At 41.6% G+C, this 72,089-nt stretch overlaps 1 protein-coding gene and 1 pseudogene across 4 annotated transcripts; both read left to right on the forward strand.

Annotated features, from left to right (window-relative positions):
* Nucleotides 1-739: 739 nt before the first annotated feature.
* On the forward strand, nt 740-24,753 carry Rlim (ring finger protein, LIM domain interacting). 4 transcript variants are annotated; one of them, XM_075958814.1, is made up of 7 exons: nt 850-1,068; nt 2,863-2,925; nt 3,282-3,391; nt 6,007-6,118; nt 15,792-15,981; nt 16,666-16,752; nt 17,957-24,753. In XM_075958814.1, the coding sequence occupies exons 5-7, from the start codon at nt 15,816-15,818 to the stop codon at nt 19,516-19,518; spliced, it is 1,815 nt and encodes a 604-aa protein (XP_075814929.1). In that variant the 5' UTR covers nt 850-1,068; nt 2,863-2,925; nt 3,282-3,391; nt 6,007-6,118; nt 15,792-15,815; the 3' UTR covers nt 19,519-24,753. The 4 variants fall into 4 exon arrangements, with proteins under 4 accessions (XP_075814927.1, XP_075814929.1, XP_075814928.1 ...); XM_075958813.1 differs by lacking the exons at nt 3,282-3,391; nt 6,007-6,118 and adding an exon at nt 2,006-2,061; XM_075958815.1 differs by lacking the exon at nt 6,007-6,118.
* A 20,992-nt stretch (nt 24,754-45,745) lies between these two features.
* LOC142840385 (actin-related protein 2/3 complex subunit 1A pseudogene) lies at nt 45,746-48,819 on the forward strand (annotated as a pseudogene).
* Nucleotides 48,820-72,089: the final 23,270 nt, after the last annotated feature.

Below are 72,089 nucleotides of genomic sequence, written 5' to 3' on the forward strand. Positions count from 1 at the left end.
ACTCAAGTTAGAGACCCTTAGCGTCCTTCCTCGTCCTTCCTCGCCACTTTCTAACATTGCAAATTTACTTTTGTCCCTACGGTGCGCCCCCTCCCCCACTTTTAAGCTCCAGTATTGGGCAACACGTAATATATTTAAAATTTTTGTTCACTCTAGATTACCAAATCGCTTAGGAACTGAGAATTTTTATTTCTAGCCTATATCAACTTTATTTTTGGTTCAACTTTCTTTTTTTTTTTTCCCCGAGACAGGGTTTCTCCGTAGCTTTGAGCCTTTCCTGGCACTAGCTCTTGTAGACCAGGCTGCTGGCCTTGAACTCCCAGAGATCTGCCTGCCTCTACCTCCCGAGTGCTGGGATTAAAGGCGTGCGCCACCACCGCCCGGCTTGGTTCAACTTTCTCAACATCGACAATTATGCTTGATCTACAGTTGGCACTCATTAAATATATGTTAAATAAAATGTTGGCTGCCGTTTACAGGAGTCTGGGCTGTGTGGATCAATGGCAGTTACACTGATACCACATTCTTGTTCTGTGAAAAACAGGCTTCAGCCGGCCCAAACGTGACGTTCTTCAGCTTTCAAAATGGGAACGCAAAGGTTCCCACAATTCTCAGAACGCGAATTTCTCGCCACAATTCAAAATGGCGAAGGAGGGTGGGGCCTGTCACATGGTGGGCGTCACAGCAGCATTCCCCCACACCCCACCCGCCTTGTCGTAGTCTCCCGGTCCCCGCCTCTGCCCACTAAGGCTTTTCGAGGAATCAACTGGGATTGGCTGGCTAGCAGTCTGGGACTGGGCCTGTGAAGCCGGGACGCGACATCATCACTTCCTGTTGTGGGCTGTCGTTTCCTGTCACAGCTAGGTAACAATGGGGAAGATAATGGCTGCTTGAGCTACGTCTCCGATCGGTCGCTGCGAGGCTAGAGGCGGGTCTCCCTCAGGCATTCGGAGGCGGGCTTGAGAGCGGGCGGCGACAACGCAGCGACGCTCCTGAGACTGTGGCAGTGGCAGCGGCGGCGGCGACGGCGACGGAGCTCAGCGAGTCAGCTCCTGGCCGGACCTCCGCGTAAGTGAAGGCATGGGGTACCCCGAGAAACGGGCTGTCGGGCTGGAGCGAGACAGCAGCGCCGCGGCTCTTCAAAATGGCCCGAGTGATCGGCTGCGGCCAAGACACCCCGCGCGGCCCCCGGACCCGGGCTCCTGGCTCCGGGGGGCTCCGTGGCGCTCCGTGGCGTAGTTGCCGCTGCCATTTTAGCTGGGTGGCGGGTGGCGGCCGGCTCGTGGAAGGAGGGGAAGGAGGTGGGGAGGACTTCCTCCCGGGGCCCTGGACTCGCGGCCCAGCCCGCTCTCCCAAGCTGGGAACGCCGGCCCAAGAAGCCATCCTGGACTTTGGGCCTCGGGCGTGAGAAGCTAAGCGTCTCCAGTCCTTCTCTTTCCTCGAGTTCCCCCCCCATCCCCACTTCGTCGCCCCGCGTTGCGGATCGGGCTAGGCTTTGGGGAAGTGGGGTGGAGGGGCTCGAAGTCAGATGTTAGGAACTCTTGGGCCTTCAGATTTTCCTGGGATTCGCAAAGCCCCATTTTGAACCTTTCTGTAGGGCATTAGCAATTAGTTGTCCTCTGGGGCTACGATGACAGTCTTCCCTGAAGATCGGGGACGAATGTGATTTGCTTCCTTGCTCCTTTAGCCCTGCTGTATCCTTGGCTAGATTATTACTAGGATTTCCCCCCTCATCTAGAAAGAAAAAAAAAAACGGAGGGAAAAGACGTTGCGGGTTGTTTTCCCTGGGTAAGTGTGGGAACTGAGCCAAATTATTTTCAAGTTAATATCCGTGTGATCTGCCAGCAGTCATGCCCCTCCCCCACTCAGAAAAACCCCTAAGGGTCTCGGCTTCTGCGGGCGGTACCTGCCACGTACGCCATAGCTTAGTAACTAGTATTAACCGGTTGGGCTTCTGCTTCCTGAATACTCAGTCCCTTTTCCCCTTATGCTGATTAATTTCAAGATGGAGGAGACAGCCACGTTCTTTCCCTGGACAGTTTCACCATACTTATTCCACAGGTTAGTCGAGCAGTCTGAGGCCTAGCAGCCTAGTTATTAAGGTCATTTTTTTTTCTTTTGGGGGCAAAAGGATTTATATCAGATTTTCACGCAACACTGGCGGGCTTCACGGTATTTTTTTTTTTTGCTAGAAATCAGTTGCTTACATTTCTTGAATCATAATTAACCACAGTGCTTTTAGATGCTTGAAGACGAAAAATAACAAATGTAGTGCTAATCATTTCTTTGATTCTTCATAATTACAAAGTTACTCATCTTCCCATTAGATCAGAGTCGTCTGCAGAGGCAGGCACAATTACAGGTCGGCCTTTTTCTCAAATCAGTTTCTGAAATACAGGTTAACTATGTAGAAAGACGAACCCCAGCAACCCTTTAGAGGGCTATTTTTCGGCAGTTCCTCTTACTGAAAAAGGTCGCTAACATTCTTTAGCCTAAGATGTCCGGATGGTTTTATTCCTTATAGTTTCTGCCTTAGGCTGGTGTAGTGTACCAAAGAAGTCCTTGAAAGTAACTTTTAGAATCTGAAAATAATGACTAGTCTGATAAGGAAAGGCCTGTTTTAAAGAAGCTAATAGTAAAAGGTAGGTTGGCTCTTGGCCTTTAAAGGAAATGTTTTATCTAATTCTTGCTTCCCTCTGACCTCCTTGGTTCCCCAAATATCCTAATACTAACATTGAATTAATTTGGATTATGATGCATGTAACCAAAATACGTATGATATGTGTTTTTTGAGAATTTGTTTTATTAAAAAGAAAATGTGGATCTTCTAACAGGAAGACTAATGAATTCTTTTTCTTCTAGAGCGCAGTGAAGAAAACTGAAAATCCAGCTTATTGGGTTTCAGTACTATGCCATAACAGACAGGTAATTTTTTGTTTCGTCTCCTGATGATGTATACATAGAATGTATTTGCAAATATATGTTGTGTTCTATAGTCCCTGTGGTTGAATGGGTTCTTCACGATGAGGGTGGGTGCTTTTTTACTGTGAATTCAAAGGGTACCTGAAAATCACCTATGCTTTAGGTATGGGTTTTATTGAGTAATCTAAAATTAGCCAAACTTTTATAGCACTAAAAGAAAAAAATTAAGCTGCTTTAAGATATTGTTGGAAATACCTGGGTATAAGAACATGCTTTTAAATGTTTGGTGAGTAGCTAAATGAAATCTCAATAGAATGTGAGATATTTTATCTGCCATTTTATTTTTCTCCCCCTTCAAGATTCAAGAAGCCATATTGGTATACATACTCTAGTTGGAATTAATTCTGTCACTATTATCAACATTGTAAGATAACCTCATAATTGCTTACACTAACCAGGACACTTCAAAGTAAGTAGAACATTATTAATAAGTATTCCTAGGAAATAGGTGCAAACTCTGCTGGATAGTAACTGGGCTACATTTATAACAAACTTCTCTTGAAGGAGTGTGTGCTAGGATCTGGCTTTGGCATGTCTTATTTCATAATCCTCAGTCAGGCCTTCGTGAGGATATTCTAGTTTAAAAAGGAAACAAACTACTCTGAGAAAGTTGAGTGATTTGTTAAAAATTAGTGTGTGTGGAGCCTTCATTTTATCTCAGGTCTGTCCAACATCAAGTCACCAAACTTTTAATATCTATTTGCTATCCAGTTACATCAGAAAGCTAGTGGAAGTTAAAAGTGGTAATCTGTAACTTATTCTGCATCCAAAACTGTCATTAGCTCTTAAAAATAGTTTGCCTCAGTGGAGCAGGCGAGAGTTGTCCAGAATCTACACATTATTTGGGTGGTTTGTTATAGTTTCTGTTTCAACTTTTCTGGTCTTGGTGTAAGTTGATAGAGATCCTTTATAAAATCAGTGTGTGTCACAGTGACCCACATCTGGAATGCTAGCATTGGCAGGGGCAGACATAGGGTCACTACAATTTGAGACCCGCATGGTCTAAACAGTGAGTTCTAGACCTACCAATTCTACATAGGAAGAGACCTTGTCTCAAAAAAAATTATAATCTAGAGTTCTCAATAGTCCTCATTGTCCGCTATGTTCAGCTAGTCCGGTTTTATCCCCTGCTTTTTCAGACCCAGGCCAGCTGGCCTTGGTGAGTTCCCGATAGAACATCCCCATTGTCTCAGTGTGTGGGTGTACCCCTCGCGGTGCTCGTACTGGCTTTGTGGGAGCCTAGGCAGTTTGGATGCTCACCTTACTAGACCTGGATAGAGGTGGGCGGTCCTTGGGCTTCCCACAGGTCAGGGAACCGTGATTGCTCTTTGGGCTGATGAGGGAGGGGGACTTGATCGGGGGAGGGGGAGGGAAATGGGAGGCGGTGGCGGGGAGGAGGCAGAAATCCTTAATTAAATAAATAAATTTAAAAAAAAATAAAATATAAAAAAAATAAATCACAAGGCACTCAAAGGAAAAAAATTATAATCTATACTCTTTTTAAAGAAATAGCTCAATGAAGTCTTTAGAAATGTTGGCCACTATCTTCCAGTAAACATTGTAGTAAGGCTTCCAGTAAGAGCAAGTCAAGTGGACCATTTGCATTTATAGAATTGTGTTACATGTACTTTTTCCAGAATCCTGTAGGACTGGGAAATAGAATACCTCAGTGACTAGCATCCTGTTCGTTAGATTTACCATTGAGTGGGTAGCAAATAATAATCAAAACCAGACCAATGAGGTGCAGCATTTTTGGATTAGTGCCAGGATGAGGACATTTTCTTTTGTGAGTGTAGTTCTTTAACATTTTTGGATAACAGAGATTTCTAAATCCTCAGGTCCCACTTTATATAGTACTCTGAAGTTTTGATAAGTAAGGTTAAGATAGTAATAGTTCCCTGTCTGTTTTTTCCTTCATTATTTTTTTCTCAGCTTTGAATAGGGATGTAAAACCACTTATCCTACCCCTGTAATTAACTGAGGTTTTTTTCAAAGATGGATTCCTCAATTATGGATATGTTTTTGAACACAGGGTTTCCCACCAGAATTTTTGCTCTAGATTTTCTCATATTACAATGCTTTAAGATTTTAATTTCATTAATCATAACAGCACCAATATGTATTGGACAAATATCTGTAGTAGACAGCAACACATTGTGTTTGTGTTTAGGTTAAAGGTAATAACTGCACATCTGCAGATTATACTGTCCTTGCAACCTGTGACAGTCTAAAGGAATTTGATGAGAATGATTCTTTCTGGGTGGAGAGAGATACTTGTGTTTAATGATAGCCTAAGTACAGGTATAAAAGGTTCTTAGTGTATGGGTCAGACCAGGGTTAAAGGGCTGCCCTCAATGATTTCTGGGTAGGAACACTGGTTCAGGGAGGATTTAGTTGTCATCATGTTTCATCTTAAAGTTGTTTTCCTCAACTAAAATTAAGTGATTGAAATAGGTGATATGCCAGTCTTTTTTGGTTATGTTTTATTTTTGATTTTTTTTTGAGGCAAGATCTAGTGGAGCTAATTATTAATTATATAACAACATCATGAAACTCCTCCTGTCTAATCCTCTAGGTATTTTAGGGAAAATGTTTTTTTATTTTATTTATTTTTTTATATATTTGGTTTTTTGAGACAGGGTTTCTCTGTAGCTTTGGAGCCTGTCCTGGAGCTAGTTCTTGTAGACCAGGCTGGTCTCGAACTCACAGAGATCCACCTGCCTCTGCCTCCCGAGTGCTGGGATCAAAGGTGTGTGCCACCACTGCCCGGCTATATTTTTTATTTTAAAAGAAGCAATTCAAAGTTGAGTTTATAGAGAACAAATTCTGATATGAGGTAGAGTAATAATAAAAGAACATGGAATGGTGGTTGAAGATTAAATTCATTCTCTGAATTACTTCAGTGGGATGAAATGTCATCATATTGGCTTCCCACTAACTTGATCCTATAAATTGATAGCATAGCAGAGTTTTCTGTCATTTACTTTATAGTTCTTAATATTTTTTCGATTGAATTGTTTTTAGAGACTTGTAGTCGGAATTGTGAACTGCAAGTCAGTACTCTTCCTGCGAAGAGGTTAGACATAAGGGACATTCCTGAATCTGTTCTGGATTTTTCATCTGCCCTCTACAAGAGGTAAAGATAGGAAATTATAAGCAAAGCTAAGTGTTGGTTACTATCTGGGTCATCTGTAAGCTCATTGCTATGCTGTCTCAATAGTTCTGAATACACTGTATATTCTACTAGTCTACTTCTGGAAACATTTCAACGAGTCATATAGTTGGTAAGCATTATCTTCCCATAAATAAATGCAATAAAACAACCCTGTCCTGTTTCTTTTTAAATTAGATTATTTTATTTGTATGAGTACTTTATCTGTATATGTATGTATATGCATCGTGTGTGTGCCTGTTGCCCATTTAGGCCAGGAGAGGATGTTCAATTCCCTGGAACCAAAGTTACTGATGGTAGTGAGCTTCCACATAGTGCTGGGAATCAAATCAGGTCTTCTGTAAGAGTAACAAGTACTCTACATCATATAGCCATCTCTCGAGTCCCTCTGTCCTTGTCTTTTTGTTGTTGTTTTTGAGACAGGGTCTCACTTTGTAGCCCTGTCTAGCCTGGAACTTGAGAGTTCTGCCTGCTACCTCTTGAGTGCTGGAATTAAAGGTGTGTTTCGCCATGCCCAGTGCCCTGGTTTTTTTTTTGTTTGTTTGTTTGTTGTTTTTTGTTTTTGTAAATGCTTTATATTTTTGAAAGTGAGAGATGACAGAACAACACAGCTAAACTTCCATCCATTTATCTATTATAAATTTAATTAACTTTAAACTGTTTAAATTCTACAAAGAAAAACTCTTAACACTTTTGGTATCTACATACATGATGGTCCTTTTTATCCTGACTTCAAATCTAGTAGATCATTTGATTTCATTTTCTATATTATTTTTGGTGGAACTGGAATTTGAACCTGGAGTCTTATGCATTCCAGGCAAGTGCTTTTTATTTTGTGATTTGAGATCACATCTCATAAAATTGCCTAGGCTACCCTGGAACTAACTGTAGCACAGATAGGCCTTGAACTTGTGATCCTCCTACCTTAGTCTTTCTATTGGCTAGGATTACAGCCTATCTCATGTTTTAGCCTTTTGATTTGGTTTTTTGAGACAGGGGTTGTCTGTATTATAGAGCCCTGGCTGTCCTGGCACTTCATTTATAGACCAGGCTGTCTTTAACTGACAGAGATATTCCTGCCTTTGTCTCCAATTGCTGAGATTATAGGTTTGCACCACCATTGTCCAGCTGGTTTAAACTATTTTGAGACAGTTTCACTATTAACTCTGGCTGACCACAAACTCAAAGATCTGCCTGCCCTGAGTGCTGGGATTAAGGTATCCATCACCATATTTGACTATGGTTGAACAAACAGGTATTTTTTTCCTTTTGGTGTTAGTATTATTGAACTAACACTTTGTTGACAAAAATAAAGCTGACAAAATGACTAGGATCCAAACTGAGCTATATGGCTCAGTGGTAGAGTGTTTGCCTAATATGCACAGTTCATTCCTAGCACTGTTGAAGAAAATTACAGAACCAGCATGGTGACATGGGACTAGGCTACATAGGGAGCCCATGCCCCTCCAAAAGCAGTTCAGAAAATAGAAAATTTGGCTATTTGTGCCAGTGCAAGGAGTTTTGCAGGCCAAGAGTATAACTCAGTGGAAGAGTTATTACCATTTGAAAACTGTTTTGTTAATGGGCTTTATGACGTGGGCCTGCAATCCCAGCTACTGTGGAGGCTAAAGGTGGGAAGTTAATAGCGAAAATGTCTCCAAGAGTGATGAGGATATAGTTCAGTGTGGTAGTGTGCTTGTCTTGCATGTGTTCAAGCCTCAGCATGGCAAAAATTTTTTCATGTTCAAAAGTGTTTATACAAGCACTGGTATAAAAAGCCCATGGGACTCAGTGGCCAAGCCTATTGGAATTTAAAGGATGTATTTTAAAGCACACAATCCAGGATATACTGGGGTTAGTCATTTAGTGAAAAATTGATTGACTTTGGAATTAGTAGACCTGCATTTAATTGCTGACCATTTATTGTCCACAGGGCTTTGACAATTTACTCCTTCCATTACCAGGATTCATACTTGTGAAACTGAGGTTTCCTACTTTATGAGATTGTTGTCAGGATCAAGTGTAGAACTGTTAAAAAGATCTTTAGATATATATAGATATAGTTTTATAACCATGGTAGAGAGCTAAGTGTTTTAAGAACTGGATTTTTCTCTACAGTAGGCTTGTATTGGTAATCTTTTGGGGTGGAGGGTGTTGAAACAGAGTTTCTCTGTGTAGTCCTCGCTGTCCTGAACTTGCTATGTAGACCAGGCTGGCCTCAAACTCAGAGATCTGCCTGTCTCTGCCTCCTGAGTACTGAGATTAAAGGTGTGTACTACCACTGCTCGGTTTATTGGTAATCAATCGTTTGGGGAAATTATTGTTTAAAAATGTCTGAAGCTAATCATAAGTACAAGTATACTATCTGTATCATAAATATTAAACCTTGAGAATGAGGTGGTAAATTAAAGATCTTCTCTGATGATGTGGAAGGAGTGCAGGGTGGCCTTTTTGTCCCCTCTACTCATCTTAGGAAATTGGGGCTTCATATACATACTAGGCAAGCACTCTGTCCTTGAGCAATACGCCCCAGCCCTTTTTCTCCGTTACTAGTTCAACTGGACATGATCACAATTCCTTTTATCATATATGTCTGCAAACATTTTTTTAAACATTTCTTCCTGATATTTTCATACTAAGGTAGAGAAAAGTTTGTATTTGGATCAGAGTTCCCTAACATTTTTGATACACCTTCACCTTTAAAATATTCTTCTTTCACTCATCAAACAGTAGAACTTGTGAGTTATGCTTATTACCATTCTTCATCTTGGACCACAGCTAGTGCGAGACTCCTGCCTTAAAATGAGGCCAGGTTCATTGAGTATTTGAGAGTAAGATTGCTTTACCAGCCATTGAAATCACTGCTTGCATTCAGAATTTCCTTTTCTTTCAAATTGTAAGCAGTCACCTCAGGCTCTGGGACCTTCTTGCAGTCATAAACCCCCATGTGACTGCCCCTGCAGGATGGATTTGCCTTCCCAGTGCCTAAATCTCTTCACTTATTCTACTCTTAACCATTGCACACTTTAAAGCCAAAAGGATTGAGAGTTGGGGCAGTAGTAGGGACTGAATCAAATCAGATATTTTTCTCCCTGTCCCCAAAAGAACAGACTTTCTTTGATGGAAGTCTCTACTTCAGCAACACTGTGTTCTTTTTAACAAGGCATTCCTAGTTTGCTTGCAGTTTTGGAGTAAAAGTATGTTGCAGAAATATGTGGAGAGATTACCCAAATATGTTTTGATGAGTGTAGGGAACTGTAGAACAGCATGTCATTATGGAAGTAAAAGGAGTTTGGAGCTGCTCTTTTTGGTCTGTTTTGAGGCAGGGTCTCATTACTCCCATAGGCCTTGCCAAGAAAGTGGTGGAATTTTGTATCATTGGAATATATAGCTCAATATGACACTAGCCCTAGAACAGGGGGAGACATAACCTGCCCTTAATGTCATTTTATTTCAGAGGGTTTTTTGAATTCAGTCTGTTCTAACTTCTGTTTAACTTCCACATGATACGACTATACATTCAGGCGGTTTACTTGCTTTAGCTGCTAATTACATCTCCATTTTGGGGCAGTTTCGTTAAACTGTTATTTTTGTCACTCTTGGCTCTAGTTTGACACCATGGTTGTATTCCCTTCAGTGTTACACCTTCCTATTGGAAGGCATCTTTCTATTCCCTCTTTCTCCTTTTCTTTTTTCTTTAAAAGTAGAGTCTCAGTGCTACCCTGAAACTCACTATCCATAGACCAGACTGGCCTTGAATTCACAAAGATCCATTTGCTTCTGTCACTGCTTCCTTGGTGCTGGGATTCCATTTTTGTTGTACTTTATTTTGACTTACTGCCTTTGATATTTGACATTTATCATTTTTATTTTAGCCCATCATCCTTATTGTTCACTAAGAGCTTATCGCACACACCTGTGCCACCCTGGCTGGTCTATGTAAACCAGGCTGGCCTCAAACTCAGAGATCCATGTGCCTCTGCCTCTTAGGTACTGGATTCCAGGTGTGTGCCAACACGCTGAGCTCAGATATTGGTTTTTATATCTTCCCCATTTTTTCCAAAGGTTTCTGCTTCTTTCAGGTTTAATCTTCTTGGTGCTATTCTTTTTTTTTAATTTCTTTTTTTTAAATTTATTTATTTATTAAGGATTTCTGCCTCCTCCCTGCCACTGCCTCCCATTTCCCTCCCCCATCAAGTCCCCCTCCCTTATCTGCTCGAAGAGCAATCAGGGTTCCCTGCCCTGTGGGAAGCCCAAGGACCGCCCACCTCTATCCAGGTCTAGTAAGGTGAGCATCCAAACTGCCTAGGCTCCCCCAAAGCCAGTACGTGCAGTAGGATCAAAAACCCACTGCGATTGTTCTTGAGTTCTCAGTAGTCCTCATTGTCAGCTATGTTCAGCGAGTCCGGATTTATCCCATGCTTTTTCAGACCCAGGCCAGCTGGCCTTGGTGAGTTCCCCATAGAACATCCCCATTGTCTCAGTGTGTGGGTGCACCCCTCGCGGTCCTGAGTTCCTTGCTCGTGCTCTGTCTCCTTCTGCTCCTGATTTGGACCTTGAGATTTCTGTCCGGTGCTCCAATGTGGGTCTCTGTCTTTGTCTCTATTCTTAACACGGTGGCACACTGTTCTTTCATTTGGCATGTGAGTTTTACCTTAGGTTTATGTCCTTCAAATGTCAGAACTTACCAGATGTTTTTGCCTTCTTTGGAAGATTTATACTTTCAAAAACTATTCAACTGGCAGTTATTTTGGGGATTGTTTACTGATTTTTCACAAGTAGATTTTGTCCTAACTTGTTATAGTGTCCAGAACATTGACTACTTTAAGAATGTCAATTAAACATTGGTGGTGCTTTCTTTTGGAAATTATTTATGGCTTGAGGGTTTTGTTTTCTTTCCCTTTGTGCTTTTCTGTGTTTTAAAAAAGTAGTCACTGGCTGGGCGGTGGTGGCGCACACCTTTAATCCCAGCACTTGGGAGGCAGGGGCAGGTGGATCTCTGTGAGTTCGAGGCCAGCCTGGTCTACAAGAGCTAGTTCCAGGACAGGAACCAAAGCTACAGAGAAACCCTGTCTCGAAAAACTGAAGAAAAAAAAGTAGTCACTGCTACCATTACCAATACCAACTTGTAGGTAACTTGTAGGGAAAATGGTAGCTTGTGTTGTTTTTTTACATTTGTTCATACTTGGCCCATGTGACTTTCATAACTGTTCACTCTTTGACTTCTAGTCTTCCCGTAGGTATCAAAGTTATCAAAACACTTGCCAGAAATTTCTATAGGAAAAAAAAAGAACCTTAGTAATGAGAGTAGGAAACTGAAACTATTATGGCCTTACCCTCTTTTTCCTTGCCATGCTCATCTTATTGACTTTAGCAAAAATAAGTATTTTTAAGAACAGTAGTCTAATCTGGGTATAATGGCGCCTCCACTTGGGGAGGCAGAGGCAGGCGGAGGAGGCTGAGTTCAAGGCCAGCCTAGTCTAGCTAATTCCAGGACAGCCAGGGTTATTACATAGAGAAACCCTGTCTCAAAACCAGAATGGAGATGTGGGTGTGGCTATGTTTAAGCTATAGGTAAGTAAGTGGGCAAAAGTTGACAGGAGCAGGTCTCTTCGTGCTTTTTTCAAAATCTGGAATAAGATTTGGCTTTTGGATTTTGTTCCTTTGGACTGATTTATGAAGATTCTGGTACACTGTTGCATTTGTTGGGAGGGATAAATTATAAATTTCAATTTTCTTTTTTTTTAAAAAAAATATTTATTTATTATGTATACAATATTCTGTCTGTATGCCTGAAGGCCAGAAGAGGGCACCAGACCTCTTTACAGATGGTTGTGAGCCACCATGTGGTTGCCGGGAATTGAACTCAGAACCTTTGGAAGAGCAGGCAATGCTCTTAACCACTGAGCCATCTCTCCAGCCCCTTCAATTTTCATATTGTCTTTGTTGGTTGGCTACTATAACAGAATGCCCTAAGCTGCATATTCTATAGACAACAGAAGTCTTAAGAGAGTTCAGGAGGCAGAAGAATTAAGTTAGACTCAAGGCCTGGGCAGCTTGGTATCTGGTAAGGGTTGACTTCATGACTCTCACTGTATTCTTATTGATATTGATGAAAAAGTCAAGGTATTCTTTAAGGGTTTCTTAGAAGGGTGTGCTAATCATTACTTCCTAATGCTATAACCTTGAGGGTTAGGATTTCAGCACGTGAACCTTAGGTGAAAGAGAGAAGCCCAAATTCCATTTGTTTTGTTGTTGTTTGGTTTTGGTTTTTGTTCTTATTTTTTAAATGAGATCTTACTATATTTCCTAAGCTAGCTAGAAATTCAAAACCCTTTGTTCTCAGAGTCAGGCATGGTAGCACACACAGTTGTTTCCACGGTGCTTGGATCATGGAGTCAGAAAGATCGAGTTTGAAGCCAGCCTATGCTACATGTAACCCTGTGTAAAAAATTCCAAAACATTCTTTGGCCTCAGTCTCCTGAGTATCTGGATTGAAAGCTTGTACCACCATGACTGGCCTAGTAAAGGTTTTGCTAATAAATTTCACCATGTAATAATAATACTTGAGCACATTATCACCTAATACAAGTTCACCTAGAGAAAAATGGTATTCCTAATTTTAAGAAGCAATTATTTTTTTTTTCAGAAGTTTAAAAGTTAGTATGCCTTACTGACCATTCACAAATGTTTGTTCACTGTGGGTAGCTTGAAATGAGATTTTTACACATCTTCATTTGTGTGTCATTTGTGGATTTGGGGGCAGGGGTTGTGCATGTTTCATCTTTGAAAATGCCATTTCACTTGCATTTACCAGTCTTTTTACCAGTCCACAGGCTTGGTTTTAATTTGCATATTCTGCTCTTAGTGATTCAGTTCCCAAGTGTACCTTTTAGTATATTATTACATAGGATGGCTATTCCCCTTGAAGGGTAGATAAAAGGTCCTCAGCTATACACTGTATGAATTTTTATTTTTTATGTGTATAGGTGGTTTTGCCTGCATGCATGTATTATGTGTACCAAGTGATTAGTACCTGCAGGGCCAAGAAAAGAGTGTCAGATACCCATAGAGATGGAGCTCCAGACGGTTGTGAACTGTCATGTTGGTGCTCAGAATCAAATCTGAGTCCTCTGCTAAAGCAGCAAATGCTCTTAACAACTGAGCTGTTGCTCCAGCCCTAGTGCGAAGTTTAAGCTGAGGAAGTTCATTTTGCACTTTTGGAACTGTAGTTGGAACTCAGAGATTATAATGGAACTCTCATATCTTTGATAGCCTGTGATGCCAGTGTCCCCTACTATTGCAGTGATTTTAAGTTCAGCATTGATTGTCTTGTTATTCACTAAGGCACATTCTCTACTAGTTACCAGGCAAACTTAATTCCTCAAGCCATTTATTGTTTGAAGGTAGTATAGTATTTGAGGTTCTCATTAAGAAAAAAAATTGATCTTTTACCCAAGTCCTACAAATCACAATAAAATCTAACCATTGTTAAGCCATTAAAATGCTTCATGGAAAGACTATTAGGCCTGTGGCTCATATGAAACAGGCTTGCCATGAGTTTAAGTCTTAGGCTGCAAGATCCTATCTTTAAAACAAAGTGGGAAATTTATGATAGCACTCAGGCAGACGCAGACAGATCTCTTGAGTTTGAGGCCACATTGGTCTACAAAGTGAGTTCTAGGCCTGCCAAGGCTACATAGTGAGACCCTGTCTCAACAGCAACAAAAAAAGATTTTTGACAAAAAAAATTTCATACAACTAAAAATGATTAAATCCACAAGAATGAGGTTTACATTGACATTATTGGGTCAGTAGTATGATGGGTTCTAATACTTTCTTCAAAGTACTTTTTGAAGAAAATAAAATGGGTACCCCAAAACTTTATAAACATCTTGCATTTTTATCTAACTTTGAAAATACTTCTACCAAGTTTCTTCCTACTCCACATATATTTTATTATTTCATTTATAAATCATCTTGGCAGGGCTGCTTTAAGTTATGCTAAATTACTGGGCTATGTTCTCATTTGTTGTTTCATGTAGACTGTTCATGGGACTAGTTGTCCAGCTACTTTATACTTGAATAATCAACACTTGCTTAGGGAAAGGAACACTTGAATGCTGTCAGTTGTATTTGTTAACCCATCACTAGCCACTCCATTCCTTGTATGGTCAGTGACAGCATATCCAGTACCTTCAACGTTATATAGGACTATAATTAACCAAAAGGCTAATACTAACGAGTTTATTTCCTTTGTATACATTTCTGCCCTTAAACAAGATTACCATTGATAAAAGCTGTTTTTGCTCAGGAGAAAATAAGCCATTTGGAAACTTGGTTTAAATCCTCATTTTCAAGTTTTTTTATTGAAACTTTTTCATACAATATATTACCCATGGTTTCCCCTCCCCCAACTCCTCCTAGATCTCCACTCACCCAACTCTACCCGCCTTAGAAAACAAACAGCAAGCAAAACCCTCCTCCAAAGTCCCTTACTTGACACCTAGCCTCTGGTTATATGGATTGTAACATGTCTGTGGATGGCTTAAAAGATAATAATATGTGACTATGAGAGAAAACACTTGGAGTCTGGGTTACCTCAGGATGAATTTTTCTAGATCCATCCATTGACCTGTAAATTCCATAATTTCATTTTTAACAGCTGATTAATATTCCAGTGTGTAAATTTTTATGAAGAAATGTTTTAGATTAAATCCTTCAACCTGAGTTTTCTAATTTGTAGATCATAGGTTTCTTGTACTGGGAGTATTTTGACACGTATTTTAGTCTAATTTTGTACTACTAAACCCAGGACCTTGCCTGCATTCATACTATCTGCCTAAGTGTGGCTTTGGTCATCTAATCTGGTGAATATTAGGTATCTTTTGCTGTGCCTTTATGTGCAGTGTTCAAAGTACACTTTTCAGTTGCCACAGTGAGTGTGCTTGTGCATTTCTTAAAAGTCGCAGGATGATCCACATGCCATATTTGAACTACTTACTATCCAGTTAACAGTTGCGTTGAGGTAACTCAAAGTGCTCAGAGCAGCAGTGCACAGCAGTGGGGAAAACACTTAGAGTGTGTCACAGTTGTCCAGTTCTGCCATTACAACACAAGCGTGGATGAGTGGCTGTGCTCCAGGAAGACTAGGAATCCCCAAGTGTGTATTCCATAGTTTTCACACATCACAAACATTCTTGTGCAAGTGGCCATGCTTTGTAACACACCTCTGTCAGCAAGTCCAGCACTCAAGAGGCCCAAGCAGGAGAGCCATGTTTGAGTTAACTGGACCACACACAACTTTCCCTGACTCAAATAACTAAAACCCAGGGATTGGAATTATATGCTCATGATGGAGTGCATGCAGGCAAGGTCCTGGGTTTAGTTCCTAGCACTTCAATGTAAAAACCAGTTTTAGATTACAGAGAAGATAAAAGTAGGCCACATTGCTGAATTTGGCCCAAGCATGTAGTTTGCTGACTTCCCGACCTAGTCTTCCTAGTGCTTTTCCAAGATTTTCTATTACATTTCATATGTTTTTCTTAAAACTCATTTCTATGTATGCATTTTAGATTTCCATGTAAGTAAGACTGTCGAATGCATCATGGCATTCACATTAGAGTTTCTCTTTCAGATAATTCTCCACTTGTTCATCAAGATGGAAAACTCAGATTCTAACGATAAAGGAAATGACCAATCTGCAGCACAGCGCAGAAGTCAGATGGATCGATTGGATCGGGAAGAAGCTTTCTATCAATTTGTAAATAACCTGAGCGAAGAAGACTATAGACTTATGAGAGACAACAATTTGCTGGGCACCCCAGGTAAGCTACATCTAAGGAAAGTTATATATGTAGGTTGCTCGGTTTTTAAGAAATAGCTTGTTGTATAATATGTTTCTTTAACAAAAAATACAAGAGATACTGAATGGCATTTACTGCCTGCCCTATTTATTGTCCGATTCCATTCTTTAATAATTGGAACAATCATAATATAAATTTTGTCATCCTTTATTCTCTGTGTCCCAACTGTAACCCTAGAGTTAGTCATGGGGAAAATGACATCTACAACTTTGTCCTTAGTCACTCTCTTTCACGCAGATAAGGTCTCATTTGATCCTAGTCAGAACTCAGTCTACGTCTTCCTTCCCATTTCTATTTCCACCAACCTGTGGATGGGTTCATTAGCAAGACTAGGTGGAGCATTTTGAGCAAACAATACCAGACTTTAGAATTAATCTTAACTGCAGTTCTGAACGGTTTTGCTGTTACCTGGTGTGGTTACTGGCAAGTCAGTCACTCAATTGAAAGTGCACTTAACAAAGCCAGAGGTGACCTGGTGGCTGTGCCTGTGATCCCAGCTGCACAGGAGGCTGAGGCATGAGGTTGTTGAGTTTGAAGACAGCCTGGGTAAACCCTTCAAAACGAGTCCTGAGGGTGGAAAAAAGACAGAAACTGAGTTTTAGATCGATCTCCATTTGTAATTTGACCAACATTGTTAACTTTCAGGCGAAAGCACTGAGGAGGAGTTGCTCAGAAGACTACAGCAAATAAAAGAGGGTCCACCCCCGCAACAAAGCTCAGATGAAAATAGAGGTATATTGTGCTTTGGGAGGTGGGCTGTTGATGGAATGATAGGAAATTCATAATAGTAAATGTTAGTCAAAGATTGTCCAGAAATGCCACAAGTTAACTTGGTGATAAGTAACTGTTCATAAAAAGAGAGGTGGCATTTTCTTAATGCATGAATGAGAAAGTCAGCATGCTGTTTTCTGCCTCACCTTTTGGGTTGTTTATGTTAATTGGGCCACAGTGAGAAGTAGTCTATTTAAATGAGATTCCCTACCATGGCTTTCATTATCCATTGATATTCCCTACTACGTAGTTACTTGTTTATAAGTATGAATTCATCAGCAAAAAGGAAACTGCTTTGCCTGCCCTAGTGCCTTCAAACTGGGTGTAATTTTGTTCCACATGGGGGATTAGCAACGACTGCAGACAGGGGTTGACACAACTGATGAGCGTTTGTTCTTAGTATCTAGCAGGCAGAAGGCAGCTATACTGCCAGCCATTCTGATCATCTACCAAACACACCACAGTTCCCAGCATTAAATGGCTCAGAGGGTCAGTGCTGCTGCTAAGTAAGCAAGCTGGCTCTAAGCTCAGGACTAGTGCCTCCCTCTCTGCAGGAAACAGAGATTGACCATAACCTAGGAGCTGGTGCTGGTACATTAGTTCATAAACACTCTGCTAGGTATGCTGTTACTCCAGGTTCAGGCTATACATTTCGTATGATCTTCATTTTCGTGGTATTTTAAAATCTTGATATTGACAAATATTCAAGTAGTTGTAAACCATTAGCCTTGTTTATATGTTTACTGTGACTACAAAATTCTTGTATTTTAAAGCAACTTCATATTTTCAAAGGCACTTAAGCTAGGCCCCTAGATGAAGTAATAGAGACTGAATTTGGTAGAAACATAATTGGAACAAAAATACAAACACTAGCCCCCACAACTAGCAATTGTGTTGTTTGATTTTGTTTAGACAGTAGACTAGAAAAAACATGTAGCCTTCTCACAGTCTCATAGCTTCTTCTAGACCAGCACTTCTCAACCTTCCTAATACTGTGACTCATGGTGTGGTGACCTTTTTTTGGCTTTTCACTTAGTGTTGTATACAATATAAGATCTATAAATGTAAAATTCATTCAGAATTGCAAACTTCTTTAATGTTATTTATATAATCGTCCTAATTATTGTAGTTCCTTTCTCTCCTCCCCTTTCTTTGTTTTAAACAGGTGGAGACTCTTCAGATGACATGTCCAATGGTGACTCTATAATAGATTGGCTTAACTCTGTCAGACAGACTGGCAATACAACAAGAAGTGGTCAGAGAGGAAATCAGTCCTGGAGGGCAGTGAGCCGGACTAATCCAAACAGTGGTGATTTCAGATTCAGTTTAGAGATAAATGTTAACCGTAATGGAAGCCAAACCTCAGAGAATGAAAATGAACCATCTGCTAGACGTCTTAGTGTAGAAAACATGGACAGCAGCAGCCAAAGACAAATGGAAAATTCAGCATCTGAGACATCATCTGCCAGATCATCTAGGTCAGAACGCAGTTCTGCTGAAGCATTAACAGAAGTGCCATCCACCAGAGGTCAGAGAAGGGCAAGAAGCCGAAGCCCAGAACACCGGAGAACCAGAGCCAGAGCTGAAAGAAGTAGGTCTCCTCTGCACCCAGCAAATGAAATTCCACGAAGATCTCATCATAGCATCTCATCTCAGACTTTTGATCACCCTTTAGTAAACGAGCTTGAAGGAAGTTCTAGAACCCGTCACCATGTGACTTTGAGACAGCAGATAAGTGGGCCCGAGTTGCTAGGTAGAGGTCTTTTTGCAGCTTCTGGGTCGAGAAATTCTGCCGCTCAAGGGGCAAGTTCTTCAGACACGGGTACCAATGGTGAAGGTGCAGGATCTGGTCAAAGACCTCCAACCATCGTCCTTGATCTTCAAGTCAGAAGAGTTCGTCCAGGAGAATACCGGCAGAGAGATAGCATAGCTAGCAGAACTCGGTCAAGGTCTCAGACCCCAAACAACACGGTCACTTATGAAAGTGAACGTGGGGGTTTTAGGCGCACCTTCTCACGTTCTGAACGTGCAGGCGTGAGAACCTATGTGAGTACTATCAGGATTCCCATTCGTAGAATCTTAAATACTGGATTGAGTGAAACTACATCTGTTGCAATTCAAACCATGTTAAGGCAGATAATGACAGGTTTTGGTGAGCTGAGTTACTTTATGTACAGTGACAGTGACGCAGAGCCTGGTATCTCAGTCCCCACTCGAAATACGGAGAGAATAGAGACACGGAGTGGAAGAGGGAGCTCTGGTGGTAGCAGCTCTGGTTCCGGCTCCAGCTCCAGTTCCAATGGTGAAAGTTCAGAAAGTAGCTCAGAGATGTTTGAAGGCAGTAATGAAGGAACCCGAATTCTCGCACCAGGTGCCAGGAGAGAGGGCCGACATAGGGCTCCAGTTATATTTGATGAGAGTGGCACTTTGCCATTCCTTAGTCTGGCTCAGTTTTTCCTCTTAAATGAGGATGATGATGACCAACCTAGAGGACTGACCAAAGAACAGATTGATAACCTGGCAATGAGAAGTTTTGGTGAAAATGATGCATTGAAGACATGTAGTGTTTGCATTACAGAATATACGGAAGGCAACAAACTTCGTAAGCTACCTTGCTCCCATGAGTACCACGTCCACTGCATCGACCGCTGGTTATCGGAGAATTCCACCTGTCCCATTTGTCGCAGGGCCGTCTTATCTTCTGGGAACAGAGAAAGTGTTGTGTAGTGAGAACAGAACTCTCGAAGCTGTGTAGCTGGAATAGTGATGGGCAAACGGAAAATCACCTGCTTTATGTCCACTTTTTAAGTGGTGCTTAAAGTCACAACCTGAATCGAGTCATTGCTTTCTGAGGGAGTCATGTCTTTTCTCTAGTTTCTCTTTCAGGATAGAAAGAATATTTCAGAAGCGACGTTTTAGGACTTCAGTGTTTGATTTCAGTACCAGATAATTGCTAACCTGTTACTGATAATTTACCCATTTACACTTGTCATTTTCCCTTTGTTACCTACCGTAAGGTCTGCCTTAGCAGTGGCTCCTTTATCATCTTGACCTCTTTTTAGGTTTTCCAGACCATAAGAGGGGCATGAAGAAACTTCCCACTCAAGACTAAGTTCCATTATATGTTTTGTAAGTGATTAATTAAAACTATACCATTCCCAGTAGTTGACACAAATTCAGTCACATTCTGAATATTGTTTGTTCACCTTCCAGATGAGGTGATGATGGACATATCAGTGTAAATAACACTAAACAGTTAGGATCTTCTACGTGTATTAACTGTCCTAAGCCCATCACTGTGGCACACAATAGAGTAAACTTAAAGTTTAATTGAGATATATATCTTGTGGAAATATTAAAAAGCCTATGCTTGTGTAAGTGAAAAAAAAATCACATTCATTTGTTTAAAAATGTAAAGCTATTTTGTAGAGGCTCAGTACTTTTCCAATGCACTGTTGTATTAATGCATTCAAAATTGTAAAGTACCATGCTTAGAAATGAGAACTGCTTTTTGTGAGCCAGCATAGTAAAACAAACACACCAAACAAAGTACGAAGCTGCTTTTGTAAGTGTGTAGATGTCAAGAGCAGAACATATCTATGTTTAATGTATTTGAGAACAGCTACTGTGACATGGAAAGGAAAGGACCATGTAGAATCAAACTGCACTAAAACCTAATGGAAATCATGGATTTTAACTTGGATTTAGGCAGGAAGTGATAGAGGGTAGGAACACTGCTCTGGAGAATGGAACGTTTTCATGATGACAGTGACATGGACTTGAACTGGTTTCCTACAGTGACAGCCACAGCAGCTTGACCCAGTATTCGACTTAAATAGATGAAGATCAACAAATGTGGCAGAGCTGTCTTTGGTTTTTTTTTTTTTTTTAAAAAAAAACCAAACCACTACCACCTAGCATAAGTTAAATTGATGTTTTTACAATCTGCTCCTAAGAAACAAAAGGTGGAGGAAAGAGACTTCTAAACCAATTTTAAGGTAGGGATTTCAGTTGGTACAGATGGGTGTGCTTTTGGAAAAGTCTCGGATTTGCTTGTTTTCGAGATTTTATGTAAGGTACTAGTGCACACTTGTCGATATTTCATTACTGTATCTAGCAGATCTAACATGCCACATTTAAAAGACATTCATAAATTAAGAGATTATATTTTATTGAAAGTGAGGCATGTTGGGTTATTTGAAATTCAAATTCTAGTTGTGTTGCCCATATGTGAAGATAAGATGTCCAGCTCACATCTGTGGACATGCACTTTATTGTTCTTTTTTAGTGGTAAGACTAGATTGTGATAACCCCAGTACTCTTGCCTGGTTTTTCTTTTGAGGCTGATTGGGGTTAAGATGATCCTGGCTGGTTCCCTAGAGAAAGCTGCCAGGCTGGAAGAGAAGAAGGACTGAGCAGGCACATCCCTGGCCTTTCACCAAATGAGCTAACTACACAGATTTGTCAGAGATTCTAGAAACTATTTTACCCAAATCTGCTTACCCTCACTGATACCACCTTAGCAGTACAGATTATTTCAAAGTTCATTCTTTCATGTTTTCCTCTGGCTCTCAGTCCTACCTAAGTGTCAAGGAAATGAAATTGTAAATATGGTAGTTGTTTACAAAGGATATGTACTGCTCTTGCAAGGAAATAATGTCCAAACAAAGCTTCACTTATTTTTTTTAATATAAGCAGATTTCACTGTTTATGGCGCTTATGTAATACATTTTTATCTTTTTAAAAGAATTGTCCATGTAAAAGTCAGGATTCCTTTGTATTTGTGAGCCTCCTTGTCACCTTTCTATGGTTTTCAGATCTGCAGGATAGTCCTGATTAACTAAAAACTAATCCATTTCCCTCTTGATAAAAATGTTCCATTTTCTATAGCTCAAAAACAGCTGCAGCACATTCTAAACATGAAGTTACTGACAACAGGCACCTCCCTGAACTCCCCAATCATATTACTCGTTTGCAAAGTACTGAAGTCAGAGGTAACTTAAGCAGGATGCTAGTTATGAATGCAGATGTTGAAGCTCTTTAGAGACACTGGAAATCAATCTTCCCATTTCTAGCCTTCAGTAGAATGCACATGTTTGACGTGCATGTGGACCCTTTCGAATAGGATTCCTATCTCCTGGGTTTTGTAGAATGAATATAAGTATTTTTAGTGGGAGTTGCTTTTTCATTTTACCAAGTCCATGACTATTATATATTACTAGTGTTGCAGACGTTAAAGATAAGGTTCGTATAGGTAGTCAGGTGTAAAGAGTGAAAGTCTTTTTACTCACCAGTGTCCAAACACCTATTACAAAAGACTTTACATTTCATTTTGTATTTTTGCACCTTTTCTTTATTACAGAAAGGTTCTGTCTTTAAGGCCTATTTTGAACTTCATGCAGTAATGTTGGAGATTCCATTGTTCAAAGCATAGGGGAAAGTACTAAAACCTGATTTTCCTTAAAGATTTCAAATGTTTTTTTTTAATCCGCTTACTAGTGTGACGGTTTTCAGTGTTTTGTTTTTATTCCATGCAGCTTACAATGTTGAGATTTATTAGTGCTGAAAACCAAGTTGAACAAGTTAAAAAAAAAAGGCAGGCTATTTGCAGTAACACTGAAGAGAGCTGTGTTGGGAAATTGGAACATTTTCCCTGAAAAGAAGATGATAGTTGCACCACTATGTTAATGGAGGTGGCATTGGGGAGAGGGAGGAGGCTCACACGCTAGTGTTAAAACAGGTGATTGTCCATTTAATAAGGAAATGTGCCAGGAGATACTCAGTCTTTAGGGACATGATTATCAGAATCCATGCAAGATATGATAAGGCTTAGCTCTGTTACCTTAAGCAATTTTTTTTTCTCCTGGAAAAACTTTATTTCTGTGCCCAGTATTCTCTGCTTTTGTCAATGTCTTATATTTATGAAGGGTTAACATTTAGCATATTTTGTATTTAACCACCTGCTTCTATGACTTTAAGTCGGTTCTCCAAATACTCGTGATAAAGAGTTCAATGTTGCAAATGACTATTAAAGGCCATTTCTAACTTTTTGCTAGAATGCAGTAGCACCTTGTAGTTGACCTTGTTTTTTAAACAGATGGAGGAGACTTTTTTAATTCTTTTGTGAAAGGAAATCATTTGTAATCTGCCTTAGTTGACTTTTTTAAAAATGTTTTTCCTGACTGGCTTCCCTGTCACACTCTTACCAACAGTGTGCAGAACCTGGGAGCCACGCTTGCAGAGCACTTAGGGTCTTAAGACAGTTCTGATTGTTGTTCTCCAAAGTATTCTCTCTGTACCTTTGTAACAGGCAGAGAGCGCACACGTGAGGGTGTCTGCTTTTCCCCTTCAGTACAGTTCAGTATGTTTATGCTCGGTAACAGTGTTGTAATTGAGTTACCTACTAAATGGTTCTTTTCAGAAAACTTTTTCAATGTACATTGCTGTATCATGCTTCACGTGGCAAGGTCTGAGGAAAGAGTATTTCTAAGTCACAGTGTAAGCAAATAAAAGCAGCTGTGACCTCAATATCTGCCCTTCTTTTTTTTTTGCATTTTGAATTACCGTGTTTTGATGTAGGGTATTTGTGCTGTGCACTCTTAGCTGGTCTGGAACTCTCTGGACCAGACTGGCCTCAAATTTGTGGCAGTCTTTGTGCCTCTGCCTCTTGGATGTTGGGAATACAGGTACTTGTCACCAAACCTAGCTCAGCACTTTGAAATAAGGATTCCTTTCCCTTCGCTGGAACGTTTTTAAATACTCTCCAACACTCCAGGAAGTGAGTGGCCTCTGTAAGTCACCATACCTTAGATCTGAAAGCCTACAGCATAGAATAGAATTGCTACCGGGAATTTTTTTTTCTAAGTATCAGTTTTATGATTGTTTTTATGTCCATGTAGATGTCTGGATTCAAATCTCAGAGCTGTGGTGAGATACTTGGGACTTTTTTGTTTTGGTATTTTGAGAGGGTCTCGTTTTGTAGCCCAGGTTGGCCTGGAATTGGTGATCCTCCTGATTGCTGGGATTACAGGTGTGTCACCCCACCCAGAAGGGATTTGTGTGGTAAAGTCCCACAGCTGCTCTGTGTCATTTGGATGAGCGGCTGTCTAGAGACGCGCAGTGAAAGTGAGCCTGCCATGCCACTGTGCCTTGTTTCTCATCTTGATTGTTTCCATTCCAATCTGTAGTCAGGCCAGCTGCCCAGCCTTAACTCTGTTCAGTGCCCTGTTACTAACGTTTTTTAACAGATTGGTTTTTATATGTGGAAACTGTCCAGCGTTTGCATTTTACCTCTTGATGGCTCCATTTGTTTCTGGTGCTGCTTTTAAAGGTATAGGGCCCTGTGAGTGTCCCGGTGGGAGTAGGTATGCAGTTGGCCTGGTTTTGGACCTATGTCTGTCTTCTGCCAGGAAAAGCTGCTTTGGTACAGATGTTTACTTGAGTGCCTGTAAGGAACTGGGCAGCAATCCTGGAAAGCTCTGAAGCCCATAAGAACCTGAAAGGTTTTGAAAAGGGCAGACCTTAAATCTTTGAACATGAAGCACATGTGTGCATGCTGTGTAAAGACTAAAGTGATGGCCATAGCAGGGCTTCCTGACCCGTGATCCATTTTCAGAAAGCAACAGAGGAGCACAAAGGGAAGTGAATTTACTTGGCTTGCTTTGTCTGGTTTCTCATTTTCTTACCATTTAAATCTGAATGAAACACCCTTCTCCGGTATCTGATCCAACAAACTCCTGGTTGGGAAGCCCTGTATTAAATTTTGAGAATGTAACCTTTTTTGTACAGTGCTTTACACCTGCTAAAATTTAACTTGTTTAATGCAGAACAAGACCTTGAAAGGTCATTAATTAAATCTGGTTTGATTATTAATAGCTATCTTTTAGGAAGAAGCTTTTTCCCTATGTACAATGTCATACTGCAGACTTAAAATATAGACTATCAATAAAATGCATGAAGTGATCATTTGTGCTTTTTCATCTTTGGGGTTTTAAAAGGTGGATGCTAATCAATGTTCTAGTACCTTACTTAGTCCAGTCATATAGGCAATTTTTAGAGTCGAGGATTCCACTGCAACTGGTTCATTATTTGGCCAAGGTTTTTTTATCTTGTTGAACGGCTTAATCTTCGATGGAAAGAGGTGATTAACATTTGAAGTAGATGTGTCTGCTGCCTTGGCTGACTTCCCTTGACCTCAGAGTGGGGATGCATGTGGGCTTGTGGAGGGTCTGTCCTCCATCCTGTCTAACGTCTCTGAAACGTTAAGTCCTTCATTCAGATGGCTCTTTCTGAGCACATCACTGATGGGTGAGTGGACTTTCCCTGTTATACACCTTGAGCTGGCAGTGGCACCTGCAGAGCGCTCCACTGATAATCAAACTCACTTCCTCAGTGTAGTTTTGATTCAATAGGCCTTTTGCCTCACTACTTATCTAGGGCTTTTAGTGTGGTAATTCTGTTTATTAGAAATTGTGTGTTGGAGCCCAGGACCTCAGTGCATGCTAGGCAAGCGCCCTAGTGCTAAATTTGACTCCCCAGACCTTTTTGTATTTTTGTTTTAATGTTGAAACTGTTCCCCAGGCTGGCCATGAATTGGTGATTCTCTTGCCTCAGCCTGTAAGTCGCTTTGATTATAGACCTGCATTACCAGGTGTTCAGAACTCATCGTGAGCTACACAAACACACACACACTCACGCGCGCACGCGCTTTTCAACAAGACATTTAGTTGTGATGTAATATGGGTCAGCAGACAAGGTATGCCTGCATAGCCATAGGTCAACTTTTAAAACTTGGTGCCATTTGCATCCTACCCACTTTAATTACTTCTCATTCTAGAACTCTGCTGGGCAATACAGTAGTCACTACCTACTATAGCTGTAGCAGTCAGGCCATCTGATGAGACTTCAGCAGGATTTCAGAGACTTCAGGACCCACTCTTCAAAAACTGCTTAAGATAGAGATGGTTACTTCCTGAGGAAACTGGAAATTTAGATGAGTCCTTGATCACCCCATATCCTTCTCTACTCCACTCAAATATGTGAGCTCTCAGCTATGTGTTTGAATGGAGATAATTATGGCACATCTGTTTAAGGTTTGTTAGTATCTACTTAGGCAGCTCCTACTGAAAAGCCTGATTGCTTACAATGGGAGCTCTTTATCTTGGTGCTTCACATTGAATGAGACATGATGATCTTCAAGTCCTCTCCTCAATAGCCATTTACTTAGTCCAAACACTGCTTGACCTATTATTTGGAAATGATTTGTTTGCACTTGCCTTTAGACTGTTTTGCTTAAGTGTTAAAAATCTATTGAGATAAAAGTAATTCTTGGAAACAGCCAAGATTGACCAGAAAGGTAGCATGTGAACCAGCTGAATAGGGTTACTTTATTGGTGCTCATAAGCTTTATTGGTGTTCCCAAAAGCAATTTAAACAAGTATCTTCTAAGCAATGACAACACTCTTCAACGGCCTATGGCAGTTCTAGACAACCGACTTAAAAGGGCATCTGCTTGGATGCTGGTAAACTGACTGGCATACTAAAAAGTTGACTGAAATCCTTTGTAGTTATTTCATATTAGAGTTAAGAGGGTCCTTAAAGATTGCTCAATTTGGGCTGCTAGTGGTGTTCAAAGGTATACTGCTTACATATCCTGCACAAGGCTCTGGATTCAATTCTTGGAACCATCAAAATTTGCCCAAATTTCATAGACTCAAATACAGAAAAAAGCCGGGTGTTGGTGGTATACACCTTTAACCTCAGTAGAGAGACTGGAAACAATGCTGTTCTTATATAGTCAGTTGATCTTAACTAGGACTCTACCATACACTCAAAATTGTGTTAAGGTGTCTGGAGACCATGTTAAATATTCTTTTTTAAAAAAGATTTATTTATTTATTATGTATACAGTGTTCTGCCTGTATGCATACCTGCACCCCAGAAGAGGGCACCAGATCTCATTACAGATGGTTGTGAGCCACCATGTGGTTGCTGGGAATTGAACTCAGGACCTCTGGAAGAACAGTCAGTGTTCTTAACCACTGAGCCATCTCTCCAGCCCCATGTTAAATATTCTTACTAAGTTTAAAAACAAATAGACAGATAAGGCCTAGCAGTGATGATGCATGCCTTTGATTCCAGCTGTTGGCGGCAGAGGCGGGCAGATCTCAGAGTTCAAGAGCAGCCTGGTCTACAGAACAAGTTCCAGAACAGCCAAACCTACACTGAGAAACCTTGTCTCAAAATCAAAACATGAATGGGCAGTGGTGGTGCATACCTTTAATTCCAGCACTTGTAAGGCAGACGCAGGCAAAACCTCTGTGAGTTCGAGGCCAACCTGTTATACATACATACATATGCACACATATATAATCCATATATATAAATAGATGTACACATATATACATATGCATATATGTAGACATATACAGAGGCACATGTATATATATGTATATATACTTTTCCCAAGACTTTTGGAAAATACTTGCCCTAAAACTGATTCCAAAACATATTAACATGCTAAAATGAATGTTCATTTGATTTAATTTCTAACTCCTAAGGTGTATTTGGAAATGTCCAGAGTGATTTAACAAATTTATGGTATTTATATCCCTTAATTCATATAAATGGACATAGATTTGTCCTTTTAAAATTTTCCTTGGCAAACTAGTCAAAAACAATTTTTTTGTCTTATGGAAATTATACCTCACAATTAAGCTAGCCTAGAAGTTGGAAGAAATACTGAAAAATAAATGAGGTCATAAAGAAACAGGATTAAGAGTCCAAGGAAGAACTTCAGAAACAAAGATGTGAGTTGAAATACTCTAGAATGTCCTGTGGCCCGTGGCAAATTAGTCAGTGTTTATAACTCACCTAGATTGCAGGATGGCAATATGCCCACCTCACTGGATATGAATTTATAGAGTACTTAATATAAAGCACTTGAAAACGCTTATCCATTTGTAATATGGCTATTAGTAATCTATCTGCAAGTTCTAAGATTAACTGTATTCAAGGGCCTGAATGAAACCAAAACCTGGCCTTCATAGTTTTAACCTTTTAAATAAGAGTTAGGAAAGTTGCTTAGCATGCCCAAGGCTCCTAATTCGATTCCCAAAATGTATACACAAAATAGACCATTAAGAGTGAAGTTTTTGTATTTTTTTAGAAGCCTGTCTGTTTTTAATGAGACACAGAAAGGGAGTGGACCCAGATAGGAGGGAAGTGGGAAGGAATATATTTTTAAAAAGGATAAGAAATGGAGTCAATAATCATTCTGGATTTATCAAATCCTGCTCTGGAATTATCTGGATTTTTTTTAAAAACCAACTTTCAAACTTCACAGAGGCGATGCTAAGGGTTGTTGAAAATATTTATTTTACATATATATATATATGTGTGTGTGTGCCAGAGTTTATGGGCACCATGTATATGCAGGAACCCTCAGAGGTCAGAAAAGAGTTGTCAGGTCCCCTGGAACTGAAGTCACAGATGATTGTGAGCTACCATCTGGTAACGAAGCCCAGGTCCTCTGAAAGAGCACTGAGCCATCTTTCCAGCCCCAGTAAGCCTCATTTTTAACTTGTACACCAAAGCTGTTGGCTTAGAATGTCCAGCCAAACCTCTAAAAGTACCATTTGCCCCACCCGCATCTTGTGTTTTAGTATTTATTAATTGTATGTCATCAGTTGGCTGAAACCTTTAGACACATTATCTAATGTACATATCACATTATCTAATCCTAGACCAAATTTTCAATGTATCTCACATTCCAAAGAGAGGCAGCAAGTGCTGGAGAGGGTTTTGTATCTGTAGAACCTGTTCCCGAAGAGGCAGGCCCACTAAAATTTTGAAGACTATGACTTGAAGGCAAGTTTTGCCCAGCAGAAAGCTCAGATGGAGTTAACTGCTTGGGGCCAGACTTCTAAAACTATTCCCTGCCTTCTATTTTTTTTCTCTGTGTAGACATACACAGTGGCTCATTTACCCTTCCATCTTCTCTTTGTCTCAGTGTGTCTTCCATATATATCTTCCTATCAATCTCCTCTACAAAATTTCTGATCCTTATCTTCTCATGTTTCACAAAATTTAACTTTTAGTATGGTCTCTCTCTAAGAAATGTGTCTGTTCAGGAAAGCAAATAATAAACATAGGCTTAGTCATTAATGCCTAGGGTATGCAAGGCCAAGTAAATCCAATTCTTCACCAGGATTTCCCAGAGGCCACATCAGCACAAAGGAGGTCCCAGCCAAGGGAAAGAAAACCAACACCAAATAGTTTAAGGGGATCCATTCACTAATTCTGTTTGGGTCCTGGAACCCTGTCTGAGGATGAAAAAAGAACAGAAACATAGAGTGAGGCTGGGATCAGGTGGGGTTCTCTAACTTGTACAACTGCAACGTGGAACCTCAGTTTGTTTATTATATACTGCACAGGAGGTCGGATTAGCTAGTTTCTGTAGCAGGGTTTCCATAAGTGAGCAGTCTCAGGCTGTAAACATCCAAGAGAATGAAATTGCAGTTGTTAGTCTTAGCACACATTGACCAGTTTGTTCATAAACACTACATAGGAAAGCTTTGACATCACTCATGAACCTGGCCCATATGGGTAATGGCTTTGCCAATTCATCATATGCCAATATGTCTTGGAGTCCCTGGCAGTCCATGCCCATGTCAAAATACACATTTACTCAAGACTTCACTCGAGCCAGATGACCTCAGTTTGATCTGGGGACCAACATTGTGTAGGGAAATTTGACCTCCACATATACATGTATGTACCCACACAGTAATAACAATAAAAATAATTAGTAATAATAATACAGAAAATTTAAAAGATTAGAAAAAGAGCTTAGCCAGTTAAGGAAGCCCAGTCCAACTGTAGTGCAATGTGACAGCTAATCAATAGCGCTGTCACACTTCCCTCAGAAATAGACACTTGAAATTTCTTCAGAGCCTCTTGATTTACTTCCCTAATTGATGGGAAAACTATACTAATAATAATAATAATAATAATAATAAAATAGCTACAGATGAACATTCTTGCCATTGTTAGAAATAGCAAGTGTGTATTTACAATGTCCTTCAACTTTAGTTAGTAAGTGGTGATCTATCCATTTGCGTGTTCTGGGGCGTGACAGGGTAAGGAGACAGCAGGAGAGTAAAGGCTACCTACCAGACCAGACTTCAGCCCTGATGAGAGTGTTTCCCAACACCAAACCTCTTTGATGCCATTGCTGAAAGTTTGTTTTGTTTGGCAACATGGAGTGAAATATTAACAGCCATGTGAAGAAAGCCTTTGGAAACTGAGGTTTGGAAAAGGCTGATTTGTTGGTGGAGGCTGCTTGTATGTATCCTAACTGCCTAGACCTGAAATAATCACTCAGAAACTATATTAATTAAATCACTGCTTAGCTGATCACTTAAGAGTATTGATAACTAGCTCTTATATCTTAAATTAACCCATTTCTATTAATCTGTGTATTGCCACGAGGTTGTGGCTTACCAGGCAATGTTCTGGCTTCTGTTTCCTCACACAGAAACTCTATTATTTGCAATACTGTTTGGCTAATAGCTTAAGTGTATTGCTAGCTAGCTCTTATATCATAAACTAACCCATCTCCATTAATCTGTGCATCACTGCAAGGTCATGGCCTACCTGCAAAGTTTCAGCGGGCTCCAGTGGAGGCATCTGTCTCCTGTGGAGGCTACATGGTATCTTTCTGACTCTGCCTTCTGTCTCCCAGCATTCAGTTTAGTTTTCCTGACTAACTCTATTCTGCCCTGTCATAGGCCCAAACAGCTTCTTTACTAACCAATGGCATTCACAGAATACAGAGGGGAATCCCACATCACTGATGCATTTGCTTTTACTCATATTTTGTATGTGAATATGTCATAACATTTGTTGTAGACTTTTTTGCGGTGTCTAGAAACAGTTTCTGTGGTGGAGGATTGATGAGTTCTAGTACAGGTGACTCCAACCTCTCCCCATAGGAATCTGACTGCTTAGCAAGAAGCCAGAGGGACACACCACTGGCTCCACACTTCGCTTTTTAAAGAAAAGCTTTATTCTTGTTCACCCAGATTTCCTTTCTTTTTTTCCTTTCTCCCTCCCTCCCTCCTTTCCTTCCTTCCCCTCTTCAAAATCTTTGGTATAGCTTTTCTATACTAAAGGCCCAAATTGAGGGAAATTATTTTGTTCTGTTTTGCCCTGGCCCTGTCCTCTCTTTTGTCTTCTGTGGGGAGGTGTGTTCAGAAGAATAGTTTTAACTTTCTAATTCATTATTTTGAGAATTTTGTACATGAGCACATGAGCATTGTATTAACATCAGTTTCTCCCCTGCCTCTTTTCTTCCAAATCCCGTGTCTCTCCTACTCCCTTTCATAACTTTATCTTATTGTTTTACATCCCTGGAGAATGCTGAATTTTCCTCTCTCAGAAGCCATTCATTTTCTGGAGCTCCTCATCTATATGGATGAGGCCTTGTGAGATTTCCTTGTCCATGTTGCCACGTCAGTGGGTGTTATCACTGTGTAGATCTTGTTTAGGTGACATTTTCATGAATGCAGTTTTTCTATTATAGATAGAAGACACATCTCACAACTTATGTCCTAATCCTCGGGCTCTTACAATCTTTCTGGAACCTGTCCCTGAGAATTAAGTGTCATCTGCAAACACCTCTGGGGGGTCCCTAGAGAGCCACTGGTCCATAGTCCATGATAGGAGCCTGGACATGCTGGTTCTTATAGCCGTGAAAGACACAGCAGCAGCAGCAACAGAGTAGATCAAGCCATTGGCAAGAGGGAAGGTCAGGAGAGCAAAGTGAGAGTCACCTTCCTTCTGCTGTATACTTTTTATCTGGACTGCTACAACAAGGTGTTACTCTTAACTGGGGTGGGTCATCCAGCCTCTATTAAGACTTCCCACTGGGGTGACTATAATTTGTAGGAAGTTGACATTAAAACCAACCATGATAGCACCACTGGGGATAGCGTGCCATGCTGGTCATTGCTGTGGTTTTCAGGTTTTACCACTGGGTAGGGGTAATGATTGCTTTCATCCCTTGGCAGGTTGCACAGTACCTTCAGACACATGAGAGGTCTCTACCTTGGGAGGAGGTTTCCAGGTCAGTTCTGTTATAGCTGGGCTGTTCTCACCCAAGGAAAGGAGACCAGGACAAGAACTTTATGAATCTGAAGTTTTTATTGAGCAAGGCACATCCACCTGCGGGCAAGCACAAGTCTTAGCTGAGAGAGCAGGAGGTTTGTAAAGGTAAAAAGCACAAATTTGGTACCTCCCATTGACGGAGTTGTAATGGCTCTTAACAAGCATGACAGGATATGAGCTTTTAATAAGAAGAGGACACAGCTGTGTCACTATTGTGTTTCTGTTTGATTGGGGAGTAGAAAGGCTTGCAGTTCCAGAAGCAGAAAAATGCAGATTAGCAAAAGTTCCTGTGAGTGCCTTAAGTGCCGAGGGGGTGGGGGATCAGGCTGACCTCAGTTTTTACCCAAGGCTGGGGCGGGATTTAGCTAGTAGATTTTTCTCATTTCAATTACAGTTCAATTTCTCCAAATCTTGTATCTGAATTATTTGCTATCTTCAGCAATAGGGTCTTTTTGTTTGTCTGCTTTGTTGGTTTTTGTTTTTTCGAGACAGGTTTTCTTTGTGTAGCTCCTGGCTGTCCTGGAACTCACATTGTAGACCAGGCTGGCCTCGAACTCACAGACACCTGCCTGCCTCTGCCTCCCGAGTGCTGGGAGTAAAGGTGTGCACCACCACCACCTCACAATTAGAGGATCTTACATCCAAGTCTTGGGAGATAATTTAGGGCAATGAAAACAGTTAACATTGTTTAGGAAGTTTCCTGAACTCCTCTGATGAGCAACTCAAAGGGAAGTTTCTCATGCTTGGAGGAGTAACTTTATTTGTGAGTGCCTGTGTGTGTATACATAAACACTAATGTATGTATTATATGTTTGTAAGTAAGCATAACATGTTTCAGAAATAGGAATCACAAAAGATAACATGAAACATCTGTCTTTCTGACTTGTATTAATTACCTTTATATTGTTGTGGAAACACCATTAACAAGACTACTTAGAGAAGAAAGTTTATTTGGGGCTTATAGTTGCCAAGTGTTAATGTGCGTAATGATGGGATAGCAGGTGGCAGACGTGGTGGCTGGAGCTTCACGCTTCAAGCGGAGCATCCACATCTGGAGATAGCACACTCTAAATGATGTTTCAAAGCTCACCCCTAGTGACATTCTCCCTCCAGCAGCACCAAAACTCCTAAGCCTCCCCAATTAGCTATTAACTAAGGACCAAGTAATCAAACACCCAAGAATATTGGGGACACCTCAAGTATATAATTGCTTACAGTTTCATAAAAGCACATATCCTGTCATGCTTGCCAAGAGCCATCACAACTCCATCAATGGGAGGTACCAAACTTGTGCTTTTTGCCTTTGTAAGAAACTTGCTTCTAGCCAGACCTGTTACATAGAGCAACTCTGTCTTGGAAAACCAAAAGGAAAGAAGGAAGGAAGGAAGGAAGGAAGGAAGGAAGGAAGGAAGGAAGGAAGGAAAAGAAACTTGCTTACAGTTTCATGGCCATCATCATCATGGCAGGCATAATAGTAGAGTAGTACCTGTGAGTTTACATCCTGATCTGCAAGCACGAGGAAGAGAGAGAGAGAGAGACAGAGACAGAGACAGAGAGAGACAGAGACAGAGAGAGAGACAGAGAGAGAGAGACAGAGAGAGACAGAGAGAGAGACAGAGACAGAGAGATACTGGGGTTCGTGTGGGCTTTTGAAACTTCAAAGCCCACTCCTAGTAGCTCACCTCCTCCAACAAAACCTCAGCTCCTAATTGTTGGGCTGGAACAGATTGACCCCTGCTAAAGCCCCATTCCCGCCTCTCCAAACCCCGCCCTTTCAGAAAAACTGCTAAAGTCCAGTTCTGCATTCCTGCCAGTTGTGGCAGCTCCTCCCCTGAAGCTGCCAGCTGCCCAATCCCTGCCTAAAGTGCTGTAATTAGGCACAAACCCACCTTATAGAGGACATATCATCATCCCATGCGTACAGAGTCCTTAAGGTCACTCCTTCAGTTAGGCCATATGATTTTTTCCTGCCCCTTCTCTTGAGTCAATTTCTGGAGGCTGGAGGGTTACCAGGGAGTTGCTTTGCCCAGAATAAACCTGGTCTTTTACTTTTTATTATTATTTTATTTTATTTATTTATTTTAGTTTTTAGAGATAGGGTTTCTCAGTAGCTATGGAGCCTGTCCTGGAACTAGCTTTTGTAGACCAGGTGGTCCTCAGACTCACAGAGATTCACCTGCCTCTGCCTCGTGGGTGCTGGGATTAAACGTGTGCACCACCACCTCCTGGCTAAGTTTTTTAAATTTGGCTTGCTGTGTCAGCAGAGAAACCTATTATAGGGTACAGAACACCTATTACTAATCATTCATAAACAGTCCATCAACTGGAAACCAAGCATCCAAATAGCCTATGGGGGCCATTCTCATTTAAACCGCCACATCTCACTCTCTGGCCCCTATAGGCTTATAGCCATATCACAGTGCAAAATTCATTTAGCCCAACTTCAAAAGTCTACATAGTCATTCACAGTCTCAATACTGTTTAAAAGTTCAAAGTCTCTTCTGAGACTCAAGACAGTATCTTTAACTCTAATCCCTTGAAAAATCAAAAATTAGATCACATACTTCCAATATATAATGGCGCAGAATATACAGCACCATTCCAAAAGGGAGAAAGGGAACATAGTGAGTAAACACTGGATCAAAGCAGGACCAAACCCAGCAGGGCAAACTCCAAATTTTGTAGCTGTCTGCCCAATGTCAAAGGGCTTAGATGGCTCTTCAGATCTTCCATTTCTTTCAGTTTTGTTGACTGCAACGCACTTCTCTCTCTTGGGCTGATTATTTCGGTTCTGGGCAGCCAGGATGAACAAGCGGCCTGCAAACAACATTTTCATATTTTTTTAGTTTAGGCAATTAGAGCCATAAATTTCTCTCTTAGGACTGCTTTTAATGTGTCCCAGAGTTTTTGCTGCTATGCTTTCAGTTTTATTTAATTCCAGGAATATTCTTATTGTTTTCTTTATTTCTTCTTTGATCCATTCACCATTTAGTAATGTGTTCTTTAATTTCCATAAATTTGTCTAATTTCTAGAGATTCATTTGCTGTTAATTTTAAGCTTTACTACATTGTAGTCAGATAGGATACATGGATTTTCATTTAATTTCTCTGAATTCATTAAGTTTGTTTAATTATTTATTTGGTTGAGTTTGTTTTGGCTGTTTGTGTGTGTGTGTGTGCATGCCTATGGGTGTGTGTGTACCAGACATAGTGATCCACACATTTAATCCCAGCACTCGGGATGCAGAGGCAGGTAGATTTCTGAGTTTGAGGCCAGCCTGGTCTACAGAGAAAGTTCCAGGACAGCCAGGGCTACATAGAGAAACCTTGACTCAAAACAAACAAACAAACACACAAACAAACAAAAATCCAATAACGCAACTGAAAAACTCAGAGGAAAACCTTACAAATAGAATGACTCAAGCAGAAGAGAGAATATCAAACTCAAAGATAGAGTATCTAGGTAAGATAAGCAAAGAATATGAAAAAAATCTTAAAACACAGATAGGGTACATTCAGAAAATACGAGAAATCATGAAAAGACAAAAGCACAAAGTTATCAAAACAGGCGAGAGAGAATCCCAGGTCAATGACATTGAGCAGCTCTTCCAACAAAATCATAGATGAAAACCAACTTCCCCAAACTAAGAAAAGACATAAGTATACAAATACAAGAACACACAAAACACCAAATTGACAAGACTAGAAAAGAAATGTCTCACAGCAAATAAAAGTTAAATCACTAAGTATACAAAATGGAGAAATGGTATTGGAAGCTGCAAAAGAAAAAAGAATGTGGAAGGGGAAAAACTCACAGGCCTCATTCCTATACATAGAATACAGGCAACTAAAGAATGTTCAGAGTGGGAAAAATAGTCTTCCTCAGGGAAGAGCACACCAATTGGTTATCCAATGCCAAATAGTCAGTAACATTTTACAGACTGAGCAGGTGTGTGTGTGTGTGTGTGTGTGTGTGTGTGTGTGTGTGTGAGACAATTAAAGAAAAAGAGGCCATAAATTAAAACAAGCAAGGAGGTACACAGGAAGGTCTGGAGGAAAGAGAAAGGAAGAAATGATGTAATTATTTTATAATCTCAAAAAATTATAAAAACATAGTATACATTATTGAATCTTCCAACTTTCCTCAAAGACAGCATAACAAATCAAGATTCTGAATGTGCTGTTTTGTGAACTTTTTGTATGTACAAATTAATAAATGCCATGATTTTCACTTTAAAATTTAATAAATCCCCCCAGTTTTAAAGTTACTATTGAGAGGTATGTTTTGGTCATAGATAATATATTAGTATTGTTTTCCTGTTTGTGTTCTTAGCCACAGTTTGTGTTTCAGTAATTATTAATGTATTTACCTTAATTGTTCTAGTATTAATAAAACTCATGAGCCAGAAATTGAGATAAAAGCTTGATAAATCCAAGGAACAGCTGAGAAATAAACAGCTGACCCTACTCTCCGCATTTCCCTCCAATGCTCTCCTTGTCTCTTCTTGTCCCTCCATTGTATCTGTGGCTAACTCCGGTCAGCCAATCACTGACTCCACCTTCTGAATCAAGGTTAACATTATTAGAAGTCCTAGAATGTCAGTGTGAACAAATATCCCACAACAAATTACAGCTTCATTTGTCTTTCTGTTATGCAAGCCCACCAATGATGACCACTCCGACACAGTGGAGTTATAACCAACTGAGTCTTTATTCCAAGTCAGAGGGAACTCCAACCAGATGATGTGGAAAGTCCTTCTGTATATGTATTGCTTTTGTTGGTTAATGAATAAAGAAACTGTGTTGGCCAGTGGCTTAGCAGAATAAAGCTAGGCGAAGAAAACTAAACTGAATGCTGGTAGAAAGAAAGTGGAGTCAAGAGACGCCATGGAGCCGTTAGAGGAGAAAGATGCCAGCCACAAGCTGGAACCTTGCTGGTAGGCCACGAACCTCGTGGTAAAGTATAAAATAATAGAAATGGGTTAACCAATAAGAAGCTAGAGTTAATAGGCCAAGCAGTGATTTAAATAATATAGTTTCTGTGTGATTATTTCTGGAGTCTGGGTGGCTGGGAAATGAACAAACAGCCTCCTACAACACCCAGATATTTAACTGCTTTAGATCATAGAAAGTTTTTCTTTTTTCTTCACTTATAGCAGGTAGTTTCTCTGAGTACAATAGTCTAGTTTGACAGTCATGATCATTTAGAATTTGGAGTGCATTTCTCCAGGATATATTTCAGAGTTTCCACTGAGGAACCAGTTGTTATTCTGATTGGTTTTCCTGTATATGTGACTTGTCTGTGTCTGTGGTCCTACTGCAGCTGGAGTCTGTGTTCACATCCATGACCCATGTTGCCACCAAATACCACATATTTGCCTGGGGTATGGACTGCCACTTGAGGCCATGTTGGTGTCTGAGAGCCACACTGCCACCAGGGCCATAGTGATCTGTATGACCTGATCTGCCACTGGGGCTGTGGTGGCATCCAGTCTTGAGCTGCTGCCGAGTACCATGTCTGGGTCCATGGTCCTACTGCAAGTGGGGTCTATGTTGATGTCCATGGCCTGTGTTATTACAGGAGGCCATGGGAACCATGTGTATTGAAATCCAAGGGTTGTGCTGAGCCAGTTCTGGCCTTTGGTGACCCTGGGGTAGCTGGCCCTGCCCCTCACTGGACACTGCAGCAGGAGAACTAACTCTACTCCTCATGGGAGAGCTGAGCCCTGCACTTGGGAGAGAGACCTCATCCCGTGCCACAGGCTTGGGAAAGTTGATTCCTATGGCATAGGCCTAGGAGAGTTGGCTCTGCCCCTTGCGTGAGGTGGTTGGTCCTAGTGGCCCAGACTGATCAGCTCACCTACCACCCAGACCCACATCCTGGGCTTTGCATTGGCCCAATACCATTAGGAGAAATGAAGAGATGTTGGAAAGATGGAAGAGTGAGTTGGTCTTTTTTGTTTTGTTTTTAATTATTTGGGGGAGGTTTTCTTTTGGGGGAGATGCTGCATGGCATGAGAAGAAGATATGGAGGGACTGGGAGGTGAGTGGGATTTAGGTGCATGATGTGAAATTCACAAAGAATAAAGAAATACACACACATACACACACACACACACACACACACACACACACACACACACACTGGCATATATTATCTCGGTCTGGCTTAAACACTACTGCCTGCTTAAATAATGCCAGTTTTAAAACCAGACCATGGGATTGTGTTATTTGGCACCATGTAACTGTAATTTTAGCACTTGACAGTTGAGGTAGGAAGATTTCAAATTCAGGGTAGTCTGGGCTACATAGCAAAGACCATGTCTCCACAACAACAACAGCAACAACAAACATAGAAGTTTTGAGTCAATCAATCCTGACTTCTTTGTGGATGACTCAAACATCTACCCACAATGTTCCATAGAAATCCCATAGGGCCTAGGGAGAATGTTCTATGTTGTGCAATGACCACTCTTCCCACTTACCACCCTGACATAAGGTTCAAAGGAGAACGTCCAAGGTGGCCTGGAGCCAGTGAGGGAGCCAGAGACATTATTACTGAAAAATAAACCTTATCCCGAAATGTATTGGATACTTGTTTGTCGGCCATTGAATCTTTCCTCAGCTGTCTTCTTGACACTTATGATAATATGGAGGCGATTGAAAATTTGTACTTTAGAAGTAAAATATAATTGACATGTTCCAGGTCTCCCTGCGGTTATTGATCATTGAAAAAAATTGACACCCAAGCATGGTGGTATGCACCCGTAATCCCATCACCTGGAACATTCGAGGCAAGAAGGCCAAGAGGTCAGGGTCGTTTTTTGGTTATATAACCAGATACATGAGACTTTGTTTCAAAACAAATGTAAAAACAAACAAATGTTTTTAGTCTATGTCCCATCCAGGGTCAAGGGTAGAGAGAGCTCTGTGGTCAAAAAGACAGAGGCCTTTGCCTTCAACAGATGATACCTCTAATGGAGTGAGTGGGAGAATATATTTGTTTTATTGGGTTCGAATGTCTTCCTTGGGGAATGGGGGGAGGAGTGAAGGCACGACATCAATGAACACAGACACCACGAGTCAGGTAGAAGGCTTACAACAGACTCATTTATTTAACAACAGGGAAAAACTTATCTACCCTCCCAGCACTGAGACTTTTTGATCTGTTGACAGTTGACATCTCATGCTGTCTCTCATTGGCTAGACACAATCAGAACCTCTGACAGTGCCTGTTGCTAGGCGCTCAGGAAACACTGAGTTGGTTGCTCCTTATTGGCTAGGCACAGACAGGACCTTTGACAGTGCCAGGCCTTAACTTCCTACATATCCATTCTTTTTTATTTACTACAGAGGGCACTCAGTGAGAGCCAGACTTATTTGTTCAGGCCTTGTTGACCCCACCTCAGGAAGGCTCAGCAACTGAACTGTGCCTGTCTTAAGTTGGCCTGCCAAGCAAGCTCGTGGCCGTTATTGACTACTAGCCCTTGAAGAACATTAATTCCTTGAGAGCTGCCAGAGTTGGGGGGCTAGGCAGTGGCCTTTTGAATTACAAATAATCAGGCATGCATAACCTCCTGTGGAGGGCGGCCTAAGAACCATTACCAACTGAAAAGTCACCTTAGTTGCCATCCACTGATGTTGGATCTTCTGTATGAGATATTTAAGGAGAACAAAGGTTAACAAAACCACCCCACCAGTTAATACATATGTGAGCATCCATGAGGGATCCAATAGCCTTTTATGTTATGCCAATTTTTTTTAAAAAAATGAGGAGTCAAAGGCCATAACCTCTGCCCTTAATAAATTGATTTGTTAGGGGGGCAATGAGAGCAAGAAAGGGGAGTATGTACATTACCCATCCTGAATTAATCCCTCCTTGGTAGAAGCAGGCTGATCAATGGCCAGGTATACCCGCCTCTCTTACAGGGACCCATATTGGTGTTGTGGCAGTCTAAGGAAAAACACAAGTACACCCTCTCCCACAGGTCAGCAGGGGGGCTGGTGGCTGCTATTGGAGGGAGAGGGGATCTCTCCATATCACCAGGGGCAGGGGTGTGTTCCTTGGCAGAGATGCCCAGTATTTGTAAGCTGGGCTGAGCTCCTTGTCATCAAAGCTGAGAAAGTCATATGGAAAAGAACCTCTGTTAAGGTCAGATGAGGATCTCTCCTAGCCTCTGGCAAGACAGTCCTGGCCAACAGTTCCTTAAAAGTTCTACTGGTCCTCTCCACAATGGCTTGCCCCTGTGGATTATAGGGTATGCCAGTGTATTGGGATATCTTCCAGGACCCCAGAAAGTCATTGAATTGTTGAGAGGAATAGGCAGGACAATATATGCAGACACACAGATAAACTTATACTTACGATAATTAAAATTAAGATAAAGATATTAAAATGTAACAATATTCTACTGAATATATGTCACATCTATTATTATCTATATGTTATCTATTTATCTATCACCTACCTATATATCTATTATCTAGCTAGCTAGCTATCATCCATCTACTAGTTTTACCTATCCGTTTGTCAAAATATACTTAAGTTACTCAGCCAAAAAAAAGTTACTAAAGAGTCAGAAATAAGTAAGAGGAGAAATAGTTTGGGGAGATATTAGTTTTGACAACAACAGTCCCTAGATTTTTGGTTTTCTTCTGTTCTACACCAGGTGGCTCTTCTGATGTGAGGAAAAACGCTGAACTTTTTTTCTAACAACCTGCTTGGATTTAGAGAAGAAGAGAGCCACACTCCAACTTCAAAGCCAGCTTTGATTTTTAATTGAATTGGGACTACAAATTTTCTGAGAAGTAAAGAGATACAGATGTTTAGGTAGTGGGATCTAATGTGTGACAGGTACCAGCACTCAGTCCCCGGAGTTTTCACTGGAATCTGAAAAGACCAGTGTGATGTGAGGGGTGGGAGTGGAGGCCGGGACTGCATGGGGCTGTATCTAGGGATGGAGTGGAGGCCAGGACTGCATGGGGCTGTATCTAGGGATGGAGTGGAGGCCAGGACTGCATGGGGCTGTATCTAGGGATGGAGTGGAGGCCGGGACTGCATGGGGCTGTATCTAGGGATGGAGTGGAGGCGGGGACTGCATGGGGCTGTATCTAGGGATGGAGTGGAGGCCGGGACTGCATGGGGCTGTATCTAGGGATGGAGTGGAGGCCGGGACTGCATGGGGCTGTATCTAGGGATGGAGTGGAGGAGGAGACTGCATGCGGCTGTATCTAGGGATGGAGTGGAGGCAGGGACTGCATGGGGCTGTATCTAGGGATGGAGTGGAGGAGGGGACTGCATGGGGCTGTATCTAGGGATGGAGTGGAGGCAGGGACTGCATGGGGCTGTATCTAGGGATGGAGTGGAGGCCAGGACTGCATGGGGCTGTATCTAGGGATGGAGTGGAGGAGGAGACTGCATGGGGCTGTATCTAGGGATGGAGTGGAGGCAGGACTGCATGGGGCTGTATCTAGGGATGGAGTGGAGGCCAGGACTGCATGGGGCTGTATCTAGGGATGGAGTGGAGGCCAGGACTGCATGGGGCTGTATCTAGGGATGGAGTGGAGGCAGGGACTGCATGGGGCTGTATCTAGGGATGGAGTGGAGGCCGGGACTGCATGGGGCTGTATCTAGGGATGGAGTGGAGGAGGGGACTGCATGGGGCTGTATCTAGGGATGGAGTGGAGGCAGAGACTGCATGGGGCTGTATCTAGGGATGGAGTGGAGGCCGGGACTGCATGGGGCTGTATCTAGAGATGGAGTGGAGGAGGGGACTGCATGGGGCTGTATCTAGGGATGGAGTGGAGGCCGGGACTGCATGGGGCTGTATCTAGGGATGGAGTGGAGGCCGGGACTGCATGGGGCTGTATCTAGGGATGGAGTGGAGGCAGGGACTGCATGGGGCTGTATCTAGGGATGGAGTGGAGGCCGGGACTGCATGGGGCTGTATCTAGGGATGGAGTGGAGGCCAGGACTGCATGGGGCTGTATCTAGGGATGGAGTGGAGGAGGGGACTGCATGGGGCTGTATCTAGGGATGGAGTGGAGGCAGGACTGCATGGGGCTGTATCTAGGGATGGAGTGGAGGCCAGGACTGCATGGGGCTGTATCTAGGGATGGAGTGGAGGCCAGGACTCCATGGGGCTGTATCTAGAGATGGAGTGGAGGAGGGGGACTGCATAGGGCTGTATCTAGGGATGGAGTGGAGGAGGGGACTACATGGGGCTGTATCTAGGGATGGAGTGGAGGAGGGGACTTCATGGGGCTGTATCTAGGGATGGAGTGGAGGAGGGGACTGCATGGGGCTGTATCTAGGGATGGAGTGGAGGCCGGGACTGCATGGGGCTGTATCTAGGGATGGAGTGGAGTCCGGGACTGCATGGGGCTGTATCTAGGGATGGAGTGGAGGAGGGGACTGCATGGGGCTGTATCTAGGGATGGAGTGGAGGTGGGGACTGCATGGGGCTGTATCTAGGGATGGAGTGGAGGCCGGGACTGCATGGGGCTGTATCTAGGGATGGAGTGGAGGCGGGGACTGCATGGGGCTGTATCTAGGGATGGAGTGGAGACCGGGACTGCATGGGGCTGTATCTAGAGATGGAGTGGAGGAGGGGACTGCATGGGGCTGTATCTAGGGATGGAGTGGAGGCCAGGACTGCATGGGGCTGTATCTAGGGATGGAGTGGAGGCAGGGACTGCATGGGGCTGTATCTAGGGATGGAGTGGAGGCCGGGACTGCATGGGGCTGTATCTAGGGATGGAGTGGAGGAGGGGACTGCATGGGGCTGTATCTAGGGATGGAGTGGAGGCGGGGACTGCATGGGGCTGTATCTAGGGATGGAGTGGAGGCAGGGACTGCATGGGGCTGTATCTAGGGATGGAGTGGAGGCCGGGACTGCATGGGGCTGTATCTAGGGATGGAGTGGAGGAGGAGACTGCATGGGGCTGTATCTAGGGATGGAGTGGAGGAGGGGACGGCATGGGGCTGTATCTAGGGATGGAGTGGAGGCCAGGACTGCATGGGGCTGTATCTAGGGATGGAGTGCAGGCCAGGACTGCATGGGGCTTTATCTAGGGTTGGAGTGGAGGCGGGGACTGCATGGGGCTATATCTTTATTGGAAGCATAGGGAGCCCAGCTAGGATCTTGTTTTTTGGGAAGTGATTGACAGTTATATCCAAAATGATAGTATTTGATAAGCCTTTCAGTCCAGGGATGTCCAGGAGATAATTCAGTCCTGTCCAGTTAATCCCTAAAAGTGGTTTCCTAAGGAAGAAGATGGACAATGTTCCAGCTAAAGGCATGTCATCATTCAAGGGCTCCAGGATCGACCACATTGTCCCACTAATCTGAATTCTTTTCACTCCAGCTCTACAAAAATATCGTTTTATCTCCAAATCAATCTCACAATTTCCTGCAAGACTAATCTGTAAGATTCAGAATAATTTGTCTTTTGTCTACATTTTTAGTATAAACATAATACCATTGTCTCTAAGGGGTTGCTAACCCATGTTCACTTTTGTGAAGCTGAAGGTGCTGAGATGGGCATTTGCTCCCCACACAGCTGCTTCCAATGGTTTCTCAAAAGTCTCTCTATAAAATAACAAATAAAGGGCTCCATGTGCTTTACCATACTATTAAGTCATTCTACTTTCTGGGTGTCTGGAAAATTGCAGGCTCTCACCCCCAGGTGCACAGCGTGCTCCTAGTCCTCCAACAGCACCAGGGCACAGCACAGGTGGCTGCCCTTGAGGTCGTGGCTTCAGCAGCACCAGGCCAGAAGCCCAAGCGCCAGCAACACCCAACTGAAGATCAGTCCCAGGGTAGCCGAGGACATTCACTGACAGCAGCAGCATGAAGCTGTGGCTACTGCTGCATCCACCCCTCAACTACCCAGAGTCAAAGGGAACCAGAACCTATGAAGCCGCATCGGAGTGGCCAGCTGCAGCCTCTCTCTGACGGCCAGGCCCAAGTTCCCATCCCTTTCCTCGGACCACCCACCAGAATCCCAGCGGGCCCTGCAGATGCAGCAGACTTCCCTGGATGGCTCTGGTGAATTTGGACCCCTGGGGTGGCCCAGGCCTCCTGCCTCTTTGTCTGTGTAACTTAAGTTTCTCCAGAGGGTGGTTTGTCTGCTGGCTGCCCCATCTAACTACCTAAAAACTTCCACGGGCATTGCCAACATGCTAAATACAAATTCAGATGGTGAGGGAAAGAAAACCAAATGTGATGTTGTGATTGAGTCCTTTTTAAGTTGACCACAGATTGCTCTCTGACCAAATGAAAGGAGACAGGACATCTAAAGAGGCCTCTGGGAATGAGTTTGGCTCATTATTTGGAAGGAAGAAAAGGGGCAGGGGCTGAAGAGGACAATTAGTAAAAGCTGAAGCAGTGGGGCAGTTTGGGAGGTTTCACAGGGCAAGGAAAGCACAGAAGAATTTATTCTGAGATGAGAGCTGTTCTGAGTGTCTTAGACATGGGATCAGAGCGCTCTGACTTTAATAACTACTGAATGGCAAAATTAGGGCTAGAAGACACATCGGGCACAAGATGAAACCACAGAAAAACATCCCTTTACATAGCTGTTCTTTCGCATGCGCAAATGGAAGTGTGGAGAGGATGGACCCAGAGCTCCTGGGATGGAGACACAGTGCTCTGTAGGGGCTTTTGATTTCTTCCCAGCGTTCTTTACTTTCCTAAAGAAGCTGGTTCGTGGGATTCATCACACAATCACAGTTATTTGTTGTATTAATCTAATATGACTTGAGCGATCTTTTCCTGTCAGCACTGAGAACATTCTCACAAATAAAATTAAACAACCTTCTCGCTAGGAATAGGGAATTCATGCTGCGTTTTCCTTACTATGCCTCTAGGGGGCAGGATTGTCTAACTAATGAGCCAAAGGATTGGCTGGGCTCTTTTTCTCTTCCCCTTTTGTTAGTTACTGAGAATAACTAGAGCAAAATAAAATATTCTTTTGTGTGACTATATATGCATTCTTTATAGACGTTGTCTTCTTAAATTTGTAGTTGCAACTTTTGAAACTATTTTCAGATAATTTAGAACTTCTATAATATAGAATAGAATCTACACAATGTTTCGTTTAATATTAAGAAGTACATTTCAGACAGCGTCTCTAGCTGCATAAAACTTTAAGAGGAACTTATTTTAAAATTCAGCGTTTAACTAAATTCCTCATATCAAACAGGGCAGTCTTAGAAACCATCCAAGTATCTATTGGATACAATAAAATAGACCTTAACTTCCGGGATCTGTCAGCCGCTTCCTCTGGGCCTCCCTCCTCCGTGGTGCCAGCCGGAGCCTGTTCACATCGACTGACCAGAGTCCACGAATCTTCCGCTCTGGCTTTCCGGACCGACCCGACCCCAGAGTGTTGTCTACAGCAGCCTGTGGTCCGTCAGTTATTGGGGGACCCTCCCCAACAAGAGAAAAGCCATCTTTCCGAGTAACCGTAAGATTCTTCGGTTCCACCTCCATCTCCCGCCAAAGTTGCGCTCTTTTCTGCCTTACTATTCATTACATAAAGTCCTTTATGTAGGACCACCAAAGTTCTCATTTGACTCTGCCACTTTGTAGGGTGACCCTGGGAAAGTTGATTCTCGGTGTCTCTATTTCCCCAGCTGCAGTAAGAGTCTTCGTCTACTTGGCTTTTATTAGGTTCAAGAGCAGCTGCTCAAATGATAATGAAAATAAATAATAGCCATTACTAATGCTTCTTAGACATTTACGAATGCCTGCCTTCCTTGCCTTTCCTCTCTCTTTCCTTGTACTGGAAGACTAGGATTTGTTTCTGGCCTCATTCAAATACTCAACACTCTTGGGAACATACTTTCTGACTTTTGAAAACACTTAAGAATCATGTCTCTGCATCAGTTTCTGCTAGAGCCAATCACCTGTCACGCCTGGAACAGGGATCGTACCCACATTGCCCTTAGCCCCAATGTGGGAGCCAGTGGACGAAGTCTCGTGAGCTGAAGGAACATAATGGATGCATCACAGGTATTGACTGGTATTCTAAGAGTGACCGCATCGTCACTTGTGGGCGGACCGAAACGCATCTGGAAGCCTACCCTGGTGATCCTGAGGATTAACCGCGCAGCCACTTTTGTGAAGCGGCCCCCACCCGAGAATAAGTTTGCTGTGGGGAGTGGGGCCCGGCTCATCTCTGTATGTTACTTTGAGTCTGAAAATGACTCGTGGGTGAGCAAGCACATTAAGAAGCCACTTTGCTCCACAGTCCTCAACTTGGACTGGCATCCCAACAACGTTTTGCTGGCTGCAGGCTCATGTGACTTCAAGTGAAGAGTGTTTTTTGCCTACATCAAAGAGATGGATGAGAGAAGCCAGCCAGCACTCCCTGGGGCAGCAAGATGCCTTTTTGGTCAGCTGATGTCTGAATTTGGTGGCAGTGGCACCAGCGGCTGGGTGCATGGGGTCAGCTTCTCTGCCAGTGGGAGCAGCCTGTCCTGGGTCAGCCATGACAGCACTGTGTCCGTTGCTGATGCCTCAAAAAGTGTGCAGGTTTATACTCTGAAAACGGAGTTCCTGCCACTGCTGAGTGTGTCGTTCATCTCAGAGAACAGTGTTGTGGCCGCTGGCCACGACTGCTGCCTGATGCTATTTAACTATGACGACCGTGACTGTTTGACCTTTGTGTCAAAATAGACGTCCCAAAACAGAGCATCCAACGCAACATGTTTGCCATGCAAAAGGCACAAGAGAGCTTGATAGCATGTGTTCGTGTGGATGTTGTGGGTTTTAAAAACAGCAGGGGTTTCGTTTTTGTTTTTTTCTTATCTTTTCATTTTGTTTTGATTTTGCTATCTCATTCCATTTTTGACAAAAGCTTCTCTTTAAGTAGTTTATTATGGAAGATTGTCACACTAACTTAAAGGGTAAGGGAAATGTATATATTGTCTGGTAAAAAATTAAAAACCCAGTGTGCAAAAAGAAAAATAGCCCTACAGTCAAGGAATTGAAATAAGTTGGAGAGAACTATAATTGTAGGATACTACGTATTTTTCTTGTTATTTTTGAGACAGGTTTCACTACTGTAGATCTTGCTGTCCTGACACTTACTCTGTAGACCAGGCTGGCCTCGAACTCATAGACACTGGCCTGCCTTTGCCTCCCAAGTACTGGAATAAAAGGCTGCACCACTATTGCCTGTCATAAACAGCAGTTTAAAGAGGCAGGTAATATATTCCCATGAAAAGTTCTGTCTCGGTCAGACATTTGTTTTACTGTTTTCTTAGAACAGTATTTTAATTGTTTGAGACTTTCACACAGTTTTTTTTATTATAGTTACTGCACCTCCCCTAGCTTCTACCAGATCCACCCCTATGTCCCTTCATGTTCCCTACCCACGCAATTCACGTTCCCTGCCTTAAAAACCTTAGAGTCCCATTTGTCTAGGTCAACTACTGTTCAATATGGTGGCTTCCCTGAGGAGTAGTTGAACTACCAGAGGTCACAGCATTAAAGAAAACAGCCTCTCTTCCCAGCAGTTATTAAATGCCAATAGTTCCTCAGCTAGGAGTGAGACTCCAGGCCACCTCTCCCCATCTCTATCCTGGTATTTTGTCTGGCTTGAGCTTGTGCAGGCCTTGTATGTGCTATCACAATCTTGGTAAGTTTATACGTGCATCTGCCCTGTTCCATACAGATAAAACTGTTTTTGAGCCCATCTACCACCTCTGGCTCTTATCATCTTTGCACCCATCTTCTGCAATGACCCCTGAGCCTTGAGTGGATAGGTGTAAGGTAGAAATCCTATTTAGGGATGAGGATTCGTAAGTCTTATTCTCTGCATGTTGATCTGTTGTGGGTTTCTGTGTTAATTGTTATCTACTACAAGAAGCTTCTTTGATGGGAGTTGAGATTCTCTGATCCATTCATTAAGAGTCATTTTGATGCTATGTCCACTTAGCAGAATAAAAGTAGTACGTTTTCCCTTAGAGCCCATTACCTATCCAACTACATGTTCTTGGCCTCATCCCCAGTGCTAGGTATGTGCTCCCTCTCATGTAGCAGGTATTAAATCTAATCAGAAAGTGGTTGGCTACTCCCATAACATTCTTGCTACTGTTGCACCAGTTGGCATATCTTGCCAGGAAGGTCATTATCGTAGTTCACAGTTGTATACATTTAGGACATGACTGCTCCAACATATGGTTGAGGGAAAGGTTTCTTTGTTTTGTTTTATTTATTTTGGCTTTTCAAGACAGGGTTCTTCTCTGTGTAGCTCTGGCTGTACTGGAACTCACTCTGTAGACCCAGCTGGTCTCGAACTCAGAACTCAGAGATCCATCTGCCTCCCTGGTGCTAGGATTAAAGGCATGTACCACCACTGCCCAGCTTGAAGGGAATGTTTTATTTTAAATACCAAGGAGAGTAAAGCCAGGGGCATCTGGAAGAGTCCAGAGCAGAGTGATGAAGTAGACTGAACAAGGCCGGCAAACTGGCTATGGCCATGGCTATCCACTAGAGAGGGAAGAATATCAGGGATAGATAATAGAGACAACATAGTGAGAAAAGCAGGGGCAGATCAGAGAGATAAAAATAGCAAGGATAACAGGGTTATAAGGAGAGTGAGTAGCTGGGGGCATGGAAGCCTGTAAACTGAAGGGAATTTAGGTAGGGGACAGGTGAGAAGGGCTAGGATGCTAGCATGGACTTTGAAATGTGTAACAGGTACTTGTGATACTAGGGGGCCCTGGTGGACAGCATGGGCTTTGAGAAGCAGATAACTGCCACAGGGAGCCCCATGTCCCTTCTGCCCTTGCCTCAATTGCTGACAGTATACTGTCCAAACTGGACTAGCAAGATGCCAAAAAAGTAAAATGCCTGTCAGATATACTAGCACCATAGGACATAGCTGGATGCCCCAACATTACAAAAGAACATTGGGTGATTGTCTAGGCATCTGGATGTCTCTGTCATTAGGTGACATTATGCCCTTCTGGGGTCTTTGAGGAAGTAAAAGCCTAAGTAATTAAAATTACAGTTTTCCTTAGCTATGATAAAAAGTAAATTAGATATAACACTTTAGACTCACAAAGATAAGGTAAATAATTGAGTATTTTCTTTAATTTTGCCAAACACAAATGGACTGGATATTGTAACTATAATTCTTACTTGATAACTATTTTTAATATGTAATTTTACTATGTTATAAAACTAAAACTCCAGAAGCATGAGCCAATACAAACTAACTCATGTTATACCAGATTTCCTTCTTGCTCCTTGTGGACTGTTCTTCTGACTGTAGCATTTATTTTCAGGGATTCCTCACAACTGGAACACAATGTGAGGAGCAGGACCCTTGGAGAAGGTAAGAAAAATTTCCTTTAAATAGAAGTAGGAGGTAAAATTTCTAGGCCTCTCACCGAAGGGGTCACAACCTTAAGTGAAAGAGTAGGAAAATAACACACATGAGGGAGGAGGAAGAAAGAGAGACAGAGACAGAGAGAGACAGAGGTTTCTATACATCTTCATGGGGCTTGGCAGGACAGGCTGAATGGACTCCATCACTGCTTGCCTTCCCAAGCAATCTGGAACTTAGAGTCCTTTCATGACAAGTGGTACTAGGCCCTTTCCCCCATTGGTAGTTGGCCAAATGGAGAGCTCAGTCTCTGATGCAACATCTGAGTCACAAGGAATGGCAGATGGGCCTCTGCCACCTGCAACATGGGCTAGAATAAAGCTGCCCCAGAGCTTAGAAGTTTTTTTTCCTGTTGATTTGTTTTTTGTTTGTTTGTTTTTAATGGCCCCTTCATGGGGAAAATTAAAACAGGCTCATCTTCTAGTACAAAAACAATTGCAACCAGGATATAAAGTACCTAAGCTTATACTGGTTAAATTTACTGGGGTATTTGTCATTCAGTATGTTATACCCATGTCTATTGTGCCCCACAAGGAAGGAAAGAGACAACATTTTTGGGTTCCAAAGTCTTTAATAAATCACTACATAAGCAGAGCCACTGATCAATCAGGGCTGCAGGATGAACAGGAGCAGCCCCAAACGGGCAGAAGCCAGGTTGGTAAGAGCAAAACCATAAACACACCTGTGCCAAGGTACAGTTACACGTCTCACAATCAGGAGTTAGGATCTTTCCTTGCATGTTCCATTATTGTGAACCAACCCAGAATGCAAGCCTTTCAGTCCAACCAATCAGATTAATTTGTCCTTCCTGTTCTTAGAACAGCCATAATGTCTTAGAGAACTAAGGGGCATAACAGACTCCTATTGTTTAGGGATGAGGTGGGTCATCCATTGGAAGGTTCTGAGCTCCCCTAAGGCTTGGGAACTTGAATCATATTTAATCATATTTCACCCTATAGGTTAAATGAAGTCTGAAGTCAAAATGGCAGTACTTAGGGCAAGGTGCTTTTGCCTGCTCCCTTCAAGTCTATGGAAGACATTCTCCGATCCTGTTCATATTTAAATAAATGCTCAACTTTCAGGGTAAATAAACTAAAAGGGCAAAATTTTAAATTTTGTGTCATATTTATTGGGTACATCCTTATCTGTATATCGCTACTAAGAATTTGACTCTTTGAGTTGCTTTCTGGAGACTCTTGGTTAAATTCTGTAAGAGATGTTATATTTGGAGCAGACAGGGTTATTAGGTTATTAAAATAATAATGCTACTGCCAAAGCTCACAGAATTAATCCCTTACTTCCTTATCAATTATTTATCCTTCCTTCCTCTTCATCTTCTATTGGAATTATATATCAACAAGGTAATGGCATTATATAAATTTATTTATGTCATAATTCTCCACAACAACCTGTAGCTCTTTATTTACAGAAAATTATAGACCTAATAATGACAGAAAGGATATGTCTTAAACAACTTGCTGATAAAGACTCTACAGAAATTATTGTAACATTATTTGGTCTACACTGATAATAATTGATAAGTTGAATTAGCATGCTACTTGGGATCAAGTTATTCCCCTTTGAGACTGTTTTTGAAGATACCCCATGGGTGCTTCCTAAAATTACATCTAAATATCTTATAAAGATTGTTTTTAATGTTTTTACAGATAGCTCTTCAAAAGGATAAGGAGAATATATTTCACTCTTACCTACTATAGCATACTGTAAATATAACTTAGATTCAACTTTTCTTTAGAAAAGCAGATCTATTACAACATACTGTACCTGTAACTTAAATTCAACTCTTGTTTAAAAAATAGACATGTTTTCAAGTAACAACTATGTATCTTGCCTCCATCTTGGATGATGACTTCATCTGGATAAAAGCAATCATGTGGTTGACAGCCATCTTACTAAAGTTAAAGGGTACACACCATTTACCTTCATCACCATCTTGATAAAGGTGACCGTGTGGTATAAACCAACTAAGACAGCACCTATAAAACTTCTTAGTCCTACCAAGCCCTCTGTTTATTATTGTGTCTCCTTTTTAGATTAAAGAGGCAACAGCAGGTCTTCAAAATATTTTGGATTAGGATGTATTTTTATATGATGATCAATTTCTAAGGTTACAAAAGTAAACTCAGGTTAACATAAACAGAGTTAGAGATAATGTCTAACCACTTATATCTTTGCAACTGTGTTAAACAACAGGTTTCTAGAAAATTTTAAAAAGGAAACAACATATGTTTGATAAATAAGGTATGCTAGATAAATAAGGTCTATAAAGTCCTAATATCTATTCAGGCTAGCAGAAACTGACTTGAAGATGTATGTCTAGTCTTTTTGTCTTTGTGACTGTATTTATGGTTTAAAGTTTTATTTTGATGCTAAGAGATCTTCAATTGAAAATTTTAAGGCTCAAACTAAACAGGGATAAAGCTGTAAAATCCTAATCTTATAAAAGCTACTAATGTCTTATAAAACTGCTAAAGATAAATAGGACATGCAATTTAATAGTCACCTTACAAATTCTTTAATGTGCTCAGAATTATGCTTTTTGTGAGACTAAGTAAGGCCTTCTATAAAATGCTGTCAAAGTTAAGCCTGAAGCAAGTAACAACTAAAAACAAAACTTATTTTAAATCAGGTATATGTAATAAAGATGGTCCTCAAACTCCCTGGAGAACTGCTGAACATAGCATTTAAAATGTTTAATAAGAAGGCTTCTGATTATAAAAGAAATACCAAATCTTAGCTGCATTTCTCTGTCATTTTAATTGCTACAGAAGCCATGTGGATTATACTTCCTGCTCCAATTTATCCTTTTCAGATCTCTGGGAATGTTGATGACTAACTACAATTTTAGATAGCTGCTTTATCAGTTTAACAACAGCAAGTACCCAATTCCTCCCCCTACAGCTGCAGCTGCCTGGTCAGTCCGTTTCATATGTAAAAATCAGACTCACAGTTTACTTTGCTGGCAGAATTCATACTGAAAGAGATAAACACACAAAACAGGGTTCAGTGTCAATTCTAATGAAAAATGACAGCAATACTGAACTTCTGGCACCTATGTCTATTGAGAACACAAACAGGAAGAGCCTGCCTAGGAGGAAAGCCAAAAACAGCTCTGTCATGGGTAGGAGGATGCTGCAAAGAGTTGGTGCAATGATAGATGATTTCCTTGCTGATACCTGGTCAAATTATGCATCCTTCCAATGATATGCTTGCATTGCTAAAAAAATAAGAAATTTTATCTTATCCTTTACATCAAAAATGGAGATACTCTTATTTCAGGCACTGAGAACCCAAACATCACCCAGTTCCCTTTGTGTATTTGATTACTTCATGTTTTAAAATTTGTATTTTTGAAAAATTTGCATTATTGTACAAATATAACAAAAATTTAAAAATAACAGTATAAATAGTCATGAGATGGATTTTTAAAAGTTAATAAATTGGAGTCAAGAAAGTTTTTTTTAATTTCTTCTAGATAATATAATAGCCTAGGAATGCAAACATAATTTTGCTTCTCAAATTTACTTGGTGGCCAGAGGAATTAAACAAAAAATGCAATCATTAGAAATTAGACAATTTTAAAGTTTTCACCCCAAACTATTTTTGATATAGCCTGGGGATCTGTTACATCAAATTGCTTATGAAATGTAGTAAGAAACAGAGCCTTCCAACAAGTACTCTAAGCTTCTAGTACGTAATTAGTAATGCATGGACATCAACTTGACATCTAAAATTATGGATTTCTGTGCCTGGGACCTTCTCTGCTGTTAGATATAATGAGATCTGTGCTCAAAATTTACTACAGCCATGTGCAATGCCTCTCCCTCGCTAATCAGCTACAGAGCATAGCCACAGGCATGGCATGAGGTTCTGGGGTCTCCAAGAAAAACCATTGTGCCATATCTGGAACTGACTTTGTCATATAGCTCTTTATGTTTGTCTTTCTAGGACTCATTGCAACTATAAAATGACAATGGTCCCACTTACATTAACAAACGATTTAAAATTTTTATTATTATTCATGTTACTAAAATCCCTTATTATGCACAGGATCAAGTTATTTTGGAAAATTTTAATTAAAAAAAGGTAGGCACTACCTAAAGTATATTTCAGTCAATGAAAAGGCCCAATGTTCTAACCTCGAGATGAGGTTATGATTACATCTTTCCAGAAAATGAACAAAGACTCCATCTTGAGTAGCCCTTTTTGTGAGTTTTGTAACTCTGATTTTTAATGGGTGACATGACACTGAAGGAGCCTTGAAGACATCATGAGCTTTGATTTGCTAATAAACATCATAGATGGGTATTTTTCCCTTTTGCCAGAGAGAAGGGAAATGCTCGTAGTAGAGGGTAACTAATTTCCTTTGTATTTAACATTCCAGCCCTGCCAAGCAGTAGTGGCACAGTGGTGGCCTTTAATTCCCAGCACTCTGGGGGGCAGAGGCAAGTGGCTCTCCATGAATTTGAAGCCAGCCTGGTCTACAGAGTGAGTTCCAGAACAGCTAGGGCTACACAGGGAAACCTTGTCTTGAAATAAAATTCCAGAAACTGGGCAGTGGTGGTGCATGTCTTTAATCCCAGCACTTGGGAGGCAGAAGTAGGCAGATCTCTGTGAGTTCAAGGCCAGCCTGGTCTACAAGAGCTAGTTCCAGGACAGCTAGGGCTGTTACACAGAGAAACCATGTCTCAATGTCTTTAAAGGCTTTCCTGGAACTATAGAAAAGACTGGCCAAAACTCACAGATCTGTCAGCCTCTGCCTTCTGCTGGGACTAAAGACATGCACCACCACACCCATATCTAAGATTTTTCTTTAATTCATTTTCACAAATTGGAAGGTTAGCTGGCTGGAATCTTGCTCTGAGGTCACCACCCTTTATTCCATTTCTTTTTTTTTTCTTTTTTGGTGTCTTTTTCAAGACAGAGTTTCTCTGTGTAGCTTTGGAGCTTGTCTTGGAACTTACTCTATATGCCAGGCTAACCTTGAACTCACAAATATCCACCTGCCTCTGCCTCCTGAGTGCTGGGATTAAAGGTATGTACCACTACCACCCAGCTCTTTATATCATTTATTAATTTCTTCATCTTCTTGAACACAGGACTTAGCTCCATTCCACTCTCTGGTGATCCTTTTTCACCTCAAATTTTACATTTCCTTGCTCAGATTGCTCCTTTTTATTATAAATGTCTTTTAGAGTTAGCAAAGAACAGCATCTTTACTAGGCTGTTTCCAAGATGTCCTGGGCCAATGGAATTAATCCAAAACTTCACTTTAGCCTCAGGCAGTCTTTTCAGACAAGGGCAAAAGTCAACCACATTCTTCATCAAAATATCACAAGAACAGTCTTTTGCTGAGCTTTTTTGGTTTGCTCTCCATCGCTCTGTTATAGGATCAGATGGCCTTCTGACTTAGAACAGAGATTTTAGAGACATTTTTAAACAAGGATGCTTGTGGGAGAAGGCGTTCCATAACCCAACCTCAGCGTCAGCTTTTTAATAAAGTAGGACAGCATGAAGCACTACTTTAATATACATACCCAAAAGACATCTGAATCCTTTAAAAACATGAATCCAGTGACCAGGGAGAGGTACCCGAGCAAGCAGAAAACAAAAGAGGTTTAGAGGTAAGAAATTCAGAGCCTAGGCCAGCAGCATAGCGCCTGATAGGTGGCAGAGCATGGGGTTTTAGGTACCCATGCGGGGGCTGCTTGCTGCCTGGAGCACCCACATTGCCACAGCCACAAGAGCTCCATAGTCAGAGAAGGGAGCCAGCTAGGAGATAGAGCAAGCAGAAAAAAAGAAATCCTTCAGAAGCAAAGCATGGGTAGATAAGTGTCTGATGTACCTACAGGACTTAAGCAGAAGGCTCCAGTGAGCAGGATGCTCCTAGGGGAGGACAATGGGAGACAAGTTCATGATAGGTAGAGACATAGTACACTGAAGGAGGAAGCTCAGAGATGGATTAGCTATGGAGGAGAAGAACGTACCTGTGCTTGCTCACTTGGTCCAGCTCCCATATCTGCAGCAAAACTTATGGACACACCAGAAAACACAAGTCCACTAGACACAAGCAAACAGTATAAAAAGATGAAAGATTTACACAGTCACAGGAGACCAGACAAATATAGACATTTGTTGATCACTTTCACTCATATGCCAAAACCAGGACAGAATGACACCACTTTTGCCCTGAGACAGGTTCTATTATCTTGTCCAATCTCCCATATATCTCCCCAAATAGCTGGACTCCAAAACAGAACAGAATAACTTACCTATTGTTCTGAATCTCAGATGCGCATTGGCCAGCAGTTCTTATTTTCATTTTGTTTTCTGTTGTCTGAGGTTTTCTGTCATGCCTGGTTCCCACAGTCATTAAGTCCTAAAGAAATCACACAGAGGTCTACATTAGTTATAAACTTATTGACCCGTTAGCTCAGGCTTCCTATTAACTCTTATAACGTATATTAGCCCATATTTCTTATCTGTGTTAGCCACATGGCTCAGTACCTTTTTCAGCAAGGCAGTCACATCATGCTTCTTCTGTGGCAGGCTCACAAGTGCAGAGGAATGGGCTTCCTTCTTCCCAGAATTCTCCTGTCCTTATTGACCCGCCTCTACTTCCTCTCTGGTTGTCCTGCCAATACTTCCTGCCTGGCTACTGGCCCAATTAGCATTTATTTAAAATATAATTTACAGAATACAGACCATGGTCCCCCACCAGTATTCAATTTGTAAATTTGTGGTCATCACAGTCTGAGTTCCCACCTGGAACCTTGCAAGTCTACCATGGATTTGCTTCTATTTGGAGCCCAGCCCTGACTAATGACCATTAATTTGTGGCAGCTGTGATCTTGGACTCCCTGGACTTCCAAGTCCACCAGGTCCTATCCCAGTCTCCAACGTCCCAAGCTCCCAAATCCTGAGCCTATCTTGGACCTCTGGCCCTGACCCTGGGGTCTCCTATGGTATTATAATCCCACTGAGCAGGAGTAAAGACCATTTTCCAAATTAAAATCAATTAAGCAAGCTTTATTGTTACCATGTACAGGTTTGCCTCTCTAAAGCTGGATTTGAGAGAACAGGGTTGGCTTTACTTTTTAGGCCTCTTTTTTATAGGAAAAGGGTACATACTGGGGCTTTCCAGAGGAATTTGATAACATAAGGACTTGGCAAGTGACTTACAGAAGCAGACAACAGGTAAGACCATTTGACAGAACATTTTGGCAGAACATGTCAAGATTCCTTGGCAGAACATATTATCAAGGTAGATAGTTCAGGGTATGGTCAGGTTATGAGTCAAATTCCATAGGGTGTGGATTATGTCAAATTCCAGGAATAGGTTAAAGTTTGGTCAAACTTCAGCTTTACAGTCAATAGAAATGGACTTATTTTGACCTTGTAACAAGATGGCTTCTAATCTTAAAATGGAGTCAGGCTGGTCCATTATTCCTCCCTTACCTTATGTGTCCCTTTCAAATCCTTGATAGGGAATGATTATTTCTGTCTGTTGTATGGGCTGATAATGCCAGCAGAGGGTATTTTAGCATTTTCTTTTCTTTCTCCCCCCCAAGCCAGGTTTGTTTGGTTTTTTTTTTGTAGTCCTGGCTGTCCTGGAACTCACTCTGTAGACCAGACTGGCCTTGAGCTAACAGAGATCCTCCTGGCTCTACTTCTTGAGTGCTGGAATTAAAGGTGTACATCACTATGCCCAACTTATTTTCACATTTCCCGTCTGGTGGAAGACAAACTTTATAACACATCAGAAAATGCATGATCTGGTAGTGAGTACCATCAGGAGGAATACCAGGGGGCCTACAGCAGCTTAAAAAAAGGAGTGGTTAACCAGGGGACCAGATGAATAGGGATTGATACCAATTATTTCCTTCTTGGTTGTTTAAATATTTGGTTTTATGACAATTTCTTACCATAGCTTGGGTTTCTCTAATGATGCCTGGTAGCATAAAACAGCAAGTTTCACACAGGGTTACACATAGTCCACCTTGTCTCATGAAGACAAGACCTCTTCTATTTTGTAACACTACTTCTGTCTAAATGTCTATTTGTCATTCTAATCTAGAGAGAGAGTTTTCCAAAAATCTTAAATCCTCTTTAACTTGAGCATTCAGTGTTGAACCCTTCATCTTGTAGGACTGGTGTTGGTGTTCCCAGTGACACAGATCCAGCCACCACTGTACCAATTAAAACTGAAATTAAACTGGGTGGTGGTGGTGTACTCCTTTATTTATTTATTTATTTATTTATTTATTTATTTATTATTTATTTATTTAAGATTTCTGCCTCCTCCCCGCCACCGCCTCCCATTTCCCTCCCCCTCCCTCGATCAAGTCCCCCTCCCTCATCAGCCCGAAGAGCAATCAGGGTTTCCTGACCTGTGGGAAGTCCAAGGACCACCCACCTCCATCCAGGTCTAGTAAGGTGAGCATACAAACTGCAAAGTATATGCTCAACTATGTTCATAGCAGCATTGTTTGTAATAGCCAGAACCTGGAAACATCCTAGATGCCCTTCAATGGAAGAATGGATGAAGAAAGTATGGAATATATACATATTAGAGTACTACTCAGCAGTAAAAAACAATGACTTCTTGAATTTTGCATGCAAATGGGTGTACTCCTTTAATCCCAGCACTTATGCTGGGGGAGGCAGAGGAGGAGGATCTTTGAGGTCAGCCTGGTCTACAGATTGAGTTCCAGGATATCCAGAACTGTTACACAGAAAGACCCTATTCTTGAAGAAAAAAAAGAAAGAAAAAGAAAAAATGTGAACTTAAAATAGGAGTCTACCTGACCTGGGATGATTTAATGTAGGCAGCCTGTATCTAGATCATAGATGTAAATTTGAGGGATCATATGAGTGAAAATTAAAAAAAAATGGATGTGTCCCATGTACAATGTGGGAGACTAATAGGCAATGTATAATCCCATCACTAAAAGTCTATAAATCATCTGAAGGAGCAGGAAGACATAGTTTTTTTTCTCAATGTCAGTGGTAGTTAGATTTCATACAGTGGTTATGCAATTATCCAAATAAAAAGATGCCAAGTGATCTGACATATTGGACATAATGCATAGTCTCTGTCCTTGTATATAACCCAGGATTAAGTTGGGATAGGACCAGGAACAAGTATCAGCAGTGACTTGTGGTAATGGTGCAAGAGATAGGTTATAAACTATTCCTATGTTTTGGGTACAGACGAAACCAACAATCCGCCATTAAGTTAGGTGCAGAATTTTAAGGAAGGAGAAAGCTGCTGGGAGCATATTTAATTTAAGGGAACCTCAGCTCGGTGTGATGGTGCACACCTTTAATCCCAGCACTCAGGAGGCAGAGGCAGGCAGATCTCTCAGTTTGAGGCCAGCCTGATCTACAGAGTGAGTTCCAAGACAGCCAGGGTTGTTACACAGAGAAACACTGTCTTTAAAAATGAGTTTTTTCCCTCCTCAGTTGAGAGAGTAGATGTGGGTAGTAGCTGCCTTTGATTCCTGAATGGGGACAAAGTGTATGGAAGTATGGGTGAGGGTGGTTTAGTACAAACTGAAATAGGTCAGAGAATAGTTGGCAAGTCCTTAGGACATGTGCATGCAGTGGTAGGATATGGGCATGGATCTAGGCACCCTGTAGGCTTTCTTCTTGACTAAGATTGCTACAGCCTCAAGTACTTGTACATCCTTTTCTTGAGCATGTGCCGTGACAAGTAACTTGATCCTTGCCAAAGCCATAACTAGGACACACATCAATAATATGACCTAGGTTGAATAGATTCCAAGGATTGATGCTCAGCTTGAGCTGGTCCTAAGTCCTGATTGAGACCAAAATTTCTCTTGTAGTCATTAACCTAAGTTGCCAATCCAAGTTGGGAGGCTTATGAGGGTTATCAAAACTAAGGCTCAGGGGCATGAATGTAATCTAACAGGTTAAGACTATCATTATGGTGTCTATACCAATAAGAGAAAACATGAACAGATTAGTAGCAACACACTGAATCTTAGAGATCTTAATCTTAAGGAGACCATATTCAATCACTGTCTATTTCTGGTGGTCCATTTTTCCTTCTGTAAGGTCCTCAGGTGACTTTTTAAGATAAGAGTGATGAATCTAGGCAGAAATGCCAACAACCTTAGCAGCGGTGGGCATCCAGAGAATCATGATGTAATCCTTTCCATCTAGGTTCAAGCTGGTCAGTTTTGAAGTGGCAAATTAACACAGTATCACCAGGCTGAAGTGGATGGTCAGGTGGACAGTACCCAATAGGTTGAGCAGCTTGGACCTGAGGAAATATCTTATCCAAAATAATTGTAATCATTTTAATGACTGAGAGATTGGAGTACAACAATCTAACAACAGTCCTCCATGTACCTAAGGGATCATGGGGTGGGCAGTGGCTACCCATAGACTATTTCATTTAAGGTGAATTTTTCTGAGTAGAGGGTACGGAGGCCCTCAGAAGAGCATAGGACAAGAGGTTAGTCCATTTACCACCAGTCTGAAGAGTATATTTTGTTAATATTCTTTTATAGTTCTATTCATTCTTTCTACTTTTCCTGAACTTTGAGGATGATACATATGTTAAGAGACTTTGAGAGCAATGGAGATAACTTGGCTGTAAAGACTGGGCCATTGTTGGACCTCAGAGATAAGGGGCAGTGAAATCTGAGAATAACACCCATTAACTTTTTTGTTATTATCTGGGCCATTTCTGTTTGAGATGGAATGACATTCACCCAGCCTTAGACAATTTCAACACAGACCAGCAGATATTTGCATACATGTTATCAAGCTTTATTGGGGTGCTAGCCTCCTAAACCTCTCAGGATCCAGAAGGAATGCTACCGCAATGCGGGATATAGCTAAAGATATCTGAGGGTAAAGGAATGAATCATGTATGTCTTCTCATAATGTCTCATTTATTCTTGCAGTGTTCTCTCCAATGCTCTCTCTCATCCCAGAAGGTTTCCAGTTTATATACCCACACAGACACAATTAGCAATTCTCTGGCAATAACAAGGAGACCAGACATGCATCTCACAGGGCCAAAAAGACAGATAAGGCTGACAAAGCCAGGGCCTGTTAGCTTACTTATCTCTCAGAGGAGGTGTGGCTGTGCAGTGCCTGGGGATATCTGAACAGGGTAAATAGAGGAAGGGGCTATGATTTCTAGGCGGGGAGAGAAGGAGTTTTGTGTTAAATACATTTTTGTGGTTAGTTAAGCTAGAAATGTGTAATTGGTAAATGTAGAAAAAAAAGGAAGAAAAACGCAGCATTGCTGTACACTTTCTAAGCACTTCCGTTCCTGTGGTGGCTGGGAACACAGCCATTTGGGGTAGCTATGGCAACCAGCATAAGTTTCGGGAGGAAAACGGATGGTGCTTGATCCGCATTGGTATTGTCACCAAATGCTAGCTGATTAAAGGGAATCTCTTAGCACTAGAGATAACATCTAATGTGGCTAGATGAAGGGGAAACTGTGGTAGTGTAAAATCTGGAGTGTTGCATTTTCAGCCTCCAGACTTGGTCTGGCTTTGGTGGTGGCTTTGTTCTTGCTGATGCCCAAGGGAGAAATTCCTTTCTCTGGAGCCTTTTTGAGAACTCAAGGCACCCAGTATATATTCTATATATCAAGATTATATGGCCAAATAAAAAGTCATCCAGTAAAATAACACATGAGTGAATTATGCTCAATAATTGATTAATATACCGCTGAGGATTTTTGGAACAAATTCCACTACGGAAAAGGGAAACACCATGGCTTCACAAGGGATTTACAAAATTGACAACTATTCAAAAGACAGGTACCCCCAAAGCTTTGCAAATAGGGTTTCCTCTACTGTAGTACTCGTGATTCCTGTGGGTCAGCCTAGAGATTTTGACAGTTGCACTGTCGCTATATAATGCTGTGGACCACAGCACCATATAGCCCTGGTTTGACTTCATTGAAGTTCAGTTCTCAAGAATCACCAGGTATAGTACCTTAACTTCGGCTTCCTGGAGGCAGCGTGTCCTTTTTAGCATTTACCTGGGTATAGGTCAAAGAGCAGTCTGAAATGTTTCAGATTTTCCAGGTAGCCAGCCATGAGGGCAGATAAGTTCTGAGGTCTTTTTAAATGACAAGTGCATGGAATGATATAGGGCAACTAGGCAGCTCTTGCCCTGTGACTTTGGCATGAATATCCTTTCACCTAGTAGGTTCCACCACCCATGACTGTTTCCCTGGGTCACCAGGCTACAATATGACTTGATCTCTTCTTTGTTGTGTTCAGGGACATTCCATCAAGGCAGAGTGGACCTGTGAATGACTGACAATTCCAAGATGGTCTGGGCTTTGGGCTCTCCTAGAGCAACATCCCTGACAAGCTGCTATGCAGAGTATTACCATCCCTGACAAGCTGCTATGCGGAGTATTACCATCCCTGACAAGCTGCTATGCAGAGTATTACCATCCCTGACAAGCTGCTATGAGGAATATTACCTTCCCTGACAAGCTTCTATGTGGAGTATTACCATCCCTGACAAGCTTCTATGCGGAGTATTACCATCCCTAACAAGCTACTATGTGGAGTATTACCATCCCTGACAAGCTGCTATGCGGAGTATTACCATCCCTGACAAGCTGCTACGTGGAGTATTACCATCCCTGACAAGCTGCTATGCGGAGTATTACCATCCCTGACAAGCTTCTATGCGGAGTATTACCATCCCTGACAAGCTTCTATGCGGAGTATTACCATCCCTGACAAGCTGCTATGCGGAGTATTACCATCCCTGACAAGCTGCTATGTGGAGTATTACCATCCCTGACAAGCTGCTATGCGGAGTATTACCATCCCTGACAAGCTGCTATGTGGAGTATTACCATCCCTGACAAGCTTCTATGCGGAGTATTACCATCCCTGACAAGCTGCTACGTGGAGTATTACCATCCCTGACAAGCTGCTATGCGGAGTATTACCATCCCTGACAAGCTGCTATGCGGAGTATTACCATCCCTGACAAGCTGCTACGTGGAGTATTACCATCCCTGACAAGCTGCTATGCAGAGTATTACCATCCCTGACAAGCTGCTATGCGGAGTATTACCATCCCTGACAAGCTTCTATGTGGAGTATTACCATCCCTGACAAGCTTCTATGCGGAGTATTACCATCCCTGACAAGCTTCTATGCAGAGTATTACCATCCCTGACAAGCTTCTATGTGGAGTATTACCATCCCTGACAAGCTGCTATGTGGAGTATTACCATCCCTGACAAGCTGCTATGCGGAATATTACCATCCCTGACAAGCTGCTATGAGGAGTATTACCATCCCTGACAAGCTGCTATGTGGAGTATTACCATCCCTGACAAGCTGCTATGTGGAGTATTACCATCCCTGACAAGCTGCTATGCGGAGTATTACCATCCCTGACAAGCTGCTATGAGGAGTATTACCTTGGGTCTGGGAGCTCTTGTCTTTTAGGTGGCCTGGCTAATGTATAATAGTTAGCTTGACTATTTTATGTTAGGCATCCACCTTGGTACCCACTAATCATCTCTATCTGATTCCAGTCCCTTGAAGATAGTTCCTAGTAATCCTAAGTCAGTGACCTCCCGCCTAAAAATGTACAGCCATGACTACCTACTTGTTATGATATGGCAACTCTTCTTTTTGCTTCTGAAACATGCTTACATGGATACCCAAAGATTGTCTTGAGTTACCCTAGTCTCTTAACTTGGCATAACAGGACAATTTTTACTTGCTTGCATATATATAGAAGGTCTCCATGTGGTGTTTCCCTTTAGAAGTCCTTCTCCATATCCTTCCTTCATGCCAGTTTCAAATTTGGCTCATAGATTGTTTGTCCTGCTAGCAGTTAATAAATAAATCTTTTAATTATAAGTGGATTGGGTCTATGGTATTTTCCCAGGGGTCACAAACTCCACACCATTTGGAGGCCCCAGAAATATCCCTGGGAGACCCCACACTCAGGGTCAGGGGTCTGAGATAGGCCCCAGAGGGAACAAATCCAAAGTGGACTTGATAGACCTCAGGGAGCCTAGACTGCACCCGCCCCAAATTTGCAAATTGAAAGTAAGAATTGCCGGCCAATATGCTTCTGAAGCTTGGACCTATTTGTGAGTTGTTTTATTCTGTTTTGGAGTCTGGATATTTGGACGGAAAAATAGGCAAGATGTGACAAGATCATAGACCTAGTCTCAGGCAGAGGATGGAATGCTCCACTCTCCTTCTGGTTTTGGTGTATGAGTGAAGGTGGCCTGAGTTCTTGTGTTTTGTTTGTTTGTTTGTTTGAGACAGGATTTCTCTGTGTGACAGCCTGGGCTTTTCTGGAACATGCTTTGTAGACCAGGCTGGCCTCGAACTCACAGAGATCCGCCTGCCTGTGTCTCAAGAGTGCTGGGATTAAAGGTGTGTGTCACCACGCCTGACTTGCTTGTTTTGTCCTTCAGATTTGCGCTTTCATGTTTTGTTGCAGAGACAGGAATTTGAACTGAGCACAGTCAAGCTGCCTCTGAACTCCATGCAACATTTTTAGGTTTTCCATGAGGTAGGCTGCTCCTGGCTGCCTCTATGCTAATTCCCCAATGGAGCGTGCTCTGCCTCTGTTTCTTTCATTGCTTAAACAATTTTCATTGTTTAAGTCCCACAGATACACCAGGTACTTCTCTACCTTTTTCCCCACCCTGCTTCTGAAGGATGTCTTTTTCCAGCTTGTTCTATTTCTCAGCTGACTCCTATCTCTGACGATAGAACTCCAGCTTCAGTCATTTCCCTGCAGCTGGAATGGGGCAGCGTGGGTACCCTTCTTATTCCATGGCTTGCTGGGTGGCTGCCCATTGGAATCCTCTTCTCCTCCTTTTCTTGCTCCTTTCCCTTTTCTTGGGCCTAGATGTCTCTTCCTATTTATAAATAAATGTAATACATCTTAAACTAATATTCCACAACACTATAGAACAAAGAGGGGGAACAAAACAGCCCAAGAAAGGATACTATGTGCTTTAAAACAGCGTAATACATTAAACTTTCTATATAAGGTTATTGGCTATGGTTAAAAATCTGTAAAGCAAAAAAACCACAAAGAAAGCAAAAACAACCTGTCACCAACATTTTCTGAATGCCTATAGATGTCTGGATTTTATAGTTTTCTGTTTATTAGCCTCTAGGTTACAGATACTTACATTATTCTATAACATATAAGATAGAGAATACTTATTAAAATTTTGGGGTTGTCTGCAGACACACAGAAATTGGTTATAAAATAAAATCTTCTGTCTAAAATCCCACCATAATAATTCTAGATATGTTTCTTAAGATATTCAGAGCTAGACATGTTTAAAGCTAATATTCCTTCAAAAGAAGGAGATAAGCAAGGTCATTGGACCTTCACCTAAGCATCTAGTCATTCCTTCCCACTGCTTGCATTCAATTAAATCATAATTACACAAAGCCCCAAGATTTTATGACGAAACTAGGATATACAGGCTAAAAACTAACAATAAAGATGAGTTCTACCCATGTAACAATGGAAAAACTGTTATATATGTTGGGACATTTCAACTGTATTTTTGGGAAGGGATGGAGTTTTTTGTTTGTTTTTGTTTTTTGAAACAAGGTTTCTCTGTGTAGCGCTGGCTCTCCTGGAACTCACTTTGTAGACCAGGCTGGCCTTGAACTCACAGTAAGCCCCCAGCCACTGCCTCCTAAGCACTAGAATTAAAGGTATGTACCACAACCACCCAGCTAAAATAGCATATCTTTAATAAACAAAATATATTTGATAAAAAAAGGTTTATATATTTTTAAGGTCTGTTCAGATTAACAATAACTAACTTAAAGATGTGTCTAGCCTCTTTGCCTTTGCTAATATCATTAAACTTTGACTATTTGACTAAACTGAATCATAGAAGAAACTATAACATTCTGTAATGTGAGCCATTAAGGAACAAAAATTAAGGTTTTCAATCTTTCTATGAACTATATCCATGGCTTTATAAAATTTCAAGTCTCTCTACAGGCTACATTTATGGTTTAAAATTTTATTTTGTAAATTTACCACATTTTTTTATCCATTCTTTGGTTGAGGGGCCTCTAGATTGTTTGCAGGTTCTGGCTATTATGAATAAGGCTGCTATGAACATAATTGAGCAAGTGTCCTTATGGTATGATTGAGCATCTTTTGGGTGTATGTCCAAGAGTGGTATTGCTGGGTCTTGAGGTAGATTGATATCCAATTTTCTGAGAAACCACCATACTGGTTTCCAAGGTGATTGTACAAGTTTGCACTCCTATTAGCAGTGGAAGAGTGTTCCCCTTACTCCACATTCTCTCCAACATAAGCTGTCATCAGTGTTTTTTTATCTTAGCCATTCTGACAAGTGTAAGATTAGGTATCATTTTTTGTTTGTTTGTTTCTCTGTAGCTTTTGGAGCCTATCCTGTCTCTTGTAGACCAAGAGGTATCTCAGAGTTGTTTTGACTTGCATTTCCTTGATGACTAAGGATGTTGAGCAATTCTTTAAATGTATTTCGGCCACTTGAGATTCTTCTGTTGAGAATTTTCCATTTATATTTGTATCTTTGATGGGGGAGTGTCATATATCAATCTGTTGATTTCCTTGGTTAAGCAATAAAGAAACTGCTAGGCCCATTGGATAGGCCCACCCTTAGGTGGGTGGAGTAAACAGAACAGAATGCCGGGAGGAAGAGGAAGTGAGGTCAGACTCTGCAGCTCTCCTCTCCAGAGCAGACGCAGGAGAGACGCCATGCTACCTGCTCCAGGGAAGACGCACACCATGCCCCAGCTCCGACCCAGGATGGACTTAGGCTAGAATCTTCCCAGTAAGCGCACCTAGGGGCGCTACACAGATGATTAGAAATGGGCTAGTCCAGGTGTGAGAATTAGCCTAGAAGAGAATGGGCCAAGCAGTGTTTAAAAGAATACAGTGTCCGTGTAATTATTTGGGGCATAAGCTAGCCGGGCAGGGCAGGTGGCTGGGGTGTTTGGGGATGCAACCCCGCCGCCGCTCCCTATTACTACAAATGACGCCCAGACGTGTGGCTAACTGAACCCACTGAAAGCCTGAGAAAGCTTGGGAAAGAGTAAAGCATGTTTTCTTGATTGTGACAATTTCTCTGGTCTACTTTGCTTGCTAGAGGCAAGCAAGCGCCTCATCTAAGAGAGGCTTCCTGACTCAGCTTCAGCTGCAAAGCCTGCAGCTCATTAAGAGGTCCTGCCACGAAACATTTAAACGGTGTTGATGAAAAGCTGAACACATGCTTTTCGGTTTTCAGCTGTAGCAGGAAAAAAGCTGCGCCATTTAAAAATGCCGGCTTTCTGGGCCATCCTGCCAGGGCAAACTCTGACTGTTTGAGGCAGGAGGGCCAGCTACAGAGAGAGGACTTGAGTGTTGTCTGTTGTAGCTCGCTGGCTGGCAGGGACCTTGAAAGGCCACGAGGCTGGAAAGTTAAGGAATGGACTGGATCTAGCTGGCAAAGCCACGCCTTCAGTCCTACTGATATTGCTTGGTAAATTAAAGGCTCTTGTGGTCAGAAAAACAGAGAGAGATACAGTAAAGAGATTCAAAGACAAAGAAAAATTTTAAATGATTTACAGTGTTAAAAATATATACAGACTAAAAGTTAAAATTCTTAAAGTAAACCTCTGTGACTTCAAGGTGTGGTAGCACACGCCTTTAATCCCAGTGCCTAGAAGGCAGAGACGAACAGATCTCTGTGAGTTCAAGGTGTGGTAGCACACGCCTTTAATCCCAATGCCTGGGAGGCAGAGACAGGCGGATCTCTGAGAGTTCAAAGACAGCCTGGTCTACAGGGTTATTCCAGGTCAAAGATATATGCTCAAAAAGCAAAAAGTTAACCTAGGAATGTCACAGCTTAGATTCTTAAGCGCCTAGTGATTTAAAGGCGCAAATCAAAAGTGCTCCTGGATGGTAAAAAATTGCAGATTCACAATAGGACAGATTCAGACCAATAAATGAGTCACACTGTTGGATGAATGTACGTTGGCTTGGGAGAGAGAAGAAAAAGAATATAGAGAATAAAGTTAATGGTTTAAAAATAAAAAAGTAAAAGTAAAGTCTTTAAAGAGACAGAGTACAGATAGTTATAGATATAAATAAAAATAAGCCGCGTAAAAATGAAAAATTCACAGAGAGTCTGGATTATGTACATTGTGTTTTCTTTAAAATTTTTGACTGTGAAGGAGCTAAGTACAGAGAGACGTTTCATTATATGGGCTGCCAATTGGAACCAGAATGGATATCATGAGGGTATGATTTCAGAATTTGGATCTAAGGATATGATACTTTGGAAAAGAGATTCTTCTTTTGTTTTCACAGAGGATGAGACTCTATGGATTTCTTCTATTCCGATTTGGTATGATGGACCACGTCCTCCTGAAGGGTTGCTGTGAACATCTTCAGAAAATTACTTCACTCAACTGCCAACTGAGATAAACCTGGCACACAGGTTACACCCTAAATGATCTAATTAACGACGCCCCCATTCAGCAGGAAGCAGTTTGGAGAGAAAAAACTGCGCCCATGTTCCCAAAAATTGTTTATAAATGTTCTTTTACATTTAAAGGGGGATATGATATAGACATGAATAATTTGCATTAGTATAGATTTTGCTTTATTGATAGAGATTTACGGTCAATTTTGTTATATGTATAAATGTTTCTGATGTAACTTTTACTTGATAACTGTTTTGTTATATGTAATTTTACTATGTTAAAGTTAAAGGCTTTCTTTTTTGTTTAAACAGAAAAAGGGGAAGTGATGGGGGAGTGTCATATATCAATCTGTTGATTTCCTTGGTTAAGCAATAAAGAAACTGCTAGGCCCATTGGATAGGCCCACCCTTAGGTGGGTGGAGTAAACAGAACAGAATGCCGGGAGGAAGAGGAAGTGAGGTCAGACTCCGCAGCTCTCCTCTCCAGAGCAGACGCAGGAGAGACGCCATGCTACCTGCTCCAGGGAAGACGCACACCATGCCCCAGCTCCGACCCAGGATGGACTTAGGCTAGAATCTTCCCGGTAAGCGCACCTAGGGGCGCTACACAGATGATTAGAAATGGGCTAGTCCAGGTGTGAGAATTAGCCTAGAAGAGAATGGGCCAAGCAGTGTTTAAAAGAATACAGTGTCCGTGTAATTATTTGGGGCATAAGCTAGCCGGGCAGGGCAGGTGGCTGGGGTGTTTGGGGATGCAACCCCGCCGCCGCTCCCTATTACTACATATCTTCCTCCTTTTTTGGTTTTTTTTTTTTTTTGAGACAGGGTTTCTCTGTGTATACCATTTTTTAATTGAATTATTTGATATTTTGATGTCTAGTTTCTTGAATTCTTTATATATTTTGGAGATCAGCCTTCTGTCAGATGTATGGAGTATTATTCGGCAGTAAAAAGCATTGACATCATGAAATTTGCAGGCAAATGGGTGGAACTAGAAAAAAATAATCCTGAGTGAGGTAACCCAAACCCAGAAAGACAAAGACAGTATGTGCTCACATAACATAAGTGGATGTTAGATGTAAAGCAAAGGGTAACTAGGCTGCAATCCATAGCCCCAGAGAAGTTAGATAACAAGGAGGACACTAAGAGGGACATGTATGGATTGCATTAGAGAGGGGAAATGGATAAGATATCCTGGGTAAACTGGGAGTGGGGGGAGAGAAGGGAGGGGATAGGGGATGAGAATATGAGGGAGCAGGATGATCAAGTTGGGGGAGGAATAGAAAGGGAGAGCAATGAAAGAGATATCTTGATAGAGGGAGACATTATGGGGTTAGGGAGAAACCTGGTGCTGGGGAAATTCCCAGGAATCCATCCACAAGAATGACCCCAGCGAAGACTTCTAGTAATAGTGGAGAGAACGCCTAAACTGGCCTCCTGTAATCAGGTTGGTGACTACCCTAATTGTCATCATGGAACCTTCATTCAGTAATTGACTGAAGCAGATGCGGATATCCTCAGCCAAGCACTGGGCCAAGCTCCTGGAGTCCATTTAAAGAGAGGGAGGAGGGAGTAAATGAGCAGTGTTGCGGGGGCAGGGCAAGATCATTATAGGGAAACCCACATACACAGCTGACCCAAGCTAATGGGAACTCATGGACTCCGGTCTGACTACTGGGGAGCCTACATGGGAACAAGCTAGGCCCTCTGCCTATGGATGACAGTTGTGTAGCTTGGCTTCTTTGTGGGGCCCCTGTCAGTGGGACCAGAATCTAACCCTGGAGCATGAACTGGCTTTTTGGAGCCCATTCCCTATGGTGGGATACCTTGCTCAGCCTTGATGCAGGAGGGAGGAACTTGGTCCTGCCTCCACTCAATAGGCCAGTATTAGTTGACTCCCTATGGGAGGCTTTACCCCCTTGAGGAGAGGATGGGAGGTAGGGGGAGATGGGGGGGAGGGAATGGGAGGAGGGGAAGAAAGGGAGCTGTGGTTGATATGTAAAATAAATTTTAAAAAGAGTGAAAAAAGAAAATTGTACAGAAATGATGTTCTTAACATGATGAAAGTATTGCATGAATAAATCTGTATGCTTACAGCTTCCAAAATACTTTATTTTGACACTGAAAGCTTCAGCTCAAAAAATTTTAAGGCTAAAATGTAACTCAAATAAAATTGTAAAATCCTAATGTTATTAAAGCTCCTAGCTTCTTTCAAACTATTATGGATAATTAGGACATGCAAGTTAATGTTCAGTCATCTTCTAAATCATCAGATTCTTTGATGTGCTCAAAACTGTGCTTGTAATCATGGTAAGTGCAAGAGTAATTCATTTTCAGAGACAAGCTTTATTTCGCCTTCTGTATATATTTTCAAGGTTAAGGCTGAAGTAAATAACTAAAAACAAGCAGACCTGCTAAGTATATCGTTCAAAATGTGCATTGAAAAAAGCTTAGTGTGACAAAGGCCCCAGCTCTTAGCAGTAATCCCAAGATCTTCAAAGAAGATGATGGGGCACGATGACTCCATCTGGATTATGGTAACTCGAAGCACTTTGCAGAACTTCTCTAAATGCCTCGTCTTCTGCCAGGACCTGTCCCAAACTATGGACAAGCAGGATCCTGGAGAGCTGATTGCACCACTTTGCCCAGACAAAGTAAGGTCAGTCCCTCAAGTTCCTCCTCCAAAGGAAAGCCTCTCAGCTCTTCTGAGCCTGGTGGCTGAAGACTGACGCTGCTCTGGGACCTCTGCCCCCAGTGAAGCCACCAACACCACAGTTTGATGGAGGTGACAGTCTAGGTAATGGGTAAGTCCCTGTCATTTTAACTGATACATAGGACATTTGAATTATGCTTCCTGTTCTACTTTATCCTTCTCAGATCTCTGATGGCATTGAAGGCTAGACTAACTTTGTCAGCTTGGGAGCATCAGGCAACCAGCTCCTTCCCCCAAGAACGCAGCCAGTCTGTTAGTTCATTTTATGTAAAACTCAGGCCTTGTGTTTTCTAGAGCTACCAGGTCCCCTGATGAGAAATGCAGACTGGTTTGCCTGGCTAACAGACTTCATATTAAAGGATAAACGGGTTTCATATTTAATATTTCCTGTTAGTTTATTTCAAAGAACTTGCTTTGCAATGATTGTTCTCAATAATAAGTATTCAGGCCTTTGATAAAAGATTAGATAAAAAGGAAAAGGTCTAAAGTCTATGCAAGTTTTGAGGATCTAGGAAAATGTTCTAAGATTTATAAAATTCTAAGGTTATAAAAGCTTAAGTAAGTTCTGAGGGTCTAAGAAAATAAATGCAAGTTGCAAAAGTATAAAAATGATTTAAGGGTTGTGAAAAAAGGGAAACGTTTCAGGTTTCTTTACCCTGTCTTTGCTATTGTTAAACTAACACCTCAAAAGTTCAGAGTTTTTAACATTGATCAATGGAGTTCTGATACTCTGGTAGAGCTCTGACTACTTACGGAAGAAGCAAAGTTCCTCCATCTTGTCCTCTGCCTACATCTTGTGTCTTGTGTAAGCTATTTCCCATAAAATATTCCACTCCTCCGGTCAACAAGACAAAATGGCAGCCTACAGAATGGGAAAAGATCCTCACCAATCACACATCAGACAGAGGTCTGATCTCTAAAATATACAAAGGACTCAAGAAATTGGTCATCAAAAGAACAAATAATCCAATTAAAAAAATGGAGTACAGACCTAAACAGAGAACTCTAAACAGAAGAATCTAAAATGGCTGAAAGACACTTAAGGAAATGTTCAGCATCCTTAGTCATCAGAGAAATGCAAATCAAAACAACTCTGAGATTCCATCTTACACCTATAAGAATGGCCAAGATAAAAAACACTGATGGCAACTTATGCTGGAGAGGTTGTGGGGTAAACGGAACACTCCTGTATTGCTGGTGGGAGTGCAAGCTGGTACAACCCCTTTGGATATCAGCATGATGATTTCTCAGAAAATTAGGAAACAACCTTCTTTAAGACCCAGCAATACAACTTTTGGGTATATACCAAAGGATACTCAATCATGCCACAAGGACATGTGTTCAACTATGTTCATAGCAGCATTGTTTGTCATAGCCAGAACCTGGAAACAACCTAAGTGCCCCTCGACCAAAGAATAGATATGGAAAATGTGGTACATTTACACAATGGAGTACTACACAGCAGAAAAAATGATATCTTGAAATTTGCAGGCAGATCAGACAGCTGCC

The sequence above is a fragment of the Microtus pennsylvanicus genome, chromosome X (genome assembly GCF_037038515.1).
Source record: "Microtus pennsylvanicus isolate mMicPen1 chromosome X, mMicPen1.hap1, whole genome shotgun sequence".
Taxonomy (NCBI): domain Eukaryota; kingdom Metazoa; phylum Chordata; class Mammalia; order Rodentia; family Cricetidae; genus Microtus; species Microtus pennsylvanicus.

Coding starts and splice junctions, on each gene's coding strand:
- Rlim (XM_075958812.1), top strand. CDS start 15,816: ATGGAAAACTCAGATTCTAACGATAAAGGAAATGACCAATCTGCAGCA. Junction 15,982..16,665: donor CAATTTGCTGGGCACCCCAG/GTAAGCTACATC, acceptor GTTAACTTTCAG/GCGAAAGCACTGAGGAGGAG. Junction 16,753..17,956: donor AAGCTCAGATGAAAATAGAG/GTATATTGTGCT, acceptor TGTTTTAAACAG/GTGGAGACTCTTCAGATGAC.